A 72,089-nucleotide genomic window follows, 5' to 3' on the forward strand; every position below is an offset into this window, starting at 1 on the left:
GCTCAGCTCAAAAATTTCAATAAATTTGCCTCCAACTTGCACCATGCCCTTGAAGCCACATGATCAATGCCTCTCATCATCTTATACACCCATATCAGGTCACTTCTCATCATCCATCACTCCAAGGAGAAAAGGCCACAATCACTCAACCTATTCTCATAAGGTATTCTCTCCAATCCAGGCAACATCCTTGTAAATCTCCTCTGCACTCCTCTTCACATCCTTCCTGTAGTGAGGTAACCAGCACTGAAAACCGAATATAGTATTAATGGTAAGACTCTTGGCAGTGTGGAGGATCAGAGGGTTCTTGGGGTCCGAATCCGTAGGACACTCAAGGCTGCTGCGCAGGTTGACTCTGTGGTTAAGAAGGCATATGGTGTATTGGTCTTCATCAACTGTGGAATTGAACTGAGGAGCCGAGAGATAATGTTGCAGCTATATAGGACCCAGGTCAGACCCCACTTTGAATACTGTGCTCAGTTCTAGTCGCCTCACTACAGGAAGGATGTACACACCATAGAAAGGGTGCAGAGGGGATTTACAAGGATGTTGCCTGGATTAGGGAGCGTGCTTTATGAGAATCGGTTGAGTGAACTCGGAGCGACGGAGGATGAGAGGTGACCTGATAGAGGTGTATAAGATGATGAGAGGCATTGATCGTGTGGATAGTCAAAGGCTTTTTCCCAGGGCTGAAATGGCTGCCACAAGTGGACACAGGTTTAAGGTGCTGGGGAGTAGGTACAGAGGATATAGTACTGTCAGTGGTAATTTTTTTTACTTAGAGTGGTGAGTGCGTGGAATGGGCTGCTGGCAACGGTGGTAGAAGTGGATATGATAGGGTCTTTTAAGAGACTTTTGGATAGGTACATGGAGCTTCGAGGGCTATGGGTAAGCCTAGTAATTTCTAAGGTAGGAACAGGTTCGGCACAACTCTGAGGGCTGAAGGGGCTGTATTGTTCTCTAGGTTTTCGATATTGCTATTAACTTAGTTTGGATTAAAATTTTGTCTTTGACAATATTTTTCCGTAACGTTCTTTTTTCATAAAGGGTTCAGTGATCCAGTTACAACGTTTTTTTACCCCAAATTATAAAAGATTATCCACACAAAAGTATAGAAAATACAAATATTAAATATTTATAAGACCGAAGAGTCAAATTAAAATGTGAATATTACTCATTATAACACATTCAATTCCCGTGGGTGGGGGGTGGGGTCACTGTTCCCGGAAATGCCCCTCTGTACCCACTCTGTTAAAATGTTCGCAATTTCTCAGCGTCTCCACTGATTGACAGCTGTCTGTGTCCCGCCTCCTGGGCTGTGGGCAACGCATCACGTGATATCATGCGCGAATGCCTATCTGTAACGAGGTGACGTCATAGATGTTACGTCACCGACGTCGTTTCCATGGGAACGGTCCGGAATGGTGGGCACGGGGTTGTTGTAAAGTGGAGTCGGTCTCTACTTTGGGTTTCGGCTCCACTGTGGGAATCGGCCTCTCCTCTTCCTGCCCTCGGAACAGTGAGTGTCTGTCAGCGCCTCACCGCACCGGCTCTCTGCCTCAGGTACAATATTTAAACCATATTTGCACAGTTACATGGATAGGAAAGGTTGAGAGGGACACGGGCCTAATGCAGGCGGATGGGACGAGTTCAGGTCGACAACTTGGTCGGCGTGGATGAGTTTTACCGAAGGGACGGTTTCAGTTCTGTATAAATCACTGACTCTATTCTGGGCGGTTCAACCAGGGTAACAGCAGTCCTCCACTGCAGTGGGGTTTGTTACCTTCATTCTCAGCTGTGAGCTTGTTCCACTGAACCCCTTATCCTCTGAGAAAATACTTGCACCGTTCCATTGTGACCAAGCTGTCCGCCATCTCTCCTAATACTAACCAGTGTTCTTCATCAAATTCCCATTTTAAAGTCCTGTTACTGGTGAACAGGGAATGGGTGCATTTTGATAGCCTTTTGAGGTGTTTGATTCACTATTAACCCTAATGCATTAATACCTTTGTCCAACAAAAATCCATTGTCCTGGGTTCTGAGTGTTTTAGGTAAGTCCATCCTGAAGTTCAGTGTTCCAGGTTCCCACTGAACTTTCACAGTCAGTGGTTTCTGCATGGCGATACTGACTATCGAGAATCTGTCTCCATTAACTCAGCACTTGGTCTGTCTCCTACTCTGTCCTGGTGATTCAAATGCTCATCCAGGTGGTCCTGAAATACCAGCCTGCACCACCCCCTCAGGCTGTGTGTTCTAGACTGTAGCGTCCTTCATTTTGCCAGCTGGTCCACATCCCACATCAAGATTTGCTAGCTGCCTTTGCTGTCCATCTTACCCATAGACTGGGTGTCATCTGCAAACTTGCTGATCCAGTTTACCACATTCTCATCCTGATCGTTTATACAGATTGAAAACATCAATGGACCCAGCATCGGGGAGTTAAACCAGGGCAGGATGAACACAGTAATGACAGGTTCCAGGGAAGTGTTCATCAACAGAGACTTTGTGTGTTTTTGCCTCCACCACCTCCTCTGGCAGCTCATTCGGGATACCAGCTATTCTCTGTGTCAAATATTTACCCTTCAGATCCCCTTTTAACCACCCACCCTCACCTTATAACCATTCCCTTTAGCTTTAGACAGCCACACCACTGGAAACAGTCTCTGTCTCACTAACCTTTGTATGCCTCACTTAATTTTATCCACCTCCATCAACTCACCCTTCAGATTCCCTTTCAAACTCCACCCTGTCACATCAAAACTATCCCGTGCAGTTTTAGGATGGAGAAAACTGTTGCTTCCCTAGAAGACTCTGGGGAGTGAACAGTTTCTGCCTACCCATCCCTAGAAGATGTCCCATTGATCCATGAAACTGGCACTCTGTCCCCTGCACCAGCTCCTCAGCCACACGTTCATCACTGGTATCTCTCTATATCTCCCCCCACTAACAAGTGTCACTGGGAGTAATACAGAGCTTACTACTTTTTAGTTTCTGTGTTATTTCTCTATATTCACTGCACAGGTCACAACCCTCGTATCACTGCGTTGCTATTATCAACATCCACCGTCCACCACGATGTCCGGCTGCTCAACCTTCCCTTTGAAATGTCCTGCAGCTGCTCCGAGACCATCGGACCATAAGACACAGCAGCAGAATTAGGCCATTTGGCCCATCCAGTCTGCTGCACCATTCTGCCAGGAATAAGAGATCATGACCGATCTCTTAACCCTCTCAAACACTCTTATTCCCCCCCCCCCCCACCACAATCGAGAACCTCCACATTAAATATACCCAATGAATTGGTCACATCGGTCTGTGGGGATGAATTCAGAGTCAGGACCAGAATCAGGTTTATTACCACCGGCAGGTGTCAGGAAATTTGTTAATTTAGCAGCAGCAGTTCAATGCAGGACATGCTAATATAGAAATAATAAATAAATTACAGTGTGTGTATATGGATATGTATATTAAGTAGATTAAAATAGTGCAAAAAACAAATAATATAAAGAATACATCTACAGCAGTTTTTGGGTGTTTTAAAGTGACAAACCAAATATCTTCAAACTCCTGATGAAATATATCCGCTGTCTTGCCTTCTTTATACTGTAGCTGCATCAATAGATCCTCAGAGATATTGACACCCAAGAACTTGAAATTGTTCACTGTCCACTTCTGATCCCTCTATGAGGATTGGTTCATGTTCCCTCGTCTTACCCTTCCTTCAATCAGCTGTTTTGTCTTACTGACATTAAGCCCAAGGTTGTTGCTGCGACACCACTCAACTAGCTGGTATATCCCACTCCTGTAAGTCCAATCATCTCCATCTGAGATTCCACCGACAATGGTTGTATGCGGCATATTTATAGATTGCATTTGAGCTATACTTAGTCACATAGTCATGGGTTTAGAGGGAGTAGAGCAGTTGGCTAAGCACACATCCTTGAGGTACACCAGGGCAGTGTTGATCTTCAGAGAAGAGGAGATATTTGAATTTGAATTGACTATTTCTTGCACCTTTCATGTACATGAGTAAGAATCTACGTTATGTCTCCATTTAAATATGCAATTTGTAATCATGGTAATTTATAATAATTGATTATAAATAGAACAGCCAATGTACCCTCAAATCAACATGAGTTAATCAGTCTGATGGCCTGGCTCATTGCACCGAGATGTAACACTGAGTGTCATAGGAAGTCATTCCTATCTGTGGCCATCAAACTTTACAACTCGTCCCTCGGAGTATCAGACAACCTGAGCCAATAGGCTGGTCCTGGACTTATTTCCATTTGGCATGATTAACTTATTATTTAATTATTTATGGTTTTATATTGCTATATTTCTTCACTATTCTGGGTTGGTGCAGCTGTAATCAATCCCAATTTCCCTTGGGATCAATAAAATTTGTCTGGTAGAAGGAGCTGTCCAGAAGCCTGTTGGTCCTGTCCTTTATGCAGCAGTACTGTTTCCAGAATGTTTGCTGCTGTAATAAATTTTGCTTGGGGTGACTGGGGTCCACAATGATCCCTCGGGCCCTTTCCTCACACCTGTCTTTGTAAATGTCCTGAATGATGGGAAGTTCACACTCACAGATGCGCTGGGCTGTCCGCAACACACTTTGCAGAGTCCTGTGATTAAGGGGGGGACAGTTCCCATAGCAGGCAGTGATGCTCCCAATTGTGCCCCTGGAGAAAGTTCTTAGAATTTGGGAGGTGAAAGAGGCGCTGTTGTGCCTTTTTCACCACACAGCAGGTACGTACAGACCACGTGAGATCCTCGGGTATGTTGATGCCGAGGAAATTAAAGCTGTTTACCCTCTCAACCCCAGATCCATTGATGTCAATAAGGGTTAGCCCGTCTCCATTAATCCGCACAGATTGTGGTCTCCCAGTTAGGAAGTCAAGGATCCAATTGCAGAGGACCAGGTTCAGTAGATTATTGATCAGGACTGTGGGAATGTTGGTGTTAAACACTGAGCTCTAGTCAGTGAACAACATCCTGACATAGGCAGCACAGATTCACTGCACTTTACTGAGGAAATTGCTCCTTATCTTTGTTCTAACGGTATGCCCTAGTATTGTGAGGCTGTGCCCTGTGGTCCTAAGCTGCCTCACTATCGGAAACACCCTCCCCACTCCACTCTAGGCCTTTCAATAATTGATCGGTTTCAATAAGATTGCCTCATTCTTCTAAAGTCCAGAGAGTACAGGCCCAGAGCTATCAAACAATCCTCGTGCATTAACCCTTTTATTGCCAGGATCTTTTTTGTGAACTTCCTCTGGACCCTTTCCGATGCGAGCATGTAGCTTTTTAGATAAGGGGCCCAAAACAGTTCAGAATACTCCAAGTGTGATCGGACCAATGCCTTATAAAGTCTGAGCTGATCCTACCGTTAAATATCTTTTCCAGTGATATCCCTCCCACTAACGTAAGAGTCACCAGGGTACAGTTTCCTTTTTAGTCCCTATTGCAGTTCTTAAAAAGAGGAAGAATATTTATCATTTTCCACTCTTCTGCATCCTGACGTATAACTAAAAGAGCATCAGTTTTAAATTTTGTTAAATTTTTGTCCTTATTTTATCCCTCAAGCATCAGGTTTTTGAATCAATGTTCAAAGTAAATTTATTATTAAAGAACATATACATTCTACAGCTTCGAGGTTTGTTTCAAACAGGCTGTCATGAAACAAAGAAAGCCAAAAGAACACACTAATAAAATAAGACCATCAAATACCCAATGTGCAGAAGGACAGACAAATCCTGCAAACAATAAATACAAGCAAATTCTGTAGCGTTTTGAACTGAAATGCTCAAAGACAGTCTGTGCACAGATGCTTAGTTCATTGCAGAGTGGATCAGCGAACTGAACCGGCTTGTCCCTGGCCTCGGGCAGAACAATCTGACCTTTTCAATGTGGCCCCGCGTATAAATCGTCGTCCAAACATTGGGTTCAGTCGCTTTGATACGATTTGGGGCCTGGTCCCCGCCACCTCGATTTGGCCTGTACCTGACTTTTCCATTTCAGCACAGAGTTTAAATCAACCGTACTTCAGGTCTTCCTCACTCTCATGGACGGGCCCGCTGCCTCACCTCGGTTCTACCTCATCAAATTGAAAGGGAAGTTACAGGCTATTCATTTACCAGAAAAGGAGATTCATTGCTGTCACCTTAAAACTAAAACCAGTGGAGATAACTCCATTTAACTTCACTTAACACACCACTGAACTGTTCCTTCACAATCTATCAATTCACTTTCAATGATTCTGCATCTCATGTTCTCTATTTATTTAATTATGACTATTATTATTATTTTCTCTCTTGTATTTACACAAGTTATTGTCGTTTGCACATTGGTTATTTGGCCACCCTGTTGGGTGTGGTCTTTCTATTGTGGTTCTTGGACTTACTGAGTAAGGCCGTACGACATAGCAGCAGAATTGGGCTATTTGGCCCGTCGAGTCTACTCTCCCATTCAATCATGGCTGACCCTTTTCTCTCTGTGCAGCCCCAGTCCCTGGTCTTCTCCTTGCAAACTTTGATGCCATGTCCAATCATGAGCCTATCAAGCTCTGCCTTAAATACACCCAAGGACGTGGCCTCCACAGCTGCCTGTGGATATAAATTGCACTAATTCACCATCCTCTGGCTAAGGAATTTCTCTGCATTTCTCCCCCACCATAGGAAACATCCTTTCCACATCTACTCAGTCCAGGCCTTTCAGCATTTGAAATGAGATTCCCCACCCCATTCTTCAAAATTCCAGTGAGTACAGACCCAGAGCTATCAAATGTTCCTCGTATGATAACCGTTTCATTCCCAGAATCACCCTTGTGAACCTCTTCTGAACCCTTTCCAATGCCAGCACATCTTTTCTTCGATGAGGAGGCCAAAGCTCATCACAATACTCAAGGTGAGGCCTCACTAATGCCTTATAAAGTCTCAGCACCACATCCCTGTTCTTGTATTCTAACCGCTCGATGTGAATGCTAACATTGCTTTTGCCTTCCTCACCTCCAACTCTACCTGCAAGTTATCTTTGGGTTGGTCTGCACAAAGACTCCAGGTCCCTTTGCATGTCAGGTTTCTGGATTTTCTCCCTATTTGGAAAATACTCTGTACATGTATTTCTACTACCAAAGTGCACGACCATGCATTTTCCAACATTGTATTTCCTTTGCCATTGTCTTGCCAATTCTCCTAATCTTTCAAAGTACTTCTACAGCCTACCTGTTTCCTGAACAGTACCTGCCCTTATTGTCACCTGCAAACTTGCAACAAATCCATCTATTCCAACATTTAAATCATTGATATACAACATAAAAAGAAGTGGTCCCAACACCGACCCTTGCGGAACACCACTACTCACGGGCAGCCAACCAGAAAGGATCCTTTTATTCCCACTTGTTGACTTGCTGCCTTCTACCAATCAGCCAATGTTCTAACCACGTCAGTAACTTTCCTGTAATACCATGGGCTATTAACTTGGTAAGCAGCCTCATGCGTGGCACCTTGTCAAAGGCCTTTTGAAAATCCAAATATATGACATCCATTGCATCCCCTTTATCTATCCTCCGTGTAATCTCAATGCATTCCAACAGGTTCATCATTCAAGATTTCCCCTGAAGGAATCCATGCTGACTTTGTCCTTTCTTGTCCTGTCTTTCCAATGCTCCATAACCTCATCCTGAACAATTAACTCCAGCATCTTCCCAACCACTCAGGTCAGACTAACTGGTCTATAATTTCCTTTCTGCCGCCTTCCTCCTTTCTTACAGAGTGGATGACATTTGCAATTTTCCAGTCCCCTAGCACCACGCCAGATTCCAATGCATTTTGAAAGATCATTACTAATGGCACCACAATCTCTACCGCTACCTCTGTCAGAATCCTAGGGTCCAGTTCATCTGGTCCAGGTGACTTATATACCCTCAGGTCTTTCAGCTTTTTGAGCACCTTCTCCCTTATAATAATAACTGCACTCCCTTCTCTCCCCTCGCTCCCTTCAACATCTGGCACACGGCTAGTAACTTCCACTGATGACAAATACTCATTTAGTTCATCTGCCATCACCTTCCCCCCCCGGCCACCCTTTTATTGTTCTTCTGGCCTGATTTTCTAGCAATCCAGTATCCAGTCTCATCTCTCCTTTATGTTTTACATACTTGAAAAAGCTTCAACGATCCACTTTGATAATATTTGCTTGCATATTTAATCTTTATCCTCTTTAGGTTGCTCTCTGTAAGGTGTTAGAAGCTTCCCAATCCTCTGTATTCTGACTATTTTTTTCTTTGTTTTATGCCCTCCCTTTTGGTTTTACATTAGCTTTGACTTCCTTTTCAGCCACAGTTGTACTGTTTTACCATTTGACTATTTATTTGTTTCTGGAATACATTTATCCTGCACCTCCCTCATTTTTCTCAGAAACTCTCACCTTTGCTGCTCTGCTGCCATCTCTGCCAGCATCTCCTTCCAATTTACTTTAGCCAACTCCTCTCTCATACCACTGTTACTACCTTTACTCCACTGAAACACTGCTATGTCAGACTGTACTCTCTCCCTATCCAATTTCAAGTTGAACTCAGTGATCCTGTGATCACTGCCTCCTAAGGGTTCTTTTACCTTAAGTTCTCTAATTGCCTGCTGTTCATTAAATAACACACAATCCAGTATAGCTGATTCCCTCGTAGGCTCAACGACAAACTGCTCTAAAAAGCCGTCTCTTAGGCATTCAACAAACTCACTCTCTTGAGATCTATTTCCAACCTGATTCTCCCAATTGACCTGGTTGTTGAAATCTCCCATGAAATCTCCAATAACATTGCCTTCTGACATGCCTTTTCCATTTCCTGTTGTAATCTGTGGTCCACATCCAAACAACTGTTGGCGGCCTGTTTATAACTGCATCAATGTCCTTTTACACTTGCAGATTTTTTTAACTCTCCTCACAATGATTCAACATCTTCCGATCCAATGGCACATCTTCCTACTGATTTGATACCATTCTTTACCAGCAGAGCCATGCCATCCCCATCGCCTACCTTCCTGCCCCTCCGATATGTCTAACTTGGGCATTTAGCTCTCAACTATAAATATTTTTCAGCTGTGATTCAATGATGATCACATTATACATGACAATCTGTAGTAGGGCAAAAAGATTATCCACCTTATTTTTTATACTCTGTGCATTGCTACCCTTATTGATTCTGCATCCCTCTGCTGGCTGCAGTTATGTCCTATCTTCAGCTCGCTCTTCCTGACAGTGTGACTGCATGCTATCTTTTCTTTCTTTACCATCTGTACTATCCTGAGTCCTTTCACGCCAGTTCTCACGCCCCTGCCAAATTAGTTTATACCCTGCCCAACAGCTCTAACAAACCAGCAGTATGCCCACAAGAAAATAAATCCCGGGGTTGCGTATGATGACAGAAATGTATTTTGATATTACATTTACTTCCAGCTTTGAACTTTGTAGTAGAGAGCCGGGTGTTGTACTGGTCTGTGTCCTCACTGGCCAGTGCTGTGCTCTGGCAGCTCAGTGTGCTTGGAATATGGTGTCAGTGTTTTTACAGAAGTGTGTCCTCATTACACAATTGATCTTGTCCACCCTGGAGTTTGGAAGATTGACTGGAGACCAGAATGATTTTTTCAGACTGTTATTGGTCACAGGATCATTCTGGGATGGTCTGGACTATCTGACCCATCAAGTTTATACCAACTCCTGCTACAACATTTCCACAGTCCAATTCCCCTCTCTGTCCCCACAGCTCTGCTGGTTATTTCCCCTGAAGGACCTGTCTAATTCCTCTTTGAACACTGGTTGTTCCCGCCACCACTCTGGTGAGTCCCATATTTCCCAAGGCAAAGTCAGGAATGTCTCCCTCCCTGGTGGACCATCTACATACTGTTTCAGGAAACCTTGCTGAACACATTTAACAAATAATGCCCCATCCAAGTCTCAGGTGGTAAGGGAGTCCCAGTCACTGGGGAGATTATTCACTCAGCAAAGCTACTCTGTTGTTTTTACATCAGCCCATAACCTGCTGACATATCTGTTCCTCTCTCTCACTGGCTGTTTGGAGCCCTACAGTACAATCCCATCACAGTGATTGCACTCTTCTTATTCCTGAGTTCTACCCGCATTATCTTACTGGATGAACTTGAATTTGTGACATTCTGCCTGATCAGCAGTACAGCTCCCCAGCCTCATTCACCTCCCTCTGGACTGTCTGAATCTGAATCCTGGAATGTTTCGCTCCCAGTCCTGCCCTTCTCTGTAATGGCTGAATCACTGTGCCATGTACTAATCCAGGCTCTAAGTACGTCTGCATTAACTGTTCCACACCCGGCACTGACACAAACACACTTCAGCCCCTCGGTGCCACTGTGCTCATTAACTATGCAGTGGTGTACTGGGCAAATGGCATCAACACGGGTTGAAGTCATTCTGACCCCCGGCTCTGTAATGACTCAACCTATAGCCGGGGAAGTGACGGCACCCCTCATGTTACACTGTTTGCAGTAACTTTTTATTCTTTCTCTTATTTCTAATATTTGTTATCTGTGCACTTGTAGTGATACTGAGACAGTGTAATTTCCCATTTGGACTTACTTTCTGTGTTAATCCACATCCGTCAATGCCACTACTGACCTTTCACTCTTCCCATCAGCTGTCCTGAAAGAGCCCAATGATCCATGTAACTAAAACCCTCCGTCCTGCACCAGCTTGTTAGTCACTACCTTCTTATTTCTTCTCTCGCTAGCAGGTGACACTGGGATTAGCTCCACCCCCAACACAGTGTTTCTACTGAATTTTTTCCCCAACTCCCTAAGTCTCTTTGCAGGACTTTGTCTCATTTGTTAGAACCAATGTGGACTCGTCCTCTGGCTGCTCACCCTGCCCTTTCAGAATGGCCTGTACTTGTTCAGTTACATCCTCGGCCCTGGTACCAGGGGGGTAATGCACCATCCTGCAGTCTCTCTCCTTGCCACAGATACACCTGTCTGTGACCCCGGCTAAAGACTCCCCCGTCACTGAGGCTCACCGAGAACACAGAACAGTACAGCACAGGAATAGGCCCTTCTTCCCATGATGTCTGTGCTGAACACGATGTCAAATGAAACTAAATCTCTTCTGCCTGTGTATAATTCATGTGCTTCAATTCTCTGAATATTCATGGCCTTATCTAAAACCCTGTTAAATGTCATTATCATATCGGCTTCCACCACTCCCCATGGCAACCCAAACCCGGCCCTCACCACTCTCTGTACAGAAACAGAAATCTTCCCTGCACTGAAATCCACTTTTAAATTCTCACCCTGGCATTTTAAAGCTGTGCCTTCCCATATTTGATATTTCTACCCGGGGGAAGTGATTCTGACTGTCTACCTTGTCTACACTTATCATAGTTTTATAAACTTCTGTCAGGTCTCCCCTCAGACTCCTTCACTCCAGGGAAAACAGTCCCAGTCAGTCTGATCTTTCCTTGTAACTCAAGCCCCCAGTCCAGGAAACATTCCTGTGAATCATTTCTGCACCTTTCCAGCTTAATCACATCCTTCCTCTCGTGGTGACCAGAACTGCACAGGGAACTCTTGGTGTGGTGTAATTATTGATTTATACAACTGTAGTTTGATGTCTCAACTCCTCTCAGAGCCTTTCCCAATGAAGGTAAGCATGTCGTGCACCTTCTTCACCACCTTGTCTACCTGTGTTGGCACTTTCCGGGAACTATGTACCTGTGCCTCAGGTTTATCTTTTCATCAACACTCCTCAGGACCCTGCCATTCACTGGGTATGTCCTGACCTGCTTTAAGTTCCCAAAATCCATCAATGTGGATTTGTCTGACACTGTAACAACACTGCTCTGTTTCTCTGCACTAACGCCCTAGCAATAAATGTCAATGAACCATTCACCTCTGAACCTTGGTCATATATGGTCTTATGAACTCCTCACTGCACCCGTCTCTGTGCAGGCAACTCCTCGATCCCTCTCTATTTCTCTCATTTACAGTTTATCTCCACAGAAGTAGTAGGGAATTTTGATTCCTCTTACCACATGCCATCACACTTAACACATTAAACTCCATTTACCAAGTATCCTACTCACCAGCTTCCCCATATCCTGTTGGAGAGACCAAATGTCCAATCAGAACATGTCCATACCACATTCCCGTCATTGACAATCGTGGATTCCTCACTCTCTGCACCTCCTCCAGGTCATTAATATCAATAGTAAATAATGGAGAGTCCAGAACAGGTCGCTAGGACACTCCAGTAGTTATGTCATCCCAGCCTGAAACAGACCTGTTATTCTGTCTCAGTATGATAACCAGTCTTCAGTCAATATTAACACACCTCCTTCCCAGTACTGAGCTCTGGTCTTGTGCACCAGCCTTTCATGTGGCACCTCGGCAAATGGCTCCTGAAAATCCAAAATCACCACTTCTCCAACTTCCCCTGCAAAGTCTCAAATCTCTGGTACGTTTGTCAAACATGACTTAACATTCAGTAACCCAGGTTACAGAGACAAAAACAGTTTCCAGATGGACAGGGTGGTGACGAGGCTTTTGGAACACCGGCCTTCAGTCAGGGCACCGGATATAGAAGCTGGGATGAAATGGTGCAGTTGTACAACACGTTGGTTTGGCCGCATTTCATAAATAGTGTTTAGTTTTAGTGACCATGCTATACGACAGGCACCATTGAGCTGGAAAGAGTGCAGAGGTGATTTATGAGCATGTTACTGGATCTCGAAGTACTGATTTGTGGGAAGCATTTTGGATAATTTTCCTTGGAATGTTGGAGAATGAGTGGCGATATTGCAGAGGTGTATAAAATTGTAAGGGGCCTGAGTTGAGTCAAAGATAACAATGTTTTTGCCAGGGTTGGAGAATCAGGAACTGGAGGGCATTGGTATGAGATGAGATTTAATAGGAACCTGAAGGGCAACTTTTCCACATACAGGCTGGTCAGTGTATGGAGTGAGCTGCCGGCGGGGGGGGGGCGGGGGGTGGTTGAGTCAGGTATATTAAAAAAGTACTTGGACAGGTAGATGGGAAGGAAAGGTTTTGAAGGATATGGGCTAAGGAGGAGGATAGCCTTGTTCATAATGTGGTGGTGAGGGGGTTACTGACCACAAGCTCAGATGGGAACTTTGGTCAGCGTGGACCATTTGAGCTGAAGGGCTCGTTTCTGTGCTGTGTGAATCTGACTGTAAACCCTGTTGACTCAGTTCAATCACATTAAACTTTTCTAAATGACTTGTTATTTCTTCACAGATTATAGACTCCAGTAGCTGAAGTGAAGTTAACTGGACTACAGTCACCTGCTTTTTATCTTCCACCCTTCTTCAACAATGGTTTTCAACTCCACTGGGACCTTTCTGTAACAGTGAGTTTTGACAGACTTCAGTGTCTCTACTTTCTCTCCAGGCTTCAGTGCCGGTCGTTGGGACCTGGAAATGTTTGCTTTTAGTCCCATTAGTTTCACCCTTGTGTTGGTGATTGTTACACATTATGGCACAATGTTGAAATGTCACTGTTAGATATCTCTGGAATGTTTGCTGTGTCCCCACTGTGAACACTAATTAAAATTATTGAGTTAACCTATCTGCTTTTTCCTTGTTAGTTTTAGCTTTTGTCTCATCACTGGTTCCTGGGAAAATCCTGATCCTCGTTTCTACTGCCAACCCTTGCTTCTATTTATGCTCTTTGATTTAATATTTCCCTTGAACTCCATTGACCACAGAATGTTCTTTGCTCTCTGTGATCCCTCTGTAGAATCGGGATCAATGTCTGCTGACTGTTATGAACAGTCTCCTTAAACATTGCCACTGCTCATTACTGACTTGTTCCTGAGCATATTTACCCCATCTGCCCCAGACAACTCCGCTGTCAAGTCTCTGTAATTGCCTTTATTTAGGTTGAGGACACTGGTTCTGGACCCTGGTGTTCACCCTCAATCTGTGGCCTGGAGTTCTCCCTCATTGTGATCACTTCTTCTGGGATACTTCACCACAAGATCTCTCTGTAATCCCACCTCATTACACAGATTACATCTGAAATGGCCTGTTCCTGGGTAAAGTCCTGCTGTAAGAAACTGTCTCTGACCACTCCACAAATTCCTCTTCCACGGTACCAGTTTGATCAGCTTTAATCAACACACAGACTGAAGCAAACACGCACAGAATACTGCAGGAACTCAGCAAAGAGTCAACATTTCGGGCTGAGAACTTTCTTCAGGATTAGAAAGAAAGGGACAAAAGCCAGAATAAGGTGCTGGGGAGAGGGAGGAGGACAAGTGAGTGGGGGCGGGGGTTGTTTTGTGGAGGGATGATGATGCGAAGACCTGGGTGACAGACAGGAAAGGCAAAGAGATGAAGAGGAAGGAATCCAGTAGGAGAGAACGTTGAACCATGGGATGACACGAAGGAGGTGGAGAACCAGAGAGAGTTGATGGGCAAGTCATGACGGTGCATGAGGAGAGGTGAAGGGGGTAAATGGCACCAGAGTGGGGGAAAAGTCAGAAGAAAAAATAGTAGTTTGGTGAATGTGTGCAAACAGAGAGCAGTGATTTCTGAAATTTGGAGAAATCAATATCAGAATATGAGATGTTGCTCGTCCAACCTGCAGTTGGCCTCATCGTAGCAGGAGAGGAGGCCATGGACAGACACGTTATTGATGGCCCTCTGCTACGTCAGGGTCGACCATGGATATTGTACCCTCGATGTGAAAGTCAATATCCAAGCCAGGGTAGTACGATACGTAAAGCAAGCTGTTGCCCATGCAGGGGCTCCTGCTCTCCATGCAGCTGATGAATCCAGAGCAACAGCAGAGACCGGTGGGGTCAGGCACCAATGGTATCACAGGATTGCCAGTCTGCATTGAACATCGGACTGACAGGGAATCCAGCTCTGGATTGTTCCTCGGGGTTTAATCCCGAAGCCTTCCCCATGAATGGGTCGAGCCACAAGCCAGTAGAGGTTTCAGATCAGAATTTTCCTTCCACTAGATGAGCTGCCAACCGTGGGTGAAAGCCCCATCTGCCCATAGCAGTTAGTTATATGATGCCAGTAAACCCATTTAGACCCTCCCTGTCACTAGAAAGAGTTCGTCGGGCTTCGTAGCTAAGCCATATGTAAAAGCCAGGTTGACAGAGGCAATTTGAAGCAGCAATTAATAGGAAGTGACAGCTTGTCCCTATTACTACACCACCACTGGTTAAGACACCTGTAAGGCACAGATATGTCAGTATGTGAATGGGAAATGGAAGTAGAATGCGTTGCCACTGGCAGATTGTGGTTGTTGAAGCTCGCAGAGCAAAGGTACTCGATGTTGTGGTACCCCAATCTGCTTCCGATTAAATCTCTCATGACAATCACAGCTCCATTCTCATCTCTCTTTGATATCTCCCCTTTTGTGCTTTATCCCATCGGGAGGAACACCTGAGGATCTTGAGACTACTCTTCCCCGTGTCTTCTTTCCCTCCCCTTTCACCATCACTGTCCCTACATGTAAGGTACCTATGAAAAGTATTCATGCTGCTTTAAAGTTTTCATGTTTTAATGTTTTACAACTTTGAATGACAGTGGATTGAATTTGGCATTTGTTTGACTGATCAAGAGAAAAAGACTTTTGTGTCAAAGTGAAAACAGATCTCCACAAAGTGCTTTAAATTAATTACAGATATAAAACACAAAATAATTGACTGTATAAATATCCACCCCCAAATCATCACTGGTACAGTTTTATGAATTACATTATCAGTTAAGTGGAGGTCTCTGTGTGAGTCAAGGTGTTTCAATTGATTGTAGTAAAATACACGACTGTTGGTAGTCAGTATCCTGGGAGAAACTACACCATAAAAACAAATTAACACTCTGAGCAGCTCTGCAAAAAGGTAATTGAAAAACACAATTCAGGAGACGGTTACAAGAAAATTTTCAAGTCACTGAATATCCCTTGGAGTACAGTTAAGTCACTCATCCTGAAATGGAAAGAACATGGCAAAGCTGTAAATCTGCCAGGATTAGGCCATCCTCAAAAACTGAGTGACTGTGCAAGAAGGGGACGAGTGAGGGAGGCCACCAAGAGACCTATGATAACTCTAGAGAAATCACAATCTTCAGTGGCTGAGATGGGAGAGACTGTGTATACAACAACTGTTGCCCAGATGCTTCACCTGTCAGAGCTTTATGGGAGAGTGGCAAAGAGAAAGCCATTGTTGAAAAAAGCTCTCATGAAATCTCACCTGGAGTTTGCCAGAAGACTCTGAAGTCAAATGGAAGAAGGTTCTATAGTCTGATGAAACCAAAATTGACCTTTTTGGCCATCAGGTTAAACACTTAGTTTGGCGTAAGACAAACACCGCACAGCATCAAAAATACACCATCCCAGCCTGGTGGAGGCTGCATCATGCTGTGGGGCGTTTTCACTGCAGCAGGCCCTGAAAGGCTCAGAAAAGTAGAGGGTAAAATGAATGCAGCCAAATACAGTGACATCTTGGAGGAAAACCTAATTCAGTCTGCAAGTGAACTGTGACTTAGGAGAAGATTCATTTTCCAGCAGGAGAATGACCGCAAGTATAAAACCAAAACTGCACAGGAATGACTTAAAACCAAAGTTAATGTCCTGGAGTGGCCAAGTCAGAGTCCAGACCTCAATCCAATTGAAAATTTGTGGCTGGACTTGAAAAGATCTGTTCACCCATGAACCACATGCAATCTGACAGAGCTTCAGCAGTTTTGTAAAGAAGAATGGGGAAAATTTTCAGTGTCCAGATGTGCAAAGCGCATAGAGACCTGTCCACATAGAGCCAACGGTAATTACTGACAAATGTGCGTCAACTTGACTTGAAGGAGGTGAATACCAATGCAATTAAATTATTTTGTGTTTTATATTTGCAGTTAATTAGATCACTTTGTAAAGATCTGTTTTTCACTTTGAGACCAGAGAGTCCATTCTGCTGATCAGTGTGGGAAAATAAAGCCAAATTAAATCCACTGTGAATCAACGTTGCAAAACAATAAACATGAAAACCTCCAAAGGAGACAGAATACTTTTGATGGCACTGTATCCACCCCTTCACCCGCACGTTATGAACAAATCCACCCTGCTCCTTTCCATTTTGCTGATTCCGTGTGGAACATTAAACATGTAGGAATGTCAGATTCCCAGTCCAAGTCTCTGTAACCATGTCCCTGCAATAGCTGGTAGATCAAACATATTCGTCAGTACACAATATGGAACAGATGGCAACCTGCCCTTCAGTCCACAATATCTGCACCAATCATAACAGTGTTCAGACTTTATAAAGTACTGGTGAGGTCTCACTGGAGTATTGTGAGCATTTGTGGGCCTTTTATCTTAGGAAGGATGAGCTGAAACTGGATGTGTTTCAAAGGACATTCTCAAAGTTGACTCCAGGATGAAACAGCTCGGCATATGAAGAGCGTTTGATTGCTCTGGGCCTGTACTCACTGGAATTTAGGTCAATGAGGGCTGACCTAATTGAAAGGCCTTGATAAAGTGGATGTGCGGAGGATGGGAGTGTCTGAGACCAGAGGACGCAGCCTCAGAATAGAGCATTGTAGAATGTGGAGATGAGAAATTTCTTTCGCCAGAGAGTGGTGAATCTGTGGAATTTGTTGCCTCGGGCGGCTGTGGAGCCAAGACTTTATGTATATTTAAGGCAGAGGTTGGTAGATTCTTGATTGGTCAGATCATGAAGGGTTACAGGGAGAAGGCAGGAGATTGGGGCTTTGAGGGAAAATGGATTAGCCATGATGAAATGACGGAGCAGATTTGATGGGCCTAATGGCCTAATTCTGATCCTATATCTTAGAGTCTGTATCACCTCCTCAGAAACCTCAATCAGCTTTATCAAGTGTGATCTGCCTGCACAAAGCCATGCTGATTGTCCCTGAGCAGGTCGTGCCTTTCCAAATGAGCATAAACCCTGTACCTCAACTGGAGGGGATCTAAGTGTGGCCTAACCTCCCCAGTAGCTTCTCCACCACTGAAATGAGGCTGCCTTGCCTATAGATTCCTAGATTCTTGTTATTTCCTTTCTTGATCAAAGCTGCAACATTTGCTACACTCCAGTACTGAGGGACCTCATATGTTGCAATTGGGGGCACAGACAGACAGACAGACAGACAGACATACTTTATTAATCCCGAGGGAAACTGGATTTCATTACAGTCGCACCAACCAAGAATAGTGTCGAAATATAGCAATATAAACCATAAATAAATAATAATAAGTAAATTATGCCAAATGGAAATAAGTCCAGGACCAGTGTATTAGCTCAGGGTGTCTGACAGTCCGAGGGAGGAGTTGTAAAGTTTGATGGCCACAGGCAGGAATGACTTCCTATGACGTTCAGTGTTGCATCTCTGTGGAATGAGTCTCTGGCTGAATGTACTCCTGTGCCTAACCCAGGGGTGGGCAAACTTTTTGACTTGTGGGCCACAAAGGGTTCTAAAATTTGACAGGGGGGCCGGACCAGGAGCAGATGGACGGAGTGTTTTGGTAATACACCTCATAAGAGAAAATAAAATATCATGGGATATGTAGAAAACATGTGCTTTAATTTCAATTGAAAATGAACAAATGCATTACAACAAAATATCTGTCTTTGAAGTCCCATGGTATTTAGCTATTTATTGAAATGACTTTTAAAACACTGAAAATTAAATGAATAAAATACAGCTTTTTTTAATAGTAAGTTATTATTTTAAAGCACTGAAAATTCTGTTATCCTTCAAGATATTATCATCATCACTCTCCTCCTGACTGTCTTTATTTCAAAAACGGTTGGAGATGCAGGTCTACTTGTCCTGCTCCTTCTTATTCAATTGTCCCCTGTGCCAAACCTCAACAACGACCAGCACAAATACAGAACAGTGACTGCGCGCCAGTATGCGGAGTGCATTATTTGATCTGGAGCACATTTTTTATTTTGAGAACGTACGTGCACCTGCGCACTACTTGTGTCCATCACTTAACAGAAATGACATGTAACATGTAAGACTTATTGAAAAAAATATTTTCAAATGCATTTTTTACATAACACAACGAAGAAACTTATTTTTAATTTCAGTGGGAAGAGTGTTGTTGGTCTCCCTTTTTAGCCAGCGCATCAAAGTCTGGATTTAGTTTTGTTGTGGCAATTCTCAGGATGGATCTGAGGTGTTGGTCAGTTAACTTGGATCTGTGGCTGGCTTTGTTGATGTTCATGACACTGAACGCCTGTTCACACAAATAGGTCGAGCCGAACAAAGAGTAAAGCGCAAATGTGGAGTAATACGCTGCACCTCAACAAAGGTCAATGTGTAGCGGTGTGCTACATGCAGCGCTAAAATTACAACACGGAGTCGGTAACTGCAGTCGAAGAAAAAAACTTTATTCGAAATCCCCAGCCTCACTTTTAAGCCTCCCTCAACCTGCCCCCCGTGGCGCAGAGGCTCCAAAGCTCTGTGCTCGCAAATCTCCGCAGGCTATCTCCCTTAGCCGGAACGCTGGCTAATTGTGAGCCGGTTCGGATGTGCCAGGAAATGGGTCGCCACAAATAGACAATAGACAATAGGTGCAGAAGTAGACCATTCGGCCCCTCGAGTCTGCACCGCCATTCTGAGATCATGGCTGATCATTCACTATCAATACCCAGTCCCTGCCTTGTCCCCATATCCCTTGATTCCCCTATCCATCAGATATCTATCCAGCTCCTTCTTGAAAGCATCCAGAGAATTGGCCTCCACCGTCTTCCGAGGCAGTGCATTCCACACCTCCACAACTCTCTGGGAGAAGAAGCTCTTCCTCAACTCTGTTTTAAATAACTGACCTCTTATTCTCAATCCATGCCCTCTGGTACTGGACTCTCCCAACATCTGGAACATATTTCCTGCCTCAATCCTATCAAATCCTTTAATTATCTTAAACGTTTCAATCAGATCCCCTCTCAATCTCCTCAATTCCAGCGTGTACAAGCCCAATCTCTCCAATCTCTCTGCGTAAGACAGCCCTGCCATCCCAGGAATCAACCTAGTGAATCTACGCTGCACTTCCTCAATAGCCAGAATGTCCTTCCTTAAACCTGGAGACCAAAACTGTACACAATATTCCAGGTGTGGTCTCACCAGGGCCCTGTACAAATGCAAAAAGAACATCCTTGCTCTTGTATTCAATTCTCCTTGTAACAAAGGCCAACATTCCATTTGCCCTCTTCACTGCCTGTTGCACTTGCTCATTCACCTTCATTGACTGGTGAACTAGGACTCCTAGGTCTCTTTGCATTTCTCCCTTACCTAACTCGACACCGTTCAGACAATACTCTGCCCTCTTGTTCCAGCTTCCAAAGTGGATAACTTCACATTTATTCACATTGAATGACATCTGCCAAGTATCTGCCCACTCACTCAGCCTATCCAAGTCTCCCTCTATTCTCCTAACGTCCTCTTCGCATGTCACACTGCCACCCAGTTTAGTATCGTCAGCAAACTTGCTGATATAGTTTTCAATGCCCTCATCTAAATCATTGACATAAATCGTAAAGAGCTGTGGTCCCAATACAGAGCCCTGTGGTACCCCACTAGTCACCTCCAGCCAGTCTGAGAAACACCCATTCACTGCTACCCTTTTCTTTCTATCTGCCAACCAGTTTTCTATCCATGTTGAAACCCTGTCCCCAATGCCATGAGCTCTGATTTTACTCATATAGAGTGCTCATTTTATTTTACTCATATAGAATATATATATATATATATGTATATAGAGTGCGTCATCTATTGGGAAAGCGCCAGAATTGCGGGGGGAAAACGTTAACAAGGTTTATTAATATAATTTCATCAAGTTCTGCGGGCCGGATTAAAAAGCTTAACAGGCCGCATATGGCCTATGGTAGTTTGCCCATGCCTGGCCTAACCAGTACATTATGCATTGGATGGGAGACATTATCCAAGATGGCATGCAACTTGGACAGCATCCTCTTTTCAGACACCACCCTCAGAGAGTCCAGTTCCACCCCCACAACATCACTGGCCTTACAAATGAGTTTGTTGATTCTATTGGTGTCTGCTACCCTCAGCCTGCTTCCCCAGCACACAACAACAAACATGATAGCACTGGCCACCACAGACTCGTGGAACATCCTCAGCATCGTCCGGCAGATTTTAAAGGTCCTCATTCTCCTCAGGAAATAGAGACGGCTCTGACCCTTCTTGTAGACAGCCTCACTATTCTTCGACCAGTCCAGTTTATTGTCAATTCGTATCCCCAGGTATTTGTAATCCTCCACCATGTCCACACTGACCCCTTGGATGGAAACAGGGGTCACCGGTGCCTTAGCCCTCCTCAGGTCCACCACCAGCTCCTTAGTCTTTTTCACATTAAACTGCAGATGATTCTGCTCACACCATTTGACAAAGTTTCCCACCGTAGCCCTGTACTCCACCTCATCTCCCTTGCTGATGCATCCAACTATGGCAGAGTCATCAGAAAACTTCTGAAGTTGGCAAGACTTTGTGCAGTAGTTGAAGTCCGAGGTGTAGATGGTGATGAGAAAGGGAGACAGGACAGTCCCCTGTGGAGCCCCAGTGCTGCTGACCACTCTGTCTGGCGCACAGTGTTGTAAGCACTCGTACTGTGGTCTGCCAGTCAGGTAATCAAAAATCCATGACACCAGGGAAGCATCCTCCTGCATCACTGTCAGCTTCTCACCGAGCAGAGCAGGGCTCAAAAAACATGACCCTCACAGTGCTCGTCGGCTTGTCCAGGTGGGCGTAGACACGGTTCAGCAGTTAGACGATGGCATCCTCAACTCCTAGTCGGGGCTGGTAGGCGAACGGGAGGGGGTCTAAGTGTGGCCTAACCATAGGCCGGAACTGCCCTAGAACGTCTCTCCAGGGTCTCCTCAACTCCTCCCTATTTCCATCTCTAAATGCCCTCTTTTTAGCATTCAGGATGTCCTTTATTACCCGTGACTTGTTATTTGAATAACGAAGGACAGTTCTTGCTGGAACATTGCAGTCCACACAGAAGTTGATGTAACCAGTGATGCACTCTGTGAGCCCATCAATGTCCTCTCCATGTGGCTCACAGAGTGCCTGCCTGTCTGTCACCTCAAAACAACTCTGGAGTGTCTCAGATCAGTGGTCCCCAACCACCGGGCTACAGACCGGGACCGGGCCGCAAACGTGTGCTGCCGGGCTGTGAAGAATCATTATGATTTGGTGATATGAAACGATATGAGTCAGTTGCACCTTTCCTCATTCCCTGTCACGCCACTGTTGAACTTGAACGCACGCAAGGTCATCAGTCGGTATGAGTAAAAAACAAACGTCGCTTGAGAGTTTCTTTGGAAGAGGTGGTAGGGGACATAAAAGGCCCAATGATGACGACAACGCAGAGACGGCTGAGGCCAAGACTACAAAAAAAAGAAAGCTTCCTTCAACTGAAAATACGACGAGTCGCACATAAAATATGGCATTATTGCGACCGGTGACTCGTATGCTCCAAGCCCCTGTGTGTGATATGTGGAGACATGCTGTCTAATGAGGCAATGAAGCCCTCAAAACTGCTTCGGCATCTCGAGTCCCAGCTCCCTGCACTTAAAGACAAACCCTTTAAGTTTTTTGAGTGGAAAAAACGTGAGCAAGCGGGACAGAAGCAAGTGCTGAGAGCCACCACCTCCACAAATGCTGCTGCTCTGAGAACGTCATAGTTAGTGGCTAGCCGTATTGCTGAGGCTAAGAAGCCTTTCACTGTTGGGGAAGAATTGATTCTGCCTGCTGCCAAGGACATGTGCTGTGAACTGTTGAGAGAAGCTGCAGCTAACAAGATGGCACAGGTTTCTCTTCCAGCTACCACAGTTTCAAGAAGAATCGATGACAAAGCGGAGGACATCGAAGCATAGATGTTAGAATGGTTTAATGAGTCACCATGGTATGCTATCCACGTCGACGAGTCTACCAGTGTGACAACAAGGTAACACTGCTGGTTTATGTGCGATATATATTTCAAGACGATGTGCACGAGGATACGTTGTGCGCAATGCCACCGCCAACTAACACAACTGGGGCAGAACTGTTCAAGTCTTTGAATGACTACATGTTAGGCAAACCGGACTGGTCATTCTGTGTTGGAATATGCACAGATGGGGCTGCAGCTATGACTGGACGGCTGTCTGGTTTCACTACCCGAGTCAAAGAGGTTGCTCCTGAATGACAGTCTGCAAACTGTGTCATAAACGGAGATGCTGGCTCGCCGAAAAATGTCACCTGATCTTAACAGTGTATTTAGTGACGTTGTTGAAGTTATCAATCACATCAAAGTAAAAGCCCTTAACTCACGTCTGTTTGAGCAGCTTTGTGAAGAAATGGATGCAGAGCACAAACGCCTTCTCTTTCACACTGAAGTCAGGTGACTGTCAAGATGGAGAGCCCTGGCCAAGGTTTTTGAGTTAAGAGAGCAGCTACAGAGATTTCTTTCAGGAAAAACGTCACCACTGGCAGCACACTTGAAGAGGGGTCGATAGCAAAACTCTCTGATCTGTGTGACATCTTCAACCTGCTCAATGAACTCAATTTGTCACTTCAGGGCAGAATGACAACTATCCATGTCAGCGCGGGAAGATCAACTCCTCGAGCTTGCAAATGACGGTGGGCTGAAAAATATGTTTGACATAACATCTCTGCCGGCATTCTGGATCAAAGTCAAGGCTGAATATCCTGAGATTGCCACGACAGCACTGAAAACGTTGCTTCCGTTTCCAACATCATATCCCTGTGAAGCGGGGTTTTCTGCAACAAATGTAACAAAAACTAAATTGCGGAATAGACTGGATATAAGGAGCAAACACAAGGAAATCTGCAGATGCTGGAAATTCAAACACACACAAAATGCTGGTAGAACACAGCAGGCCAGGCAGCATCTGTAAGGAGAAGCACTATCAATGTTTCAGGCCGAGACCCTTCATCAGGACATAAGGAACCCCCTTTGAGTATTGCTGTCTCCCATCACCCCTCGATGAGACCGCCTTATTGCAGGGAAACAAGCCCAGGCGTCTTACTGATTCACCGATATTGGTGTGTTGCAATGATTTTATATGTTCATACGAGGAAAATATGCGCTTTGTGTTTAATATCCAAATGTGTTATTGATTTATAAGTGCCCTATAATTGACTTATCACTGTATTCATGGGAGGAAAATATGCACTGTGTGTTTGTTATTAAATTCTTTAGATAAACCCTTTTAGAAACAAAATTGAGCCACTTACAAGTGACTTATAGTTTCACCTGCATTCTGTTATATATTAACAAACCCCTACCCCTCTCCTCCGCCGGCCGGTCCGCAAGAATATTGTCAATATTAAATGGGTCCGCGGTGGAAACAAAGTTGGGGACCCCGACATAGATCCTTGTCAAATTCCCAGCAATCTGCTCACTTGCTTCTTTCACTATTGTAGGATATATGCATTCAGTTCTTGGAGTCTTATCCATCTTATTGCTTTTCAGATGTCCCAGCACAGCCTCCTCCTCAATCTCAACATGTCTCTGCATATTAGCATGTCTCGCACTGTTTTCATTGACATTCAATTCCTTCTCCTCGGTCAATATTGACACAACGGACTCATTTAGTACCTCAGCCACTTGGTCTGACTTCAACCACATCATTCCTCCTTTAATCTTGAGTGGACCTTTCCAGTCTCTGGTTATCCCTGTTTAACTAATATAAATCAAAAGGCCTTGGGATTATCTTTGATCCCACTCCACGAGGACGGTTTGAGGCCCCATTTGTTGGCCTTTCCTATCACCAGCTTTCGCATTTCCCCGCTATCTTTATATTCCAAAGATACCCAGTCTGATTTTAGCTTCATAAACCTTCCATATCCTTCTGACTAAATTCAGGATCTCTCCATTCATCCAAAGTTCCCTTACCTTACCGTCCTTGTCCTTACTCCTTACAGGAACATGCTGATCCTGAACGCTGAGCTGCTGGTCTTTAAACAACTCCCACATGTCAGGTGTCGACTTGTCTGACAGTGGCTGCTCCCAATCAATGCCCCTTGGCTTCTGTCTTACTCATAATTAACGAACAAAATAAATTGTGATCGTCAGCTGTACTGGCTCGTTTCCCTAAACTAATTCCCGTCTGTTCTCGCCTCTGGTGGGGCTCTGTACATAATGTTTCAAACACTCCTCGGAATCGCTGAAGAAATCTTGAGCATCTCAGCATTGAACAAGAACCAGTCAATTCGAGGGAAGATAAAGCCCCCACTATGACAGTTCTGTTCTGCACCTCTCCCTAAACATAAACCTCTGTGTTCCTCCACCTCCCGGTGGTTATTGGGGGCCAATACTATAATCCAGTCCGTGTGACTGTAGATTGCCTCTGTAAGTGAGCCCCCCCAGTTTGCTGTGACATTCCCAGTGGGGTAACCTCTGCATCTTATAACCCCCCTCCCCCCCCACTCACATGTAAAACAATGAAACCTAGAGATGTTGAGCTGCCAGCCCTGAACGTCCGACAACATAATACTCCTAATGTTGAAATAAACTTATTTCAGCCCACCAATCCCACCATGTTTATTGGCCTGACGTTGGCTCTCGTTCTTTTCAGACTGTCTTGTCATACATACATTCTCCCACTTGCTACTAGAGTTCAAACTCCGCCAAGTAACACAATCAAACCTCCTGGTGAGGATATTGGTTCCCCTCTGGTCCAGATGGAAATGGTCTTGTTTGTCCCGGTCTCCCACCTGACTGGAAGGGAGCCCATTGATCCATGAATCTGAAGACTTCCCTCCTGCATCAGTTCCAGCAGCAATTGTTTCCTCACCACACCAGCACAAGGTTTGGGCCACAATTCGATAATTACAATCCTGGAAATCCTGCTTTTTAACCTATTACCCGAAAATCACTGTGTAGGACCTCATACCTGCTCGGTTAAACCCTTACGTGTAGCACGAAGAAAGCTCCCGTAAACATATTGGCTCCCCTCCTTGGACCCGTCTCACCTTTCCCTCAGGACCTCAATGATCCTCGTACCTAAAGCCCTCACCCACCTCACACCAGCTCCTCAGCCACCACTTTACCTGGGCTTTAGAAGGCACCAAAGCGAGGTCTGTGTATCCTTATATCTGCCGATGTATCCTGTTCCTTTATGTGACCGGACTTTCATTTCCCTCGTGACCCAGGGGAACAATTGTTCTGATGAATTAACCCTCTCATCACTGGATGTGACTGCACCCTCGCCCACCAACTGCTGTGTGTCAGGACGCTTGCACTGGTCCTGGGGCCGGGGAGGGACAGACTGAGGTCCTCGGGGATTTGCGGAATGGAAAAGCACTTCCTATAATTTAAAGCAGGAGAATCAGCAAATTTCCAGAAATCCTCCAGTCTGTTCGTGTTGCATGCCATCTTGGACAATGTCTCCCATCCACTCCATAATGTACTGGTTAGGCACAGGAATACATTCAGCCAGAGACTCATTCCACCGAGATGCAACACTGAGCGTCATAGGAAGTCGCTCCTGCCTGTGGCCATCAAACTTTACAACTCCTCCCTCGGAGTGTCAGACAACCTGCGCCAATAGGCTGGTCCTGGACTTATTTCCACTTGGCATAATTTACTTATTATTATTGAATTATTTATGGTTTTATATTGCTATATTTCTACACTATTGGCTGGTGCGACTGTAACGAAACCCAATTTCCCCCGGGATCAATAAAGTATGTCTCCCTGTCTGGCTAGAGTGGATGTGGAGGGGATGTTTCCTACAGTGGGGGAGTCTAGGACCAGAGGACACAGATAGAGTGGATGTGGGGAGGATGTTTCCTACAGTGGGGAAGTCTAGGATCAGAGGACACAGATAGAGTGGATGTGGAGAGGATGTTTCCTATAGTGGGGGAGTCTAGGACCAGAGGACACAGATAGAGTGGATGTGGAGAGTATGTTTCCCATAGTGGGGGAGTCTAGGACCAGAGGACACAGATAGAGTGAATGTGGAGAGGATGTTTCCTATAGTCAGGACCAGAGGACACAGATAGAGTGGATCTGGAGTGGATATTTCCTATAGTGGGGGAGTCTAGGATCACAGATAGAGTGGATGTGGAGAGGATGTTTCCTATAGTGGGGGAGTCTCGGACCAGAGGACACAGATCGAGAAAGAGCGCTTTCTGCTGGAAATTAGCGGGTGTGGTAAAGTGAAGGCGGAGCTGGACGATGAGAGGCCGCTCTCGGCTCTGTCCGTCACACTGACTCTGTCTCCTCCCCTCCCCGCCTCTGTCTCTCTGCGCGTTTCTCAGGCAGGTCGGGGCGCTGTGTATAAAAGGAGACATCAGCAGTCGGTTTGTCACTGAGCAGCGACCCTAGTGAAGCAGCATCATGTCTGGCAGAGGAAAAGGAGGCAAAGGACTGGGCAAAGGCGGAGCCAAGCGGCACCGTAAAGTGCTCCGGGATAACATCCAGGGCATCACCAAACCGGCCATCCGGCGTCTGGCTCGCCGTGGCGGCGTCAAGCGGATCTCTGGTCTGATCTACGAGGAGACCCGCGGGGTGCTGAAGGTTTTCCTGGAGAATGTGATCCGGGATGCGGTCACCTACACTGAACACGCCAAGCGCAAGACGGTCACTGCCATGGATGTGGTGTACGCTCTGAAACGCCAGGGCCGCACTCTCTATGGCTTCGGCGGCTGAAAAACTCCCACTTCCTCCCGAGAACAACACAAAGGCTCTTCTAAGAGCCACCCACCGCCTCACAGAGGGAGCCGTGTCCACAACCTTTTAATTATTTTTATCGATATATTTGGCTGAGCTACTTTTGAAACAGATTAATCATTCCGCTTGAAATATATATAGCTGCGATTGTGCCTTTCCAGGCGGTGATTACCGTAAATGCTGGATGCATTTATATCGATCTTAATCATTCCGTCCATCTCGGACAGAAATCAGTTAAGTCGTTTTGAGAGTCGATTCCGTAATCATGCATTCAAATCTTAACTGAGGGAATTAGATATTAAATGAAACTGAAAATACATGATCCGTGATAGAATTAATTGTAAATAATAAGTTATCAGGCTGGGTGCTCTGAAATTGGCGGGCGGTTCGAAATTAATCGGGCGCCAATCACACTGCATTCCGATTGGATGAAGTCCGACCGCCAATTAACAATTTCCCATTTTGTCGCAAATTGTTATTCGTCGCCAGCCTGCATGAAATCAATAAACCAATCGCAGCAAGGAGATCCTTTAACAGACAGTTGGTGCACAGCCAGTCATAAGCGGTGGGACGGCCCTTCCCAGCCGTATAAAAGCCTGTGCTGGAGCCCGTTTCGTCTATCTTGTTCCTGTATTTCAGCCTGTGTCCTCACTCCTGAAGCAGAATGGCCCGCACCAAGCAGACAGCGCGCAAATCGACTGGCGGAAAAGCTCCTCGCAAACAGTTGGCGACCAAAGCGGCGCGGAAGAGCGCTCCTGCCACCGGCGGAGTGAAGAAGCCTCATCGCTACCGGCCCGGCACCGTGGCTCTGAGGGAGATCCGGCGCTACCAGAAATCCACCGAGCTGCTCATCCGCAAACTTCCCTTCCAGCGCCTGGTCCGGGAGATCGCTCAGGACTTCAAAACCGATCTGCGTTTCCAGAGCTCGGCCGTCATGGCCCTGCAGGAGGCAAGTGAGGCTTACCTGGTCGGGCTCTTTGAGGACACTAACCTGTGCGCCATCCACGCCAAGCGAGTCACCATTATGCCCAAGGACATCCAGTTGGCCCGCCGCATCCGCGGGGAGCGCGCCTAAGCCCAGCCTACACTCCGAACACCAGAAAAGGCTCTTTTAAGAGCCACTACCACGGCAAAGGAAAGGGCTGTAGCTTGCTCATCATTATTGTAGTAGCGACCTGTCCTGCTGATCGATTTTGCACTAATTGCCCCGTGCTCCCAGGGTAGTTTAGCGAGGGACAGGAGATGAACGCGCTCACTTCCTGTCAGGGTCTCATCTGGCCCTTCACTTCTCCCACAAACCTGTCGTGTACAGCTGGTGCGGCTGTTACCGTTTTGTTTGCTTTGGACATGGGGATACGTTCGTGCCCGCTGTGCTTGGAGTGAAGCATGCCGACGCGAGGGCTAACAGTGGGGGAATTCAGGGGGCGGTGACCGCCAGGAAATAGTGATTTTTAAGATTAGATTTCGCTCTTGTACATTTTTTATATTGGTGTTTTGTGTAAATTAACAATGTAGTTTTGTAGCTGGGGCCTGCATGAAGGTCAGTCGGCAATGCCACCGGGTAGTTTATCATATAGCCTCCCGCTGCAGTCCGTCCCAGAGACGGATCCCTCTCTCAACACGCCCCCTCCCCTCTCGCGTAGGTTTCAGCAGTTCCCAATCAACTCAGCTGAATCTCCGCCGGTGTCTATGTCTCAGTCACTCTCTCCCAGATCGGAGAAGGAATTGGGCCTGAAACTGCCCACATCCCTTATCTCTCAATCTCAGCTCGGGCATCCGTGTCTCATTTCAGACACCGCACCAAATGTCAGAGGTACCGGCAATCTCGGGTTCCATTGAGAAGTTCTCAATCGGACCCGGCGCGGGAATCACAACACTCCGAATCAGCTCTTTTCTGAGATGTGGGTGGCTCTGAGAAGAGCCGTTGGGTTCAGATACACACAAATGGTGGATTCTCAATTCACTTTTTGACTGCTGTCTTCTTGGGTTTCGCGGATTTCGACTTCGGCTTCTTGGCCGCCTTCGTGTTCGGGGCTGCGGCTTTCTTGGGGCTCTTGGGCTTCGGCGCCGCTTTCTTAGCCGCGGGTTTCTTTGCTGCCGCTTTCTTAGCCGCGGGTTTCTTTGCTCCCGCTTTTTTAGCCGCTGGTTTCTTTGCTGCCGCTTTTTTAGCCGCTGGTTTCTTTGCTGCCGCTTTCTTAGCCGCTGGTTTCTTACCTCCCCCTTTTTTAGCCGCTGGTTTCTTGGCGCCAAGCTTCTTGCTGGGAGATTTCTTTGCCGCTGGCTTGTTCGCTTTCTTCACCACCTTCACGGCAGTTTTCCCTTTACCGGATTTAAAGGATCCCGAAATACCCGAGCCCTTGGCCTGAACCAAGGAGCCGCTTTCCACTTTCCTCTTGATGCTCATTTTGACCTGGTGGCGACGTTTCGCCACATCGACACCGCTGTCGGCCAGAGCCTTCATGATGGCCACACCGGACATACCCTTCCTATCCTGACAACCCGCCACGATCTTATCGATCTGTTCGCCCAGCGAGGGACCGGTTGGTTTGCTCCGGACAGCCGCCTTCTTCTTGGGAGTCTTCTTTGCGGCGGCGGGTGCGGCTGGAGGAGCCGTTTCGGCGGGTGCTGTCTCAGTCATGTCGGCGACTCTGGTAAATCCTTCTCACAATCAGAACTGAATGAGAAATGAAGCGAAAGGCGGCGGCACAGAGCAATTTAAAGGCAGCGAGCGGACGGGGCGGAGACATCCTGCTGGCAGCTCCCGGCGGCTTCATTTTTCTGTGTTTCTCTCTCCTCAAAAACTCGCCGATTCCAATTCAAATCGGACGCTGCGGAAACTCGGACTAGTCCCTGTCCGTCCCTGAGGCCGGAATGTTCGCTGGAAAGAAAGTTTAATCGGGATTAAAGACAGCGCTTTCTATTTTAACCCGTTTCATTACTGCATTGCCCGCGTTCTCTCCTGATCGTTGACCTGTTCTCTGTTTTATGGCTGAATTATTTAATTGAATTAAAACTTTGCGGTTAATTCCCTCTTCGGGACTGAGCTGGGGAGTGGGGCGCTTCCGTAACAGAAAAATCTTTTCATTTTCTACAGGAGGCGCTGAGAAATCCTACGATGTGTTAGGACTCACAAACACAGTGACACTGGTCTAAGCCGCCCGCTCCTTTAACTCACTCTCTCTGACACAATACACACTCACTGCTGACGGAAATCAGCAACTCAGGCAGCATCAATGGTGGGAATAAACAGCCGACATTTCGGGCTGAGACCCTTCCTCAGGACTCTGGTGGGAGATGCTGCCGGACTTGCTGGGTTCCTCCAGCATTTTGTCCGCGTTGTTCGCGATTCCCAGAATCTCTTGGCGTTATGCTGACACAATGTTCACATCTGCACCTTCATCGCATTGTACTGCCGTCAAAATAAAATGACAGATTCCTTGTCATATAACACGGTGATAAATGATTCTGGTTCCAAGGAATAAAGGACAACGGACGTTGTCTGACCAACCTCTGTATTCCATAGACACTCTCTCTGCAATACTCTCCAAGGAACGAGAATTTACTGTGCCGGTCCTTTCCTGGTTGGACTTCTCAAAATGCAGGAGCTCACACTTGTCCACATCAACATTCTTTGGCCGACTTCCCCAGGTCATCTCAATCCCGTTGTGCTCTCAAAGAATCTTCACTGCCCACTCTACCAACAACAAAGCACTGTGTAACTAACACTAGAATCCCCTAACTGAAGGGAATGGAGATGCTGGATGACCAAAAAGATTTAAAGAGAACGAGGATAACTGTTTGTAAAATCAGGGAAGTGGGATCGACATACAGGAGGAGTCTGATGGCAGATCAGCCTTTACATGGAATTGTGGGTGAGGGACTAAGAGAGAACACACTGGAGGCTTCATCCAGTGAGACAGTGTGAATAGAGCTCAGGATAAGAGAGGTGCATTCACTGATGGAGTTGTGCTACAGGCCTCCCAAATGCCAGCAGCAGGTAAAGAAACTGAAATGTAGCAGGGAATGAAAGATGCAAAGGCAACAGGGTTGTTGCAGAGGGCGACTAATTTCCCCAATGTTGACTGGGACTCCCTTAGACTCAAGGGCTTAGATATCACTGCATATGTTGGAAGAATACTGGGATGTTTTTTAACATAGAAGTGGATAGTCTAACCAGGGAAGGTGGTCATAGAAGACATTGTGTTGGGAAATGAGCCTGGCCATTGATAAAAGTTTCATTCAGGGAAAAGTAAATAAACACAAGACTGGACACAGTGGTTATGTGGTCAATCGGGATTATAGCGAAAGGCAACTGTGTTGGACAGGAACTGAAGAGAGCGGAATGTGATTTGTCCAACCATATTTGACATGTGACTCTCACAACACGCTGGAGGAACTCAGCGGGGGGGGGGGGGGGCAGCATACATGGAAACGGACAGTCAATGTTTCCGGCCAACACCCTGTGTTGTGCGTGTTGCTTTGACCTCAGCATCTGCAGAGTATTTTGTGTTTGACATGTGACTGTTTGTTAAAGGCAATCAGGTCAGAATTCAGACTGTTTCGATGTGTGGAGGAAAGACAAGGATGGTAAAGTCCGGCAGAAGGGCGTGGTAAGAGATGTTATGAATTCAGTCTGAAAGAAAAAGATAAAGAATGTTTCAGGTGTATAAATTGGAGATGGCCTCTGGCAATATGAAGCAAGCAACAGAGAAGATAAAAGTTTCAAACAGGGACAAGAAATGACTGTGGGGAGAAGGGGCACTATGGTGAGAGTACAACAACAAAAGGACAAAGGAGAGAGTTTATGTCTGAAGTGGACGAAGGACTGAACCAGTACTTCACATCACTATTCATCAATGTGGTCATAGAGGATAGTGAGATCAGAGAAGGGAATGCTGATATTCCAGGGCATGTTGTTCCTCAGGCCATAGAGTTAAACCAGTAAATTACTGACTGATGAGGCTTGGATCAATGCTCAGGAAATTGTTCCAGAATATTATTAGACATACGATCTCTCATAAAAATTAGGCGTGTAAAAGGACGATATATCAAGAATTGGAAGGAAAAGCGAGTAAAATCCCCTGAGATTCTCTCGGTACATTCAGAGGAATAGGGAATTTGGACAGAATTGTTCCGCTTGGAGATGAGGATGGCCATCTGTGTGTGGAAGTGAAGGAAATGGGAGAGACTTTCCATGAATGTTTCTGACGTTTATTTCACCATTGAGAAAATTATGGAAAGTGATGGTGTTACCAAAATGGCAGGAATCAGCTGTGATTTCTTAGACCACATTCAAATTAGCAGGGATCTATATTGGAAGCCTTAAGATGCATTAAGGCTGTTGAATTTCCAGGGTCATATCAGGTACATTCTTATATTTTGTGAGAAGTTAGAGAATACACTGTGGAGGCCACGGGAGAAATTGTTGCTTCATCACAGGCACCATTTGAGGTTACACGTGATTGGAGAGTGATTAATGTGGAATTGACAGTTTTGAGGATCGACAGTCTGTGGATAAATCAAAAATAGACAGAGAGGCAGGCAGTGTTATGGAAGCAAGGAGTCTGCAGTAGCACTTGGACAGATTTATAGAAAGGACAAAGAAGTGCCAGACAATATAGAGTGTAAGGAAGTGTGTGGCCATGTCCTCTGGGAGGAGGAATAAAGGCATGGACTCCATCTAATCAGGGAGAGAACAGAAATCAGATGTGTAAAGGGACTTTGGGGGTACCAGTGCAGGATTCCCTAAAGGTTAATGTGCACGTTTAGATGGTAGTAAGGAAGGCAAATGCAATATATGTATTCATTCCAAGAGAACTATAATATAAAAGCAAGCATCTAATGCTGCAGCTTTAGTCAGACCTTATTTGAAGTATCATGAGCAGGTTTGGGTCAATTTTCTAAGAAAGGCTGTGCTGACATTGCAGAGGCTGCAGGGGAAATTCACGAGAATGATCCCAAGTCTGAAAGAGTTAGGATATAACCATCATTTGATGATCTGGGCAGGTACTCACTGGAGTCTAAAAGAATGAGGGAGCATCGTATAGAAACACATTGAATGTTGAAAGGCCTAAGTAGCGTTGATATGAGAGGATGTTTCCAATAATGGAAGAATCTAGAACCAGACTACACTCCCAATATATGATGCCCATCTAGAATAGAGATGAGTAATTTCTTTAGTCAGAAGGTGATCAATCGATGGGTTTCTTTGGCACGGGCGGCCATGAAGGCAGTCAATAGGTCTATTTAAATCAGATGTTAGTGTGATTTAATTATTATTAAGGGCATCAAAGTTTACGGTGTTATGAATGTACCACAGCTCTGAGGGGCCGAAGGGTGCGGGGTAGCCCCCTCCTTTGTGAGAATCACAAGATCACTATTGATTTGGGGCAGGAGACCCAGGAAATGAGAGAGAGACGTACGGAATGTCTCGTTCCCCGGCGATATAAAGCTACGGGACACGGCCATTGTCTCTTGAAGACGAACTTGTATATTACAATACTGTGCTACGTGGAAGCCCTCAGGCAAAGTGGGCTGGGTGAGGGAGGGATTGCATCACCCCAACCTGATTGACATCTGAGACCCTGTGAGTCAGGATAAAAGAGGGTCTGTGGGAACAGCCCCTTCAGACGCACCAGGAGAAACGCTAGCGATCCCGTAAAAGCAGAAGCCGTTGGGAGAAGGCCACGTGCGTTTGGTACCATTTTGCCCCGGAACCAGTGGCTTTTACCACGGAAGAACGGCTTTTAGCTAACAACAGGGAAACCAACTCCCAACGACTCGAAGGATTAACATCATAAAAGGATTGGGCAAGGTTCAAACCCATCTTTCTCTCAAACCAAAACACTGCAGCGTGAACGAACTAACCGTGACTTTTATATTTCCATCAGACAATACATTATCCCCTAGACAACGATAGAGCTATTTCTTATTGATTATTATTATACCCGCGCATTTAGATTTAGTATTGATGACGTATATTATCTGTATGGTTGCATTGATATTATTTTGTGTATTTTTATCAATAAATACTGTTAAAAATAGTACCATCAGACTTCAACGGACCTCTCTATCTTTGCTGGTAAGTGACCTAGTTACGGGGTTCGTAACAACGGGGAGAAGGCTGGAGAATGGGGTTGGGATGGATAATAAATCAGGCATGATGGAATGATGGAACAGACTGGATGAGCCAGAAGACCTAATCCTGCTCCAATGACTTTAGGTCTTTTGTTTTAATGCTGTGCCATTGTTTAAAAAGGGTACTGGAAACTAGTCAGGAAACTACAGGCAGGATATCAGTGTTGGGGAATATACTGGAGGGGTTTCTGAGGAACAGGATCTACCAACATTTGGTCTGATTCAAGACAGTCAGCACAGCTTTGTGCAAGGGAAATCATGTCTCACAAATATCTTGCAGCTCTTTCAGGAATTTCACAAGTGCGTAGATGAGGTTAGGGTTGTGAGTGTTGTCTATCTGGACATTAGCCAGACCTTTGACTCTGGTCTGGGAGGTTAGTTCTGAGAGATGGAATCCAAGGGAGATAATTGATTGGTTTCATAATTGCCTCAGTAACAGGAGGCAGAGGCTGGTGGTTGAGGGTTATACCTCAGACTGGAGGTCTCTGTCAAGTGGTTCCACTGCGCACCGGGACCTTTGTTGTTTGTAATTTATATAAACAATGTCCATGTGAATCATAGTTCACCGGAAGTGACACCTCAAGGAGATACAGTGGTGAAGTTGGTGTTGTTTGACCTGCTGTCCTTCATCATTCATGGCACAGAGTATAAGAGTTGAGAAGATACGTTGTAGATATACAAGTCTTTGGTGAGGACTGACTGGGGATACGGACTATCGTTTTGATCACCCTATTATAGCAAAGATGTTCCTAAACTAGAAAGAGTGCACGGAAAAAAATAAATCCCAGATGTTTGCTTAGACCTGGGGAGTCTGAGTTAGAAGGACAGGTTGTACAGACTAGTATTTTATTCCCTGGAGCAGAGCAGATTCAGAGGTGATCCCTGTAGAGGATCACAGACAGGGTAAAAACACATAGTTTTTTTCACAGGAAATGGCTGGTAAAAACAAGAAGGTAGGTGTTTCAGATCAGACATAATGGGCAGAGTGTGGTATGTATTTTGAACAAACTGCCGGTGATTGTGGCAGACACATTAGAAACATTTTAAAATCTTGTGATCCAAGCTGGTTGCCACATCTCAGGAATGACAGTTTCAGTTATAAGGTGAGGATGTAGAAACACAGATTGTTTACAAACTGTGTTTGTTCAATCTCCCTTTATTTCTGTTGTTTCAAAGGCCTAGCAGAGACCTTTAAAATAGATAAGGTGGACAAGAGTCTTTTACACAGGCAGCAAATGTCAAATACACAAGGGCAGAGCTTCAATTTAAAAGTGGGAGAGGGATTGGTTCAAATAGATTGAGCAGGTGAGTTTCTATTTTCCTCAGAGACTGATGGCTGCCAGGGAAAGGTTCAAGCTGATACACTGGTAATGTTGAAGAGGTGTTTAGTCAGGCAGGAACAGGCAGGGAATGGAGAAGCCCATTCCATCCCTTCTCATTCTTCCAAAGGGCAGCCAGTACAGACCGACCCCATTTCAGTTCGGTCCCTGCCACCCCGCTGGGGGTGGGGGGGAAGGAAGCCTCAACGCCACCCCCGGGACCAGGGCGATCCCCCTCCCTCTCCCGCATCCGTTGCCGAGGAAACGAGTCACAGACAGAGTGCAACATGCAACAACCGAGGGAATCTGCAGATGCTGGAAATCTGAACTACACACACAAAATGCTGGAGGAACTCAGCAGGCCAGACAGCATGTATGGGAAAGCATGTATCGGGCTGAAGGGTCTCGGACCGGGTCTTCCACTGTACTTTTTTTTCCATAGACGCTGCCTGGCCTGCTGAGTCCTCCAGCATTTTGTGAGATATAAAGCTGGAGAGATTTGAAAACTAATGCTGAGACGTTTAATATGAACAGACTGATTGCGGAGAATTTTAACTACATTGGTAAGGCACAGTGAGTTTTGGAGATACTGCGGGTATTAATGGCAGAAAATAAAGAGTTAATAGATAAAAGACGTTTTAGGCACCAGCCTGATAACATGTGGGGTTTCACACTGCTGGCGTACCGTCTACAGGTCTGGTCGACACACTGTAGAAAGAAAATTATCACTGGAATGGGTAACCTGGGGCTCTGGTCCCCATCCCCTGCCAATCCCAGGGAACAGGAATGAACCTCCCTGACAGTGTGGAGCAGGTTTACCTGGAGATTGTTTGGGATGGAACCAATCTGATGTAAGACCATAAAATATAGGAGTATAGTGGTGTGCTACACGCAGCGTTAAAATAACGACACGGAGTCGGTAAACTGCAATTAAAGATGATTTTATTCGAACTTCACAGCCTTGCTTTAAAGCCTCCCTCATCCCGCCCTCCCCGGGCGCGGACGCTCCAAGGGACATGTACTCACAAACCCCCGCAGGCTTTCTCCCTTTGTTGCGGACCTGGCCTTTGTGCCCACACGCTGGCTATTTGTGAGCCAGTTCGAGTGCGCCAGGAAGTGGGTCACCACATAACCCCCCCCTCCAGAACCAGCGATACACCCCCCAATGTCCACAGTCTGGGCCGGACCCTGTTTGGGAGGTCGACCCCTGCGCCGCGGTGCCGGAAACTCCACTGGTTGCACCAGGTCCACATGGGCCGGTTTGAGTCGGTCCACTCTGAAAACCTCCTCTCTGCCCCCAAAGTCCAGCACGAACGTGGACCCGTTGTTCCTGAGCACCGTAAACGGCCCCTCATAGGGCCGTTGCAGCGGTGGCCGATGCCTGCCCCGTTGTACAAACACAAACTTACAGTTTTGCAGGTCTTTGGGTACGCAGATCGGGTTCTGTCCATGCTGCGAAGTGGGTATGGGAGCCAGGTCACCGAGCCTCTAGCGTAGTCTGCCCAGGACTGCTGTGGTATGAACTCCCCGGGGACGACCAGGGGTGCGCCGTACACCAACTTGGCCGACGAGGCATGCAAATCGTCTTTGGGCGCCGTGCGGATGCCGAATAGGACCCAGGGAAGCTCGTCCGCCCAGTTGGCTCCTCGCAGGCGGGCCATGAGGGCCGACTTCAGGTGACCGTGGAAACGCTCCACTAGTCCGTTCGACTGTGGGTGGTAGGCAGTTGTGTGGTGCAGCTGAGTCCCCAAAAGGCTGGCCATAGCTGACCACAGGCTGGAGGTGAACTGGGTGCCTCTGTTGGAGGTAATGTGGGCTGGTACACCAAAGCGAGATATCCAGGTGGTGATCAGGGCCTGGGCACAAGATTCGGAGGTGGTGTCCGGGAGCGGGATATCCTCTGGCCATTTTGTGAACCGGTGCACGATAGTCAGGAGGTGCCGCGCTCTGCGTGACACTGGCAGGGGTCCCATGATATCCACGTGAATGTGGTCGAAACGCCGGTGGGTGGGGTAGAACTGCTGCGGCGGGGCTTTGGTGTGCCGCTGCACCTTGGCTGTTTGGCAGTGCGTGCACGTTTTGGCCCATTCACTGACCTGTTTGCAGAGTCCGTGCCAAACAAACCGGTTGGCTACCAGCCGGACAGTTGTCCTGATGGAGGGGTGCGCTGAGTTGTGAATGGAGTCGAAAACGCTTCGCAGCCAGGCTGCCGGGACAACGGGGCGGGGTTGGCCGGTGGCGACATCAGAGTAGGGTCCTCTCACCCGGGCCTATGGGGAGGTCCTGGAGCTGCAAACCGGAGACTGCGGTTCTGTAACTAGGGATCTCCTCATCTGCCTGCTCTGCCTCTGCCAGCGCCTCAAAGTCGACCCCTTCGGAAAGGGCATGAATGTTAGGGTGAGAGATCGCGTCCTTTCCCGAGACATGCCGGACATCCGTCGTGTATTCAGAGATGTCGGACAGATGTCGCTGCTGGCGGGACGACCAGGGATTGGACACCTTCGTGAACGTAAAGGTAAGCGGTTTGTGGTCGGTGAACGCGGTGAAGGGCCGACCTTCTAAGAAGTACCTGAAATTCCGGATTGCCAGGTATAGCAATAACAGTTCCCAGTCGAAAGCACTGTATTTGAGCTCGGGTGGAGGTAGGTGTTTGCTGAAAAACGCCAGGGGTTGCCAGTGCCCCTTGATGGGTTGCTCCAGCACCCCACTGACTGATGTGTTAGATGCGTCCACTGTGAGGGCGGTAGGGACGTCCACTCTGGGGTGCACTAGCATCGCGGCGTTCGCCAAGGCTTCCTTCGTTTGAATGAAAGCGGTGGCGGACTACTCGTCCCAGTTTTGAGGGCTTTGTTGCCTCATTAGACAGCCTCTGAGCCCGAACTCCGGCCTCTGCCTGCCCACCGCCAGACGGCCTGGCCAGGTGCGGCTGGTCGTGGGTGGGGTAAGAGGACAAGTTCAGGGCCAGAGGTCCTTGTGCCGGGGCCATGGCAGTCACAGTTCAGACAGAGCAACCAACCGAGTGAGGAGAGCGACAGGCCCGCGCCCGCAACCCCTTGTAGGATAGGATCTATCGGCCGACAAAAAATTTGTTTCAGTAGATCGCTGCGAGGTAGCTGTTCTGATACTTACAAAACCTTGAGCCCAAATTAGGTTGTCTGCGAATATTTTAGCACAGGGTTCCCCATGAACATTCGGTGTGCTAAACAGGTTTAGAGGCGGCTCCCATCTGTCCGTGCTCCTCGCCAGTAGTATCGGCGATTCTCGCTGGCTGTGCTCTGGGCCAGCAGCATCGGCACTTCCCGCCAGCCGTGCTCCGGGCCAGAAGCGTTGGCGGTTCCACACCGGCGCGAGGGTATCACTGCATTTAGGCGACTGATGACCTCGCGTGAGTTCAAGTTCAAAAGTCAGTGTGACAGCGACTGAGGGAAGGTGCAGCTGACTCATATTGTTTCCTCACGGCCCGGTGGTTGGGGACCACTGAAGTACACTGTGTCATGCGGGGGAGCTATGTGCATGCGCACTGAGCAGAAAGAATGGAACTAAAACCCTGCAACCCGGAAACAAACTCGCAACAGTATTTGTGTATTTACTTTTTTTTTTCGGGATCTACTGGGAAAGTCTCAAAGATCGACCAGTCGATCGCGATCGACGGGTTGGCGACCACTAATCTGGATGATGGGGTGGTAAATTGGATTAGTAAGTATGCAGATGATACTGAGATAGGTGGCGTTGTGGATAATGAAGTAGGATTTCAAAGCTTGCAGAGAGATTTAGGCCAGTTAGAAGAGTGGGCTAAAAGATGGCAGATGGAGTTTAACACTCATAAGTATGAGGTGCTACATTTCGGTAGGACTAATCAAAATAGGACATAGATGGTACATGGTAGGGCATCGAGGAATGCAGAAAAACAGAGTAGTCTAGGAATAATGGTGCATCGTTCCCTGAAGGTAGAATCTCATGTGGATAGTGTGGTAAAGAAAGCTTTTGATATGCTGGCCTTTATAAATCAGAGCATTGAGTATAGGAGTTGGGATGTAATGTTAAAATTGTACAAAGCATTGGTAAGGCCGAATTTGGAGTATTGTGTACAATTCTGGTCACAATTCTGGAATTATAGGAGAGATGTCAAGAAAATAGAGAGAGTACAGAGGAAATTTACTAGAATGTTACCTGGGTTTCAGCACCTAAGTTACAAAGAAAGGTTGAACAAGTTAGGTCTTTATTCTTTGGAGTGTAGAAGGTTGAGAGGGAACTTGATAGAGGCATTTACAAATTATGAGGGGGATAGATAGAGTTGGCGTGGTTAGGCTTTTTCCATTTAGAGTAGGGGAGATTCAAACAAGAGGACATGAGTTGAGAGTTAAAAGGCAAAAATTTAGGGGTAACACAAGGGAGAACTTCTTTACTCAGAGAGTGGTAGCTGTGTGGAACGAGCTTCCAGTAGAAGTGATAGAGGCAGGTTCGATATTGTCATTTTAAAAGAAAATTGGATAGGTATATGGACAGGAAAGGAATGGAGGGTTGTGGGCTGTGTGCAGGTCGGTGGGACTAGGTGAGAGTAAGCGTTTGGCACGAACTAGAAGGGGTGAGATGGCCTGTTTCCATGCTGTAATTGTTATATCTAACCCTTAGGAGGCAGTGATCACAGTATCATTGAGTCCAACTTGAAATTGGATAGGGAAAGAGTACAGTCTGACATAGCAGTGTTTCAGTGGAGTAAAGGTAGTAACAGTGGTGTGAGAGAGGAGTTGGCTAAAGTAAATTGGAAGGAGATGTTGGCAGAGATGGCAGCAGAGCAGCAATGGTGAGAGTTTCCGAGAAAAATGAGGGAGGTGCAGGATAAATGTATTCCAGAAACAAATAAATACTCAAATGGCAAAATAGTACAACTGTGGCTGACAAGGAAGTCAAAGCTAATGTCAAACCAAAAGGGAGGGCATAAAACAAAGAAAAAAATAGTCAGAATACAGAGGATTGGGAAGCTTCTGACACCTTACAGAGGGCAACCTAAAGAGGATAAAGATTAAATATGCAAGCAAGCTGGTAAATATTATCAAAGTGGAAAGTTGAAGCTTTTTTCAAGTATGTAAAACATAAAGGAGAGATGAGACTGGATACTGGATTGCTAGAAAATCAGGCCAGAGGAACAATAAAAGGGTGGCGGGGGGGGGATGAGATGGCAGATGAACTAAATGAGTATTTTGCATTAGTGGAAGTTACTAGCCGTGTGCCAGATGTTGAAGGGAGTGAGGGGAGAGAAGGGAGTGCAGTTATTATTATAAGGGAGAAGGTGCTCAAAAAGCTGAAAGACCTGAGGGTATATAAGTCAGCTGGACCAGATGAACTGGACCCTAGGATTCTGACAGAGGTAGCGGTAGAGCTTGTGGTGCCATTAGTAATTATCTTTCAAAATGCATTGGACTCTGACATGGTGCTAGGGGACTGGAAAATTGCAAATGTCATCCACTCTGTAAGAAAGGAGGAAGGCGGCAGAAAGGAAATTATAGACCAGTTAGTCTGACTTCAGTGGTTGGGAAGATGCTGGAGTTAATTGTTCAGGATGAGGTTATGGAGCATTGGAAACACAGGACAAGAGAGGACAAAGTCAGCATGGTTTCCTTCAGGGGAAATCTTGAATGATGAACCCATTGGAATGCTTTGAGATTACACGCCTGATAGATAAAGGGGATGCAATGGATGTCATATATTTGGACGTTCAAAAGGCCTTTGACAAGGTGCCACGCATGAGGCTGCTTACCAAGTTAATAGCCCATGGTATTACAGGAAAGTTACTGGCGTGGTTAGAACATTGGCTGATTGGTAGAAGGCAGCAAGTGGGAATAAAAGGATCCTTTCCGGTTGGCTGCCAGTGAGTAGTGGTGTTCCACAGGGGTCGGTGTTGGGACCACTTCTGTTTATGTTGTATATCAATGATTTAAATGATGGAATAGATGGATTTGTTGCAAGTTTGCAGGTGACAATAAGGGCAGGTACTGTTCAGGAAACAGGTAGGCTGCAGAAGTACTTTGACAGATTAGGAGAATTGGCAAGACAATGGCAAAGGAAATACAATGTTGGAAAATGCATGGTCGTGCACTTTGGTAGTAGAAATAAATGTACAGAGTATTTCCAAATAGGGAGAAAATCCAAACATCTGAGCAGACCAGCCTAAAGATAACTTGCAGGTAGAGTCGGAGGTGAGGAATGCCAAAGCAATGTTAGCATTCATATCAAGCGGTTAGAATACAAGAGCAGGGATGTGATGCTGAGACTTTATAAGGCATTGGTGAGGCCTCACCTTGAGTATTGTGATGAGCTTTGGCCTCCTCATCTAAGAAAAGATGTGCTGGCATTGGAAAGGGTTCAGAAGAGGTTCACAAGGGTGATTCTGGGAATTAAACGGTTACCATACGAGGAATATTTGATAGCTCTGGGTCTGTACTCACTGGAATTTAGAAGGATTGTGGGGGGGGGGGGGGTGGATCTCATTTCGAATGTTGAAAGGCCTAGACTGAGTAGATGTGGAAAGGATGCTTCCTATGGTGGGAGAGTCTAGGACTAGAAGGCACAAACTCAAGATAGAGGGCTGTCCATTTGAAACTGAAAAGCAGAGAAATTCCTTAGCCAGAGGATGGTGAATTAATGCAATGTATAACCACAGGCTGCTGTGGAGGCCACGTCCTTGGGTGTATTTAAGGCAGAGCTTGATAGGCTCATGATTGGACACGGCATCAAAGTTTGCAAGGAGAAGTCCAGGGAGTGGGGATGCAAAGGGAAAACAGGGTCAGACATGATTGAATGGGAGAGTAGACTCGACGGGCCAAATAGCCTAATTCTGCTGCTATGTCGTACGGCCTTACTCAGTAAATCCAAGAAAGACCACACCCAACAGGGTGGCCAAATCACCAATGATAGTAAGAGATTTGAAAGTAGCAGGGGAAGGGGAAAGTGCAAAATGATAGGAGAAGACCGAGGAGGTGTGGTGAAGCTGAGACCCGGAAAGGAGATTGGCAAAAGGGGTACAGAGCTGGAGAAGGGAAAGGATCATGGGACAGGAGGCCTAGGGAGAAAGAAAGGGGGAGGGGAGCACCAGAGGCAGATGGAGAACAGGCAGAGAGAGAGAAAAAAAAGGAAGGGGAGAAAAACTATATATATCAGGGATGGGGTAAGAAGAGAGGAGGGGCATTAACGGAAGTTAGAGAAGTCAATGTTCATGCCATCAGGTTGGTGGCTACCCAGCCGGTATATAAGGTGTTGTTCCAACCTGAGTGTGGCTTCATCTTGACAGTAGAGAGTTGAGTATCTCTTCCTATCTTTCCTTTCAGTTAGTCCTGACAAAGGGTCTCGGCCCGAAACGTCAACAGTGCTTCTCCTTATAGATGCTGCCTGGCCTGCTGTGTTCCACCAACATTTTGTGTGTGTTGATTGATTGTGGGAATCAGTTCTGTGGAGAGTTAAGTGAAGTTAAATAGAGTTATCTCCACTGGTTCTGGTTTAAGGTGACATCAGTGAATCTCTTTTTCTGGTAAACGAGTAGCCTGTAACTTCCCTTTCAACTTGGAGGCAATTTGATGTGGCAGAACCGACATGAGGCAGCGGGCCCGTCACAGAAAGTGAGGAAGACCCGAAGTACAGTTGATAAACTCCGGGCTGAAATGGAAAAGTCAAGTACAGGCCAAATCGAGGTGGCGGGGACCAGGCCCCAAATCGTATCAAAGCGACTGAACCCAATGTTTGGATAACGATTTAGACGCAGGGCCAGATTGAAAAGGTCAGGTTGTTCTGCCCGAGGCCAGGGACAAAAGATATTTAATGATAGGATCAGCTTGCATCTGAAAAAGCATAAACAATTTCAGAGTAGCCAATATCACAGTAACAAATTCAATCGATGAGAGTTGGGTAGTGGGTGTAGGACACAAGGATTTTGGTAAAGCTTTCAACAAGAGTCCCCATGGTGGGCTGATCCACAGCATGGAAGCACATGGCTCAAAGGAAATTTGGTAGAGTATATTCAAAATGCAGCTTGTTCAGAGAACACAGAAGGTAATGGTTGAGGGGTGTGATTCTGACTGGAGACCTGTGAACAGTGGGGCCCACAAGGAATTCTACTCTTTGTGAAATGATTTGGATGAAAATGAAGGAGGGCTGATTTGTTGGTCTGCAGAGACACAGAAACTGGTGCAGTTATGGATCGTGAGGAAAGTTGCCAAAGGATTCAGCAGGACATAGACCAGCTGGAAATGTGGGCAGAGAAATGAGAGATAAGTCGGTGTACTCTGGGAAGTCAAATGTCAGAGGATTTCTTTGGAATTCCTCTCCCTGTTGAAGCAGCTGGAATTATACTAATAGCATTTACATGCTCCACCTCAGGATGTGGGAGGTCAGGGAGTCAGTCAGTGTCCCTGATAACTTCACATGTCAGAAGTGCTCCAGTTGCAGCTCCTGACTGACTGTGTTAAGGGAATGGACAGACCTAGAGTTTCCATGATGCTGAGACCAGAGATTCAGTGAGTTGGTCACACCTGAGGTCAGGATGCAGACTGTTGTGTGACCATCACGACGGAAAGGGGAAGAGACACACGGTGCAATGTCTCCCTGTGGCCGTGACCCTCAGCAACAAGTACACTCCTTTGGATACCCCTGGGATGAGGAACCAGAGACAGCAGCCAGCCAGGTCGGTGGTACTGAGACCCCAGACCGATGCTCCGCGGGAGGAATGGTCAAGCAGAGCAGTGATGACAGCAGACTCACAGTACAGGGGATGTGCAGGAGATTCTGTGGCAGCCACAGAGATGACACGATGGTGCGTCGCCTCCTGGGTACTGGGGTCAGGTCCGTCTCAGACGTGCAGGATTTCCTAAAGATAAACTTCCCATTCGAGTCAGTTGTAAGGAAACCAAATGTCGGCATTCATTTCGAGAGGACTACGATACAAAAGCAAGGATGTAAGCATTGGTCCGATCACACTTGGAGTATTGTGAACTGTTTTGGGCCCCTTATCTAAAAAGCTACATGCTCGCATCGGAGAGGGTCCAGAGGAAGTTCACAAAAATGATCCTGGCAATAAAAGGGTTAATGCACGGGGATTGTTTGATGGCTCTGGGCCTGTTGTCTCTGGACTTTAGAAGAATAAGGGAATCTCATTGAAACCGATCAAATATTAAAAGGCCTAGAATGGAGTGGGGAAGGTGTTTCTGATGGTGGGGCCGCCTCGGAACACAGGGCACAGCCTCACAATACTAGGACAATACTGTTAGAACAAAGATAAGGAGCAATTTCCTTAATAAAGAGCAGTGAACCTGTGCTGCCTATGTCAGGATGGTGTTCATTGACTAGAGCTCAGCCTTTCTAACACATCATTCCCACAGTCCTGATCAATAAGCTACGGAACCTGGTCCCTCTGCAAATGGATCCTCGACTTCCTAACCAGAAGACCACAATCTGTGCGGATTAGTACCTCTCTGTTACACTGGCTGTTCTATTTATTATCAATTATTATAAATCACTATGAATGCACATTGCATATTTAGACAGAGACATAACTTAGATTTTTACTCCTGATGTACGTGAAAGATGCAAAACCTAAAGTCAATTCAAATATCTCCTTTTCTCTGAAGATCAACACTGCCCTGGTGCACCTCAAGGATGTGTGCTTAGCCAACTGCTCTCCTCCCTCTAAACCCATGACTATGTGACTAAATATAACACAAATGCAATCTAGAAATATGCCTCGTACAACCATTGTTGGCAGAGTCTCAGATGGAGATGATTGGACACACAGGAGTGGGATATACCAGCTAGTTGAGTGGTGTCACAGCAACAACCTTGTGCTCAATGTCAGTAAGACAAAACAGCTGATTGAAGGAAGGGTAAGACGAGGGAACATGAACCAATCCTCATAGAGGGATCAGAAGTGGACAGTGAACAATTTCAAGTTCCTGGGTGTCAATATCTCTGAGGATCTATTGATGCAGCTACAGTATAAAGAAGGCAAGACAGCGGATATATTTCATCAGGAGCTTGAAGATATTCGGTTTGTCATTTTAAAACACCCAAAAACAGCTGTAGATGTATTCTATATATATTATTTATATTATTTGTTTTTGCACTATTTTAATTTAGTTAATATACATATCCATATGTATACTGTAATTTATTTATTGTTTCTATATTAGCATGTCCTGCATTGAACTGCTGCTGCTAAATTAACAAATTTCCTGACACCTGCCGGTGATAATAAACCTGATTCTGGTCCTGACTTTGAATTCATCCCCACAGACGGATGTGACCAATTCATTGGGTATATTTAATGTGGAGGTTCTCGATTGTGGTGGGGGTGGGATAAGAGTGTTTGAGAGGGTTAAGAGATCTGTCATGATCTCTTATTCCTGGCAGAATGGTGCAGCAGACTGGATGGGCCAAATGGCCTAATTCTGCTGCTGTGTCTTCTGGTCCGATGGTCTCGGAGCAGCTGTAGGACATTTCAAAGGGAAGGCTGAGCAGCCGGACATCGTGGTGGACGGTGCATGTTGGTAATAGCAACGCAAGGATATGGAGGGTTGTGTCCTGTGCAGTGAATATAGAGAAATCAGACAGAAACTAAAAAGTAGTAAGCTCTGTATTACTCCCAGTGACACTTGTTAGTGGGGAGAGATATAGAGAGATACCAGTGATGAATGTGCGGCTCAGGAGCTGGTGCAGGGGACAGAGTGCCAGTTTCATGGATCAATGGGACATCTTCTAGGGATGGGAAGGCAGAAACTGTTCACTCCACAGGGTCTTTTAGGGAAGCAACAGTTTTCTCTGTCCTAAAACTGCACGGGATACTTTTGATGTGACAGGGTGGAGGTTAAAAGGGAATCTGAAGGGTGAGTTGATGGAGGTGGATAAAATTACGTGAGGCATACAAAGGTTAGTGAGACAGAGACTGTTTCCAGTGGTGTGGCTGTCTAAAGGGAATAGTTGTAAGGTGACAGGGGTGTAGTTTAAAGAGGATCTGAAGGGTAAATATTTGACACAGAGAATAGCTGGTATCCCGAATGAGCTGCCAGATGAGGTGGTGGAGACAAAGACACACAAAGTTTCTGTTGATGAACACTTCCCAGGAACCTGTCATTACTGTGTTCATCCTGCCCTGGTTTAACTCCACGGTGCTGGATCCATTGTTATTTTCCATCTGTATAAACGATCAGGATGAGAATGTAGTAAACTGGATCAGCAAGTTTGCAGATGACACCAAGATTAGGGGTAAGATGGACAGCAGAGGCAGCTAGAAAATCTTGATGTGGGATGTGGACCAGCTGGCAAAATGAAGTTGGTTACAATCTGGAACACACTGCCTGAGGGAGAGGTGCAGGCTGGTATTTAAGGAACATCTGGCTGAACATTTGAATCACTAGGTCAGGGTAGGAGACAGACCAAGTGCTGAGTTAGTGGAGACAGATTCTCGATGGTCAGTATAGACATGCAGAAACCACTGACTGTGAAAGTTCAGTGGGAATCTGGAACACAGAACTTCAGGATGGATTTACCTAAAACACTCAGAACCCAGGACAATGGATTTTTGTTGGACAAATATATTAATGCATTAGGGTTAATAGTGAATCAAACACCTCAAAAGGCTACCAAAATGCACCTATTCCCTGGGCACCAGTAACAGGACTTTAAAATGGGAATTTGGTGAAGAACACTGGTTAGTATTAGGAGAGATGGCGGACAGCTTGGTCACAAAGGAAGGGTGCAAATATCTTCTCAGAGGATAAGGGGTTCAGTGGAACAAGCTCACAGCTGAGAATGAAGGTAACAAACCCCACTGCAGTGGAGGACTGCTGTTGCCAGGGTTGTCCAGGATAGAAACAGACCCTCTGGCCCATCACGAACAGGGATGGGAAAGTGGGAAACTAATCCCATTTTCCTGCATTAGTTTCATATCCCTCCAGGCCTTGCTCACCTAAGTACCTGTGCATGTGTCTCTAATACTGTTACACAGTTCCCTGTATGTGGCATCGCAGAGAGACAGGGTTGTGTGTTCTACTTGCCTTATCAGCCAAAGAACTGCCTCTCATTAGCATTGTACAAAACTGTTTAAAGACAGATTTAAAGGGGATCTGAGGGGTACATACTTCACACAGAGAATAGCTGCTATCCTAAATCAGCTGCCAGAGGAGGTGTGGGGGCAGAAACCCACAAAGTCTCTGTTCATTAAACCTTCCCAGGAACCTGTCATTACTGTGTACATCCTGCCCTGGTTGAACCGCCCAGAATAGAGTCAGTGATTTATACAGAACTGAAACCGTCCCTTCGGTAAAACTCATCCACGCCGACCAAGTTGTCGACCTGAACTCGTCCCATCCGCCTGCATTAGGCCCGTGTCCCTCTCAACCTTTCCTATCCAAGTAACTGTGCAAATATGGTTTAAATATTGTACCTGAGGCAGAGAGCCGGTGCGGTGAGGCGCTGACAGACACTCACTGTTCCGTGGGCAGGATGAGGAGAGGCCGATTCCCACAGTGGAGCCGAAACCCAAAGTAGAGACCGACTCCACTTTACCTCAACCCCGTGCCCACCATCCCGGACCAACTGCCCGCCCCAGACCGGTCCCCTGGAAACGAGGATGGAGCCAGTATGACATGTTTGACATCATCTCATCACAGATCGGCATACACAACACGGTATCACGTGACGGTGTCCACAGTCCGGGAGACGGGCAGAGAGAGCTGTCAATCAATGGAGCCACTGAGAAACTGCGAGCATTGTAACAGAGTGGGTACAGAGGGGCATTTCCGGGTACAGTGACCCCACCCCACCCACGGGAATTGAGTGTGTTATAGACAGTAATATTCGCATTTTAATTTGACTCTTCGGTCTTATAAATATTTAATATTTATATTTTCTATACTTTTGTGTGGATAATCTTTTATAATTTGGGATAGAAAAACGTTGTAACAAGATCACTGAACCCTTCATGAAAACAGAACGTTACGGAAAAATATTGTCAAAGTCAACATTTTAATCCAAAGTAAGTTATTAGAAGCATAGAAAACCCACAGCACCAAGCAGGCCCTTCGGCCCACAAAATTGTGCTGAACATGTCCCTACTTTAGGAATTACTGGGCTTACCTATCAAAACGTCTCTGAAAAGACCCTATCGTATCTGCCTCCACCACCGTTGCGGGCAGCCCATTCCACGCACTCACTACTCCGAGTAAAAAACTTACCCCTGACATCTCTGTACCTGCTCCCCAGCACCTTAACCTGTGTCCTCTTGTGCAGCCAGTTCAGCCCTGAGAAAAAGCCTCTGACTGTCCACACGATCGATGCCTCTCATCATCTTGTACACCTTGGGCCTAAAGGAAACGTTGCTGACTTTGTCCTATTTTATCATGTGTCGCCAAGTAGCCCGAAAATACATCGAGTCCATCATCTTCCCGACCACTGAGGTCAGACTGACTGGCCTATGATTTCCTCTCTTCTGCCCTTCTCCCTCCTTCAAGAGTGGAATAATGTTTGCAATTTTCCTCTTCTCCAGGAACACGCCAGAATACAGGGATTATAGAAAGATTATTACTAAAACTGCCACTGTCTCTTCAGTCACCTCTTTCATAGCACTGGTGTAGAAAGTCCCGTCCAGCTGATTTATCTACCTTCAGATCTTTCAGTTTCCCAAGCAGCTTTTCCACAGTAAAGGCCAATTCACTCATTTCTGCCCCCTGATTCTCCTGAATTTCCAGCAGACTGCCAGTGTCTTCCACAGTGAAGACTGATGCACAATACGTATTCAGCTTCTCTGCCACTTCCCTGTACCCCATTACTACGTCTCCAGCATCATCTACTTTTGCCTCTCTTTTACACTTTGTATATCTGAACAAACTTCTGGTATCCTCTTTAATACTAATGGCTAGCTAACCTTCGTATTTCTTCTTATTCCTCTCAATGACTTTTTTAGTCGGTTTCAAAGTTTTGTAAATCGTATAACTGAGTGTCAGGGACGTCTCAGAGCAGCTACTGAACAATGTTCACTCAGCCAGAGGTGGTGGTTCACGTCGGTAGCAGTGGACAGGTAGAAAAGGGATGAGGTCCCCCAGTGAATATAGAGAGTTAGGGAACAAGTTAAAGAGCAGGACCTGAAAGGTGATAATTTTTGTGTTACTCCCAATGCTCTGTGGTAGTACGGGTGGGAACAGAAAGTTAGAGCAGATGACTGTGTGGCTGAGGAGCTGGTGCAGGGACCGGGTTTCAGGATTCCAGAACACTGGAACCTCTTCAGGTCCAGAGGTGACATTTACAAGGGGGGGGAGGGTGGTTTGCACCTTCACGGGGGAGGGGGGGGGGTCTGTATCATGAGGTTCATTGTTGCTCCCTGGAAGGGTTGAAATGAGATGGACAGGGGGATGTGAACCAGAACACCAGTCACTGAATGGAGAGATTGATGCCAAGTTTGATGCTTAATACTGTAAGGATGGATTTTGAGGCAAATCCTCATCGGACATGAGATTGTTTAAAGACAGCGGCACAGTGATTCAGGGCCAGTTTGTTCCTGTAAGGGGGAGGGTCCAGGATGGCAAGGTTCAGGAACCTTGGATGATGAGAGAGGAAGAAAATTTAGTCGAGGAAGAGTGAGAAGCATATGCAAGGCTTAGGAAGCTGGAATCAAACAGGGTGTTAGAGGATGATATTTAAAACACAGAAGGGAACTCAAGAACATTTGCAGAGTGAGAAACAGTGATGAAAAATCTCTGATGAGCAGGATTAAAGATAACCCCACTGCATTCTGTACATTCATTGTGGTGAAATGGATACCCAGGGGTGCACGTCCAACATAAAGCGTGGGTACACAGGTAATGGCAGGAACATTAACATACAGAAGGATGTTGGGTCCGGGCAGATTGGTTCCCTGAAACTGGGAGCACAGGTTGACAGGGTGGTAAAGCCGGTGTACGGCATGTTTGCCTTCACCGGGCAAGGCATTGAGTTCAATCACCAGGACATCATGTTACAATTTATAAAATGCTGGTTCGGCCACACTGAGAGCACAGTGTTCAGTTCTGGTCACCTCATTCTAGGAAGCATGTGGAGGTTTCGATGCAGGTGCAGAAGTTGTTAAGCAGGATGTCTGGAGGAGGAGTGAGGTGAGGAGAGGCTCGACATGCTGGAGCTTTTTCCTCTGGAGTGGCGTCAGCTCAGGAGAGATCTGACAGAAATTTATACAATTTTGTAGGACATAGTTGGTGTAAATAGCCAGTAATCTTTTTCACAGGAGAGAAATGTCTTCTATTAAAAGACATGTATTTAAGATCAGAGGAAGAAAGTGAAGGGAACAGTGATGGAGACTTGGAATGCACTGTCAGGGATGGTGTCAGAGGCAGAGAGCACAGGGGTATTTAGGGAAGTCTCAGACAGACAGGAATTTGGAGAGAAGTGACTGGTACTACGGTGCTGAAGAACTCGATCCACCCACCCCTCCCTTTTCTCCCTGGCACAAACCAAACTCAGAGCGACGCACCGGCTCACATAGGGAGTCTCTCGGCAGATCTGATCAAACTGACCCTCTCTTTCGGAAAATGTTCATTTATATTCAGAGGCCTGGGTGGACGAGTTTTTTTCAGTAAATACGGTCGGTTCCACAGGGTAAACGTACCTTTGTAGACAGTCAGAGACCTGTATAGTTGTGCCGCGGAGAGCATTCTGACAGGCGACATCTGTCTGGTGTGGAGGGGCTACGGCACAGCACCGAAAGAAGCTGCTGATAGTACCCAGGACAACTTTCGGGAGCGGTGCTCATAAAGGCAGCGTCCATTATTAAACACTTCCAACACCCAGGGCATGCCCTTTTCTCACTGTTACCGTCAAGTAGGAGATACAGAAGCCTGAAGGCACACTCAGCGATTCAGGAACAGCTTCTTCCCCTCTGCCATCCGATTCCTAAATGGACATTAAAACTATGGACACTACCTCACTTTTTAATATACAGTATGTCCGATTTTACATTTTTCAAAATAACAGTCAATAAACGTAACTGATTTACTTGTTTATGTATTATGTTTTATTTTATTTTATTTATTATTTTATAACTTTGTCTTCCAGGTTATGTATGACATTGCACTGCTGCTGCTAAGTTAACAAATTTCACGTTACATGCCGGTGATAATAAACTTGATTCTGAAATGTAAAACGCAAATGTTATTTTTCTGTGAGGCGATGGGAATCGCTCATGAAGCAACGAACAGGCGATGTTCCCGCCTTCTGCACACCGGAACGGCCCGGGGTCAACCCGCAATGTGGAACCCAGACAACGCGGTTCCACGTGATGAAGAGCGGAGTCGTTCAGTGATCGGAGATTAAATTCTCCCTCCCGGGGCTGACTCCGGAAGTTCATTTCACGACTCTGCGCCTAGTGAACCCGCTGATTCTCTGCAAGGGGAGAGAGCTACATTCGGTTGGCTGAGAGGGGAAAACAAGCCGGGACTGAAACGAACCGGTTTCTGTGCAGATTTATTCCGGTTTCTTTCGCGGAAGAAACATGTCGAGACACTGACAGACGCAGGATATCAAACACACGGAAAGCTCAGCCCTTCCACCGACATTGTGAGTGGCTCTGAAAAGAGCCTTTGGGTAAATAGATTCAGCTTACGTCGCTTCACTTACTGGCAGCGCCGGTTTTCTTGGGCAACAGGACGGCCTGGATGTTGGGTAACACACCGCCCTGAGCGATAGTCACCCCTCCCAGCAGCTTGTTCAGCTCCTCGTCGTTGCGGACGGCCAGCTGCAGGTGCCGGGGGATGATGCGGGTCTTCTTATTGTCCCGGGCCGCGTTGCCGGCCAATTCGAGGATTTCGGCCGTCAGATACTCGAGCACAGCAGCCAGATAGACCGGGGCTCCGGCACCCACCCGCTCAGCATAGTTGCCCTTTCTCAGGAGTCTGTGAACCCGGCCGACCGGGAACTGCAGTCCAGCCCGGGACGAGCGAGATTTGGCCTTGGACCGAGCTTTGCCAGCGCCGCCTTTTCCACGTCCAGACATTTCCACAGTCACAACTCTACTCTAACGAGAATGAAGGAGTGTTCACCCCGCCCCAACTCGCCCATTTTATACTTACTTTGAGAATGCAAACTGATGTTTGTGATTGGTGTGATACTGCTTATTCTCATTGGTGAAGAGAAATGCTCCAATCGAAGAACTGCCATAATCACCAATCAGCGGTCCGTAAAGGTAAAAGCGCGGAAAAATAACCGTCTCCTCCCCAAAGTGCACTGAAATCTGGAAAAAAGCCCGCCAAAAAAATAAATCTATTATTCAAATTTAATTTCAAGTTAAATCATTGCAGATCTGTTTTAAGATTGGGTCTTCGCATTTCCCTCTGTTACTGAAATCGGGCATATTTGATTTAAGTGTAGTTGATATTGGAGAATCTGGGAACCAAATTCTCTAATTCCTTTCAACCCGTAATGGAACCGAATAAAACTGACGCTCAGCTTGTGCCCGCGGTCGGTCACTGTATGAACGTTATCAGGTTATGGAAAACGGCTCTTCTCAAACTTTGTACAGCGTCTAGTCTGCAATTCTATAAAGTTTTTATATGAAAGAGCCATCACGAGGAAATCTGCAGATGCTGGAATTTCAAACACACACAAAATGCTGGTTGAACCCAGCAGGCCAGGCAGCATCTATAAACAGGACTGTCGACGCTTCTCCATATGAAAGAGCCATAATGTCTTTCAGGCTCGAGTTGAAATGAGATTCAGGAGTTACCCAACTGGAACCAATAAACTGCTGAAGCCGCAAATAAAACAACAACGGCAGCAATCCTCTGCTTGGCATGGATACCGAGTGGGACGGACTGATGGGGAAGGGGGAAGGGGGGCGGGGGGGGGAACAATTCCTTGTCAGTTCAGTGTGAGCTTATTACAATCGCGATTTAGTTCTTGTAGAAGTCACCAGACAAAGTATGTGTAATTTAATACCTAAATGCTAGTACAACTCTTTCATTGAAATTGTGAGTGGCTCTTAAAAGAGCCGTTGTGTTTTCGATCATCTCACTGGACAGCTTCACTTGGAGCTGGTGTACTTGGTCACCGCCTTTGTCCCTTCGGACACGGCGTGCTTGGCCAGCTCCCCGGGCAGCAGCAGGCGCACGGCGGTCTGGATCTCCCGGGAGCTGATGGTGGACCGCTTGTTGTAATGGGCCAGGCGGGAAGCCTCACCCGCGATGCGCTCGAAAATATCGTTCACGAATGAATTCATGATGCTCATGGCCTTGGAGGAGATGCCGGTGTCGGGGTGAACCTGCTTCATCACTTTGTAGATGTAAATGGCGTAACTCTCCTTCCTCGTCCTCTTGCGCTTCTTGCCAGACTTGCTCGCCGGTTTGGACAGAGCTTTCTTGGCGCCCTTCTTGGGAGCGGGTTTCGGTGGATCAGGCATTTCCCCGTCGGTTTCAAACACAATAATAAGCAGAAGCTGGCCGGAGCGCGGATTAAATAGGCAGCGCCCAAAGTGGTATGTTAATGAGGATGGGAACGCTGAGCATTTCCATTGGTTGTTTGGAGAAGGGAATCACCAATCGGAACGCTGGGGGATGGGAAGCGGCGCCAATGTGTGGCGGTTACCGCTGTCGTTTAATGCGGGAGGAAGTACAGAAGGGCAGAGACTGGCGGGGGTGCGGGCTGAAATTGAAAAGGGAAACGCAATTTTCAAAAGCAGAATGAAAATAAAATCAGATGAAATATTGTAAAATTAAACACTAAGCCGGTTAGTTCATGACACAGGGCAGGAGAACGAAAGAGAGATTTGGATATTTCAATGTAAAGTTCAAATCGAGTTTATGCACAAGCGAAAGGAACAACGGATTTGTAGCAACATCACAGACACATTGCATCAGACACAACATTGACCAGAAACACTGGAATTAAATATGAATTATACCAAAATATTCAAATAGACAGAGGACTATCAGAACAAAATCAAAATAACAAAGAGATTATGCAGGCAGTGGGAGAATCACCCTCTTGTGCTTCTTCATCTCGTCACTCTCGATTCAGAGTCACGCAACGCTGCCACTTTGATCTGGCCCATGCCTTCATTCACCAGGTCCAACACTTGCCTTTATTGGATCTTCCTCCTCCTGACACTAGTCATCGTGTTTGTGGGGCTGTGTGTCCCCTTGGACCCCTGGATTAGGTTTGAGGGTAGGGCTGGCGGATTTACATATGTTAAGAGAGATAAGGCTGTAGAGTTTAGTATGGTGAGATATGTGGGGCTACGGTGGATGGGGTAGTGTAGTGGACCCACACAGTGGCTGATGCCTTTCATTATCGTGGTTCAAAACCACTTGGCTTAGGGAATCGGGTGTGCAAAGGGACACATCATGAATAATACAACTTAGTGTCATTGGGTGTTTGGGGTCTTTAATCATGAGACAATCTCGCCCAGGCGACCCAGCCAGGGTGGATCAGGCCCGGTTTGTGTTTATCCCATGGAGCAAGATAACGAGCGGCGTGTAATTCTGCATGTTGCATGATTTTCAACCTTGTTACTTGGTTTTATTTTGACCATTTGGGGAATAGAATGTTCTGAGGCCTAGTAATCAGGCTTTACCTCCAAGTACGGTTCAACTTCCCTACTCTAAATTTACACCAGTCTTTATTTTGCATCTGTGTGCCTGGGATTGCATGGGTTAAATTAACAGAGTTTACTGCAGTACAAACTAGTGATTAATGTTGGGCAGATTGATCCATGATTCCAAAACGCAAAAATCTCTGAAATCCAGAAGTTTTTGTGCCTACGTGACATCACAAATGGGGAATTTTACCCAGGATTAAATGGCTTGTCTAATGAAGAGCGTTTTATGGCTCTGGGCCTCTATTCACTGGACCTTCAAAGAAAGAAGGGTTACTGAATTGAAACCTTTCAAATAGTGAAAGAGCTTGAGTGAGTGGATGTGGAGAGGACTTTTCCTGTGGTAGGAATGTCTAAAACCAGACCACACAGCTTCAAAATAGAGGGGAATCCTTTTAGAGTGGAGATGAGGAGGAATTTCTTCAGCCAGAGAGTGCTGAATCGGTGGAATTTTCAGCCACAGGCAGCTGTGGAGGCCAAATCACTGGGTATAGGCAGAGATTCATAGATCCTTGATTGGTCAGGGCATGAAGGGATACCAGGGAAGGCAAGAGATTGGGCCTAAATGGAAAAATTGATCAGTGATGATGAAATGGCAGAGCAGGTCTCAGGTGCGCTCTCACCAGGGCCCTATAGAATCCCAGTGAGACATCTGTATCCCTCTTCTCCACTCCTCCTGGATCACAGGACAAAATACTGTTTGCCTCTCTCATTACTTGTTGTATCTGCATGTTAACTCAAGTGATTTGTTTACAAGGACGCCCAGGTCCCTCTGAACATCCTATGTGGAAATGACTTTTACAGTTTGATCCTGGGAATGGGTGATCTTGTAGCGATGTGCTATACACAGCCCTGAAATAACAACACGCAGTCGGTAAGTCGTTTCGAGACTAGTTTATTCAAACTTCACGGCGCTGGCATTTAAATCCCTAGCGCCCGCCCTCTCCGGGCGGAAATGACATCGGAGGTGCATTACCAAAGTCTCTCCCCGCGCGCTGGCTATTTGTGAGCTGGTTCACCTGCGCAGAAAGTGGTCGCCACAATCTCACATTTCCCCACATTCTGTTCCATCTGCCCCATCCTAAATGATTCACTCTCCTGTCTACATCTCCCAAATCTTCTCACTACTGACACTGTCCCTCCCGCTCTACCACAGCAACAGACCTAGTCACTGAGTTATGCAGCACAGAAACAGGCCCTTCAGCCCAACACATCCATGCTGACCAAGTAGCCAAACAAAACCATTGTCAGTTACCTACATTTGGCCCATGTCCCTGTGAAACTTCCCTCTCCACAGTCCAAGAGATATTGCAATGGTGCCCCCCTATACCATCACTGGAAGTAGTTTGTTCCATGTAAACAGCACATTCTGTGAACAAAACCTGCTCCTCAGGGTCCCAGTTAAATTTTTCCTCTCTAGCTTCCAACTCCATGACCCTGGAGATAACAGATTCACTATTGACCGTATCAATGCCTGCCATTATTTTATAAGCCTCTCTAATGTCACATACACTCTGGAGAGAAAGTTCCAGTCAATACAGCCTCCTGTTAAATCTCTTTTGCACCCTCTCCAGTTTAATATCACCCTCTGATCACTGGGCAACTATAACTTTACGCCGTGCTCCAAGAGTGGTTTCCCCAAGGCTGGGAGAGCTGTAATGTGACGTCACGGTCCAGTGCCCAATACTCTCCCGATGAATGCAAGTGTGGCAAACACCACCTTCACCGTCCTGCCTACCTGTGTTTACACTTTGAAGGAATTCGATATCTGCACCCCGATATCTCTCTGTTTTACAGCACTCCCAGGGACCGACCAATACCCACGGCAGTTCTGCCCTGGTTCGTCAATGACAAAGGAACATCTCTTGTTCTTGTTTGTGGGCTTGAAGGGCCGAATGGACTACTTCTGCACCTATTTTCTATCTCACATTTATCTGCCATTACTCAAATCACTGACCTCATTGACCACCGTCCTGTTGTATTGCTGGTTACATTTTTCACACTTTAGTGATATCTGCATATTTGCTGAGCCGGGCATTGACGTTGTCTGCCGAGTCTTTAATGAATGAACTGCAGCAGCAGACCTGACTTGAATCTCATTGATCACAGGTCTCCAGTCTAAACAACGACCTCGTCTCCTACCACCAGGCCAATATTGTAGCCACTGCCCTGGATCACATGATCTCTCCTTCCAGACACGAGCCTCACCAGTCTGAAGCTCGCAGGCTTTTCCTTGCAGCGATACACAGAATGCTGGAGGAACTCAGCAGGCCAGGCAGCGAGGAAACAGCCGACGTTTCAGGCCGAGACCCTTCAAGAGCAACTGCACAATTTCTTGTGTTTGGTTTTCCTTTGAGCCTTTTCAAATTACTGCATAATATAATCCATCCTCCAGTCCTCTGCCACTACTGCTATGGCTACCTACAATTATCTCAACAAGGGGCTCAGCAGTCCCTTCGCTAGCTAGCCATAATGTCATCGGATACACCTGGACAGCCCACAGGGCATTACAGTATCTACTATTATACAATTAAATCAGAGATTGTTGAGCCTCTGGCAATCTCCTTTGCATCATCAATGGGGACGAGAGTGGTTCTGGAGGATTGGAGGGTTGCAGATGTTCTTCCCTTATTCAATGAAGGGAGTAGAGATGCCCAGGAAATTATAGACCAGTGAGTCTTACTTCATTGGTCGGTAAGTTGATGGAGAAGATCCTGAGAGGCAGGATTTATAAACGTTTGTAGAGGCATAATATGATTAGAAATAATCAGCATGGCTTTGTCAGATGCAGATCGTGCCTTACGAGCCTGACTGAATTTATTTAGGATGTGACATCGATGAAGGTAGAGCAGTAGATGTAGTGTATATGGATTTCAGCAAGGCATTTGATAAAGTACCCCATGCAAGGCTTATGGAGAATGTAGGGAGACATGGGATCCAAGGGGACATTGCTTGCCCACAGAAGGCAAAGACTGGTTATAGACGGGTCATATTCTGCATGGAGGTCAGCGGCCAGTGGTGTGCATCAGGGATCTGTTCTGGGAGCAATTCTTTTTTGTGATTTTTATGTAACCCTCAGGCTTGCCCAGCTCGTCTTCGTCTCGGGGAAACAGCCTTTGGCCCCGCCAAACTGGGAAATCACATCTGTGCGAATGCTGTATAATATACGGCCCAGTCATAAACCCACCATGCAAAATATCAGACAGTACACCATATGCAATTAAATGATTGAACTTTATGAAACTTAATCTGAATATAGGGTTAGTAATGAAAATTTTAAAAAGGGCCCAATTCAAGGAAAAGTTAAAACTTCTGGTTGGAGCTCACTCCTTCTTCCACCATCGGTCTCCTCCGAGTGTCGCCGACTTTCAGACCCTCAGAACGAGTCTACCAGCTCTCTCCACACGCGTCTTCTCTTGACAAAGACCGCACGAAAAACATCCATCCAGACAGAGTAATAATCTCTTATTGGCTAACATGCATACCACAGTCCTGTCATCTCCGGCAATAACCCAAACAAGAGAAACCGTTACCTCAGCAGTGAACATTACAAAGAAGCCATTACATTAACAATGAATACTTACAGCATGTTACATTTATAAATGTCCTGGATTAGGAAGTGGAGGGATAGTTTAGAAAATTTGCTGGTGACACAAAGGTTGGACGAGTAGTGGATAGTGTGGAGGGCTGTCAGAGGTTACAGTGGGACACTGATAGGATGCAAAACCGGGCAGAGAAGAGACAGATGGAGTTCAACCCAGATAAGTGTGAGGTGGTTCGTTTTTGTATGTCAAATATGACGGCAGAATATAGGATTAATGATAAGATTCCTGGCAGTGTGGAGGATCAGAGGGATCTTGGGGTCCGAGTCCATAGGACACTCAAAGCTGCTGTGCAGGTTGACTCTGTGGTTAAGAAAGCATATGGTGCATTGGCCTTCATCAATCGAGTTCAAGAGCAGAGATGTAATGTTACAGCTATATAGGACCCTGGTCAGACCCCACTTGGAGTACTGTGCTCAGTTCTCGTCACCTTACTACAGGAAGGATGTGGAAGCCATAGAAAGGGTGCAGAGGAGATTTACAAGGATGTTGCCTGGATTGGGGAGCGTGACTTATGAGATTAGGTGAGCGATCACAGCCTTTTCTCCTCGGAGCGACAGAGGATGAGAGGTGACCTGATAGCTGTGTATAAGATGATGAGAGGCATTGATCGTGTGGGTAGTCTTTTTCCCCAGGGCTGAAATGACTAAGACCAAGGGCACAGGTTTAAGGTGCTTGGAAGTAGGTACAGGGGAGATGTCAGGGGTAAGTTTTTTTGCGCAAGGAGTGGTGAGTGTGTGGGATGGGCTGCCAGTGACGGTGTTGGAGGAGGCAGATAAAATGGGGTCTTTTAAGGGGCTCCGGATAGGTATGTGGAGCTTTGAAAAACAGAGGGCTCTGTGTAACCCTGGGAAATTTCTAAGGTAAGTACATGTTCGGCACAGCATTGTGGGCTGATGGGCCTGGATTGTGCTGTAGGTTTTCTGTTTCTAGGTAAACAACAATGCACTTTCTCTACTGTAGTATGCTCTTCCCTGAAGACATCTCTATCCCTGATATCCATGTCCTTTTCCACAGTAAATGCATGAGAAATATGCGTTAAGGACCTCACATGGAACTTTTATTCATGGGTCTGTGGAGGGAAAGGCAGGGGTACTTTCCCTGTGGGAAGGAGAGGTGGTGCAGCCAGTGCCAGAGTGGAAGGTCGCTGTAGGGCTGCAGTTCTCAGCATCAGCCTAGCAGATGAGGCAGCTCCACACTAAGGGAGGGGCGGACACACCCCGCTACATCCCCGTCTCCGATCTGGGAATGGAACCGATGGTGGTGCAGGCAGATAGACACAGCTCTCATTTCTGCTAACCTCTCCCACACAGCTGGAGCTAAACAGCCCCAGCATAAATTTCTCTCCAGGAACCTGTAACAGCTGCTCTTTGTTAAACTGTCCGGTTCTGTGTCCAGCAAGAACAAAGAACTGGCATTAAACAGGGATTTCCCTCCAGGTATGAATAGCAGAAACAGCAATGCACGTCACCAGCAGCTCCTTCCCACCCCGCCTTCACAACCCTATACATCCCAGCTCAGGAATGGCCTCTCCTTTCCCACTCACTCCATATTCTGAGCTCGGTCACTGCTACACTCCGCCTCTTTCTCCAAGCCGCCATCTCCGGAGTCAGTGCTGGTTCTTAACCAGATGTGTCAAAACACCTGTTGCCATGTAGTGCAACAATACAAATCTGAACCACGTTGACTTGGTTTGATGACATTAAACGTCTCTAAATGACTTCTTACTTCTTCATAAATCACAAACTCCTGTTCATTGACTGTAGCTCAGCATTTAACACAATCATTCCCACAATCCTGAATGAGAAGTTACAGAATCTGGGCACCTGTACCTCCCTCTGCAATTTGATCCTTGACTTCCAAACTGAAAGACCACAATCTGTGTGGATTGGTGATAATGTCTCCTCCTCGCTGACAATCAACACTGGTGCACCTTAGCAGTGTGTGCTTGGCCCACTGCTCTACTCTCTATATACCCATGACTGTGTGGCTCGGCATAGATCAAATATCATCTATAAATGTGCTAATGATACAACTGTTATTGGTAGAATCTCAGGTGGAGACGAGAGGGCATACAGGAGTGAGATATACCAACTAGCGGAGTGCTGTCACAGCAACAACCTTGCACTTAATGCCAGTAAGACGAAAAGAAGGGTAAAACAACAGAATGCAGACCAATCCTTGGGGGGGGGGGCAGAAACAGAGAGAGTGAGCAGTTTCAAGTTCCAGGCTGTCAAGTTTTTTGAGGACCCAACCTTGCCCCGACATACCGATGCAGCTATAAAGACGGCAAGACTGTGACTATCCTTCATTGGGGGTTTAAAGGGATCTGCTATGTCAACAAAAGCACTCAAAAATTTCTACAGATGTACAGTGGAGAACGTTCCGACGGGCCTCATCACTGTCTGGTATGGGGGAGCTACTGCACAGAACCGAAAGAAGCAGAGGGTCATAAATTTGATCAGATTCATCTTGGGTACTGGGCTATAATGTACCCAGGACATCTTCATGGAGCATTGTCTCAGAAAGGCAGCGTCCATTATTAAGGACCTCCAACACTCAGGGCATGCCTTTTTCACATTGTTATCTTCAGGTAGGAGGTACAAAAGCCTGAAGGCACAGATTCAGTGATTGAAGAACAGCTTCTGCCCTTCTGCCATCCAATTCCTAAATGGACATTGAACCTGTGAACACTACCTTACTTGTATTAATATATTATTTCATGATTTTAATCTATATCAATATAACTATACTGTAATTTATTTAGTTATTCTTCTATGTTACTGAATTGCTGCTGCTTGTGCTGATGTGTCTGTGATTCTCATTCTGAACCTCCAGCAGCTTGCCAACAGACGTGAAGTTAACAGGGCAAGAGTTACCTACTTTTGTCTTCTACCTTTCTTGGACAAAGCAGACACCTTTCCCCCACTTCACTGGGACCTTTCTGGAAAACAGTGAGTTCTGACAAGGTTCAACTTTTATCTCCACTTTCTCTCCAGCCACTTTCTGTAAAACCCATGAATGCAGATCTTTGGGACCTGGAGTAGTTTGTTTTTCAGCCCCATTAGGTTTCCTCTCATGATGGTGACCGTTGCAAATTATTGCACTGTGTTGAAAAGTTCACAGTATTGTTTAACTTACCGTAATTTCCTGCCACTTTTCTGCTACTGAGTCTCTTGTCACTGCTTCCTAAAGTGTTCTTTTGTGCCCCATGGAGAGGCAACATGTGGATGTACACAGCACCAGTGGTCTACCTTCAGCCCTTGGCACTTTGTACCCCATGGAGAGGCAACATGTCATGGAGAGGCAACATGTGGATGTACAGAGCACCAGTGGTCTACCTCCAGCCCTTGGCACTTTGTGCCCCATGGAGAGGCAACATGTGGATGTACAGAGCACTACCACCTACATTGTCTTTCCTGCTGTTCATTGTTCCTACATGTACATCACATCTCACCAACACATAATGAACAAGGACACCCTCTCTTTTCTCTTCTGCTGATTCGTGTGGAACATTGTTAGTTAGTTAGTTAAACTCCATCACTCCCACGGGGGCACAACCACTGATGGTAGCTCACCAGAGACAACTGCGCTGTGCCAGTCATTCAAGTTGACCCCAAGTGTAGCCAAGCTTCATGGTGGATCCATCCTCCCCCAGGGATGAGTTCTTTGGAGCTTCTGCAGCTCTGCGTGTAGTTGCTGGGCCCATGACCAGCTCCCTTCATTCACATCCTGGCTTCAGACCATCCATGGGAGAGGTGTGGATTGTTCAATATCCTGGAATACTGAGGTCCCAGTCTCAGTCACCCTGCAGCCATGACCCTGTAATAGCTGTAAGATGAAACAGATTGTCACATTACAATGCCTATGTTCAGTCACCCGATCTATAACCTTCTGTTTACCCCTGTCAAATTTCCGCTCGTTCTTATAGGCTCCGGGGTACAAAATTTAATTCTTCCTTAGAATTCAGGTGTTCAATTGGCAGCATCACCCTTGTACATTTCCTCTGACTCTTGTCAATCATCTTAACATCTTTCCTGCAGGTAACTGCCTGTTTCCACTACTATCCATCCTTAAAACTAGGTCCTCTGGTATTTGATATTTCTACCTTGGAGAAAAGATTCTGACTATCTATACTATCCCTCCCTCTAATAATTTCAAATCCAACCATACGGTCTCCCCTTGGCACTGATGTTCCGGGAAAACACACAAGTCAGTCCAACATTTCCTTCGGGCTCCTGTACTCTAATCCCATCAGCATCCTGGTGAACCAGTCAGGATGATCTCCATTGTACATCTATACAGCTTCATCACTGGTTAATCTGCACAAACTTCAAAGAAATTAGAAGTGTTTCTGTGCCTTCTTTGTAGTGACACGTGTGCTGGTCCCATGAGAGTTCCTCTAATAGGGTAAAGCAAAGGAATTTAAAGTTACTAATAGTCCCCTCATGAGGACTCTGGGTATCATCTCCACTCTTGCTAAGCCACACATCTACATTTTCATCCAAATCCTCAATATACTGTCTATCAGAAACACGAGCTTACAGCGCTGATCTCTATGCAACGCCACAGGTCATGGACCTCAAGACAGAATAACAGCTTGTCTTCTCTGGGCAAGAAAGCTCCCAAACCAAACTTGCAATTCACTCTGGATCCCAGGCATCTTTATCTTTTGAATCAACTTGGCATGAGGAACCTTATTCAATGCCTTAATAAGATCCATGTCGATAACATCCATTGTGTTTCCCTCATCAAGTACAAATTCACCACCTCAAAAAGCTGATCAGGTTTGTTAGGGATGGCAAGCCTACAAAAAGCCATACTGACTGTCCCCAAGCAGGACCTGCCTTTCCAAATGTGCATCAATCCTGTCCCTCAGTATCCTCTCCAACAACTTCCCTACCTATAATTACCTGGATTATCCTCATTTCCCTTCTTGGACAAAGGCAATACATTGTCCTTTTGCAGTTTTCCAGGACCTTGCCTGTTGCTAGTGACTTCACAAAGTTCCTTGTCAAATCCCCAGCAATTTCCTCACTTGCTTCTTTTACTATTGTAGGATATATGCCATCAGGCCCTGGAGTTTTATCCATCGTCATGCCGTTCAGAAGACCCAGCACTGCCTCCTCCTTAATCTCAACATGTCGCAGCTCATTAGCATGCCTCGCTCTGTTTTCACTATCCTCTATTTCCTTCTCCTCGGTAAATACTGACTCGAAGTACTCATTTAGTACCTCAGCCACTTGCTCTGACTTCAACCACAACTCATCTGCCCTCTCCTTGCTTATCCTCCACTAACACATGTAAAATGACTTGAGATTATCCTTGGTGTTCCTCACCAATGACAATTCATGGCCCCCTTTTTGGCTTTTCTAATCACCTGTCTGAGCACATCTCTGCTATCTTGGTATTCAGTGAGGATCCCATCTGCATTTTGCTTCTGAAACCGCTTTAACTGTGTGGCAGAAGGTTCTGGAAGCACTGATCTATTAGTAAATCTGGCCACTTACTGGACCAGATTCTCATTTCCTCCTGACTCTCTTGTGCCACAACTATGCTGATAAGTGTGAGGTGCTACATTTTGGTAGGAATAATCAAAATAGGACATACATGGTAAATAGTAAGGCAATGAGGAATGCAGTAGAACAGTGATCTAGGAATAATGGTGCATAGTTCCCTGAAGGTGGAATCTCATGTGTATAGTGTGGTGAAGAAAGCTTTTGGTATGCTGGCCTTTGTAAATCAGAGCATTGAGTATAGGAGTTGGGATGTAATGTTAAAATTGTACAAGGCATTGGTGGGGCCAAATTTGGAGTATTGTGTACAGTTCTGGTCACCAAATTATAGGAAAGATGTCAACAAAGTAGAGAGAGTATAGAGGAGATTAACTACAATGTTACCTGGGTTTCAGCACCTAAGTTACAGAGAAAGGTTGAACAAGTTAGGTCTTTATTCTTTGGAGCATAGAAGGTTGAGGGGGGACTTGATAGAGGTATTTAAAATTATGAGGGGGATAGATAGAGTTGACGTGGATAGGCTTTTTCCATTGAGAGTAGGGGAAATTCAAACAAGAGGACATGAGTTGAGAGTTAAGGGGCAAAAGTTTTGGGGAACACAAGGGGGAACTTCTTTACTCAGAGAGTGGTAGCTGTGTGGAACGAACTACCAGTAGGAGTGGTAGAGGCAGGTTCAATATTGTCATTTAAAGTAAAATTGGATAGGTATATCGACAGGAAAGGAATGGAGGGTTATGGGCTGAGTGCAGGTTGGTGGGACTAGGTGAGAGTAAGCATTCAGAAGGGCCGAGATGGCCTGTTTCTGTGCTGTACTGGTTATATAGTGAACTATTTTACAGTGAGACCAACTTCACCCATGACCACTAGCTGCTGTGTGTGAAGTGACGTGCTGCACTGTTCTTAGGCCAATCCCACATTCATCAAGCTCCTCAGATGTTTGATCATAGAATGGAACATTATTTCTTATAATTCCTGAACAGAGCTGGGGTCAATAAAATCAGGGTGGACCCGGTGTACTCGAGAGATTGTCTAGACTGCTGTGCGTAAACTATTGACCATTTGTAGTTGTGTTAATGTGGAGGAGGAGCTGCAAGTCCTGTTTGACAAACTCCAAGTTCTTTAAGGATATAACGAGTGCAGTGGATGGAGGGGAACAGGTGGATGTTGTATACTTGGATTTCCAGAAGGCGTTCGATAAGGTGCTGCTCAAGAGCCTTACAAATAAGATATGGATGCATGGAGTCAGAGGAAGTATATTGACATGGATAGTAGATTGGTTAACTGAGCGATGGCAGAGAGTTGGTATAAATGGGTGTTTCTCCAGTTGGCAGTCAGTGGTGAGTGGGGTGCCGCAGGGGTCAGTACTGGGCCCGCAGCTGTTTACCATTTACATTGATGCTTTGGAAGGGGGGACTGAGTGTAACATAGCACAGTTTTCTGATGGCATTAAACTAAGTAGAAAAACAAATTGTGCAGAGGATGTGCAGAGCCTGCAGAGGGAGTTAAGTGAGTGGGCCTAAGTCTGGCAGATGGAATATAATGTTGCTAAATATGAGATCATCCACTTCGGAAGGAAAAAGTGAAGAGCAGATTATTATGTAAATAGTGAAAGATTGCAGCATGCTGTTGTGCAGAGGGACTTGGGAGTGCTTGTTCATGAATCGCAAAAAGTTGGCTTGCAGATACAGCAGGTTATTAAGAAAGCAAATGGAATGTGGGCCTTCATTGCCAGAGGGATTGAATTCAAGAGCAGGGAGGTCATGCTGCAACTGTTCAGAGTACTGGTGAGGCCGCACCTGGAGTACTGTGTGCAGAGTGGTCTCCATGCTTGAGGAAGGATATACTGGCTTTGGGGGCAGTGCAGAGGTTTACCAGGTTGATTCCAGGGATGAAGGGGTGAACTTATGAGGCGAGATTGAGTCCCCTGGGACTATACTGTCTGGAGTTCAGAAGAATGAGAGGGGATTTTATAGAAACATACAAAATTTTGAAAGATATATACAAGATAGAAGTAGGAGAGTTGTTTCTATTGGTAGGTGAGACTAGAACTAGGGGACATTGCCTCAAGATTCAGGGGAGAAGATTTATGACAGAGATGAGGAGAAACTGTTCTTCCCAGAGTGTGGTGAATCTGTGGAATTCTCTCACCAGGGAAGCAGTTGAGGCATTCTCACTAAATATATTTAAGAAACAGTTAGATAGGTTTTTACGCAGTAAGGGAATTAAGGGCTATGGGGAAAATGCAGGTAGATGGAGCTGACTTTACAGACAGATCAGCCATGATCTTGTTGAATGGTGGGGCAGGCTCGATAGGCTGGATGGCCTACTTCTGCTCCTATTTCTTATGTTCTTATGAAGGGTTGCTCTCCACTTTTGTCTGTCACTCTGATTCTGTGTCCTGCACCCCAACCCCACCAGCTCTATCTTTCTGTGCCTTACTCGGGCAGGTCAGGTTGCTGTGTATAAAAGGAGATAACTGCTTCCACAACACCAACTGTCCCAATACTTATCTTCATATTGTTCACAAATTTGGCCACATGGCATAAAATGTGAAAAGGGGCAGTTCCAACACCGACATTTTTGGAACACCACTGGTCACCAGCAACCAACCAGAAAATGCCCATTTATCCCCAATTGTTTGTTTCCTGTGAGTCAGCCAACCTTCTATTCATGCTTGTATCTTTACTGTACCTTGTAATGCAGCCTCAGGTACAGCACCTTGTCAAAGCCCTGTTGGAAGTTTATGTGTACACCACCCACTGACTCTCCTTTGTCTATCCTATTAATTCCTCAAAGGATTCCAACAGATTTGTAAAGCAAGATTTCCCTTGGAGGAAACAATGCTGACTTTTGTGTATCTTGTCATGTGCCAACAAGTACCCCAAAACCTCATCCTTAATAACAGGCTCTAACATCTTGCCACCCACAGAGGTCAGGCTATCAGGCCTAAGTTTCCTTTCTTCTGCCTCTGCCCTCTTCTTCAAGAGTGGCGTGATAATTGAAATTTCCCTGTCCAACTGAAACATACCAAATTCGAATGATTCTTGAAGAATCATTACTAATGCCTACACAATTTTCTCAGCTCCATTGTTCAGAACCCTAGGGTGTGGGAGATTTATCTAACTTCAGAACGTTCAGTGTCCCAAACACATTCCTCTTATTAATAGCAACTGCACTCACTTCTGCTCTCACTCTTAAATTTCTGGCATGCTGCTACCGTCATACAAAATGAAGACTGATGCAACATTCTTATTTCGTTCTTCTGACATTTCTTTGTTACCCCCATTACTACTGTTCAGCTTCATATTCCAATGGTCCAATATCCACTCGCACCTCTCTCTCATTCTTTTTATATTAAAAAATTGTATCCACTTTATATTATTGGCAAGCATTCCTACATATTTCATTTTTCGCTCCTTATGGCTTTTTTAATTGCATTCTGTTGGATCTCAAAAGCATCCTAGTTTTTTCACCTCCCGTTATTTTTTGCTCCATTTGCCCTGCCTATTCCTTTTCTGTAATTTTTGACTCTCCTTGTCAGCCACAGTCATCTCATCCACCTTTTGCTGGACTTCCTCGTCATTGGGATGTATCTATTCAGCATCTTCCTCATCATTGGGATGTATCTATCCAGCATCCACCTCATCATTGGGATGCATCTAGCCAGCATCCTCCACGTCATTGGGATGTATCTATCCAGCATCTTCCTCATCATTGGGATGTATCTATCCAGCATCTTCCTCATCATTAGAATGTATCTATCCAGCATCCTCCTCATCATTGGGATGTATCTATCCAGCATCTTCATCATTGGGATATATCTATCCAGCATCCTCCTCATCATTGGGATGTATCTATCCAGCATCTTCCTCATCATTGGGATGTACCTATCCAGCATCTTCCTCATCATTGGGATGTATCTATCCAGCATCCTCCTCATCATTGGGATGTATCTATCCAGCATCTTCCTCATCATTGGGATGCATCTATCCAGCATCCACCTCATCAATGGAATGTATCTATCCAGCATCTTCCTCATCATTGGAATGTATCTATCCAGCATCCTCCTCATCATTGGGATGTATCTATCCAGCATCTTCATCATTGGGATATATCTATCCAGCATCCTCCTCATCATTGGGATGTATCTATCCAGCATCCTTCTCATCATTGGGATGTCTCTTTCCAGCATCCTTCTCGTCATTGGGTTGTATCTATCCAGCATCCTCCTCATCATTGGAATGTATCTATCCAGCATCCTCCTCGTCATTGGGATGTATCTATCCAGCATCCTTCTCGTCATTGGGATGTATCTATCCAGCATCCTCGTCATTGGGATGTATCTATCCAGCATCCTCCTCGTCATTGGGATGTATCTATCCAGCATCCTCGTCATTGGGATGTATCTATCCAGCATCAGCCTCATCATTGGGATGTATCTATCCAGCATCCGCCTCATCATTGGGATGTATGTATCCAGCATCCTCGTCATTGGGATGTATCTATCCAGCATCAGCCTCATCATTGGGATGTATCTATCCAGCATCCTCCTCCTCATTGGGATGTATCTATCCAGCATCCTCCTCATCATTGGGATGTATCTATCCAGCATCCTCCTCCTCATTGGGATGTATCTATCCAGCATCCTCCTCGTCATAGGGATGTATCTATCCAGCATCCGCCTCATCATTGGGATGTATCTATCCAGCATCCTCCTCGTCATTGGGATGTATCTATCCAGCATCCTCCTCATCATTGGGATGTATCTATCCAGCATCCTTCTCATCATTGGGATGTCTCTTTCCAGCATCCTTCTCGTCATTGGGATGTATCTATCCAGCATCCTCCTCATCATTGGAATGTATCTATCCAGCATATTCCTCATCATTGGGATGCATCTATCCAGCATCCTCCTCCTCATTGGGATGTACCTATCCAGCATCCTCCTCATCATTGGGATGTATCTATCCAGCATCCTCCTCATCATTGGGATGCATCTATCCAGCATCTTCCTCATCATTGGGATGTATCTATCCAGCGTCCTCCTCATCATTGGGATGTATCTATCCAGCATCCTCCTTATCATTGGAATGCATCTATCCAACATCCTCCTCATCATTGGGATGTATCTATCCAGCATCTTCCTCATCATTGGGATGTATCTATCCAGCATCCTCCTCGACATTCGCATGTATCTATCCAGCATCCTCCTCATCATTGGGATGTATCTATCCAGCATCCGCCTCATCATTGGGATGTATCTATCCAGCACCCTCCTCGTCATTGGGATGTATCTATCCAGCATCCTCATCATTGGGATGTATCTATCCAGCATCCACTTGGTCATTCGGATGTATCTATCCAGCATCCACCTCATCATTGGGATGTACCTATCCAGCATCCTCCTCATCATTGGGATGTATCTATCCAGCATCCTCCTGTTCATTGCGATGTATCTATCCAGCATCCTCGTCATTGGGATGTATCTATCCAGCATCCTCCTCGTCATTGGGATGTATCTATCCAGCATCCTCCTCGTCTTTGGGATGTATCTATCCAGCATCCTCATCGTCATTGTGATGTATCTATCCAGCATCCTCCTGGTCATTGGGATGTATCTATCCAGCATCCTCCTCATCATTGCGATGTATCCAGCATCCTCGTCATTGGGATGTATCTCTCCAGCATCCTCCTCCTCATTGGGATGTATCTATCCAGCATCCTCCTCGTCATTGGGATGTATCTATCCAGCATCCTCGTCATTGGGATGTATCTATCCAGCATCCTCCTCATCATTGCGATGTATCCAGCATCCTCGTCATTGGGATGTATCTCTCCAGCATCCTCCTCCTCATTGGGATGTATCTATCCAGCATCCTCCTCGTCATTGGGATGTATCTATCCAGCATCCTCGTCATTGGGATGTATCTATCCAGCATCAGCCTCATCATTGGGATGTATCTATCCAGCATCCGCCTCATCATTGGGATGTATGTATCCAGCATCCTCGTCATTGGGATGTATCTATCCAGCATCAGCCTCTTCATTGGGATGTATCTATCCAGCATCCTCCTCCTCATTGGGATGTATCTATCCAGCATCCTCCTCATCATTGGGATGTATCTATCCAGCATCCTCCTCCTCATTGGGATGTATCTATCCAGCATCCTCCTCGTCATAGGGATGTATCTATCCAGCATCCGCCTCATCATTGGGATGTATCTATCCAGCATCCTCCTCGTCATTGGGATGTATCTATCCAGCATCCTCCTCATCATTGGGATGTATCTATCCAGCATCCTTCTCATCATTGGGATGTCTCTTTCCAGCATCCTTCTCGTCATTGGGATGTATCTATCCAGCATCCTCCTCATCATTGGAATGTATCTATCCAGCATCCTCCTCATCATTGGGATGTATCTATCCAGCATCCTCCTCCTCATTGGGATGTATCTATCCAGCATCCTCCTCATCATTGGGATGTATCTATCCAGCATCCTCCTCCTCATTGTGATGTATCTATCCAGCATCCTCCTCGTCATAGGGATGTATCTATCAAGCATCCGCCTCATCATTGGGATGTATCTATCCAGCATCCTCCTCGTCATTGGGATATATCTATCCAGCATCCTCCTCATCATTGGGATGTATCTATCCAGCATCCTTCTCATCATTGGGATGTCTCTTTCCAGCATCCTTCTCGTCATTGGGATGTATCTATCCAGCATCCTCCTCATCATTGGAATGTATCTATCCAGCATCCTCCTCGTCATTGGGATGTATCTATCCAGCATCCTTCTCGTCATTGGGATGTATCTATCCAGCATCCTCGTCATTGGGATGTATCTATCCAGCATCCTCCTCGTCATTGGGTTGTATCTATCCAGCATCCTCGTCATTGGGATGTATCTATCCAGCATCAGCCTCATCATTGGGATGTATCTATCCAGCATCCGCCTCATCATTGGGATGTATCTATCCAGCATCCGCCTCATCATTGGGATGTATGTATCCAGCATCCTCATCATTGGGATGTATCTATCCAGCATCCTCCTCATCATTGGGATCTATCAATCCAGCATCCTCATCGTCATTGTGATGTATCTATCCAGCATCCTCCTCGTCATTGGGATGTATCTATCCAGCATCCTCCTCGTCATTGGGATGTATCTATCCAGCATCCT

At 46.0% G+C, this 72,089-nt stretch overlaps 5 protein-coding genes across 5 annotated transcripts; 2 read left to right on the top strand and 3 right to left on the bottom strand.

Annotated features, from left to right (window-relative positions):
• The first annotated feature begins 27,380 nt into the window (after positions 1–27,380).
• On the top strand, positions 27,381–27,696 carry LOC132383733 (histone H4). Its single transcript, XM_059954929.1, has one exon. It carries the CDS (start codon positions 27,384–27,386, stop codon positions 27,693–27,695), a length of 312 nt encoding a protein of 103 aa, XP_059810912.1. The 5' UTR covers positions 27,381–27,383; the 3' UTR covers position 27,696.
• Positions 27,697–28,358: 662 nt separating this feature from the next.
• On the top strand, positions 28,359–28,821 carry LOC132383732 (histone H3). The gene has a single exon (XM_059954928.1). It carries the CDS (start codon positions 28,381–28,383, stop codon positions 28,789–28,791), a length of 411 nt encoding a protein of 136 aa, XP_059810911.1. The 5' UTR covers positions 28,359–28,380; the 3' UTR covers positions 28,792–28,821.
• Positions 28,822–29,660: 839 nt separating this feature from the next.
• On the bottom strand, positions 29,661–30,750 carry LOC132383731 (histone H1-like). Its single transcript, XM_059954927.1, has one exon. It carries the CDS (start codon positions 30,352–30,354, stop codon positions 29,677–29,679), a length of 678 nt encoding a protein of 225 aa, XP_059810910.1. The 5' UTR covers positions 30,355–30,750; the 3' UTR covers positions 29,661–29,676.
• Positions 30,751–52,257: 21,507 nt separating this feature from the next.
• On the bottom strand, positions 52,258–53,964 carry LOC132383651 (late histone H2A.L3-like). The gene has a single exon (XM_059954847.1). It carries the CDS (start codon positions 53,190–53,192, stop codon positions 52,809–52,811), a length of 384 nt encoding a protein of 127 aa, XP_059810830.1. The 5' UTR covers positions 53,193–53,964; the 3' UTR covers positions 52,258–52,808.
• Positions 53,965–54,218: 254 nt separating this feature from the next.
• On the bottom strand, positions 54,219–54,733 carry LOC132383652 (histone H2B 1/2-like). Its single transcript, XM_059954848.1, has one exon. It carries the CDS (start codon positions 54,591–54,593, stop codon positions 54,219–54,221), a length of 375 nt encoding a protein of 124 aa, XP_059810831.1. The 5' UTR covers positions 54,594–54,733.
• Between the last annotated feature and the right edge of the window lie 17,356 nt (positions 54,734–72,089).

Source organism: Hypanus sabinus, chromosome 31, assembly GCF_030144855.1.
Source record: "Hypanus sabinus isolate sHypSab1 chromosome 31, sHypSab1.hap1, whole genome shotgun sequence".
Taxonomy (NCBI): domain Eukaryota; kingdom Metazoa; phylum Chordata; class Chondrichthyes; order Myliobatiformes; family Dasyatidae; genus Hypanus; species Hypanus sabinus.

What these genes read in the sequence shown, in the direction of transcription:
- LOC132383733 (XM_059954929.1), top strand. Translation starts at nt 27,384, where the DNA reads ATGTCTGGCAGAGGAAAAGGAGGCAAAGGACTGGGCAAAGGCGGAGCC.
- LOC132383732 (XM_059954928.1), top strand. Translation starts at nt 28,381, where the DNA reads ATGGCCCGCACCAAGCAGACAGCGCGCAAATCGACTGGCGGAAAAGCT.
- LOC132383731 (XM_059954927.1), bottom strand. Translation starts at nt 30,354, where the DNA reads ATGACTGAGACAGCACCCGCCGAAACGGCTCCTCCAGCCGCACCCGCC.
- LOC132383651 (XM_059954847.1), bottom strand. Translation starts at nt 53,192, where the DNA reads ATGTCTGGACGTGGAAAAGGCGGCGCTGGCAAAGCTCGGTCCAAGGCC.
- LOC132383652 (XM_059954848.1), bottom strand. Translation starts at nt 54,593, where the DNA reads ATGCCTGATCCACCGAAACCCGCTCCCAAGAAGGGCGCCAAGAAAGCT.